This window comes from Camellia sinensis, chromosome 1 (assembly GCF_055761805.1).
Source record: "Camellia sinensis isolate YWXY chromosome 1, ASM5576180v1, whole genome shotgun sequence".
In the NCBI taxonomy this organism is placed as follows: Eukaryota; Viridiplantae; Streptophyta; class Magnoliopsida; order Ericales; family Theaceae; genus Camellia; species Camellia sinensis.
The window spans coordinates 150,283,363-150,355,451 of record NC_138961.1 but is presented as its reverse complement, the minus strand read 5'-3'; the positions used below and the strand labels follow the sequence as shown (position 1 = coordinate 150,355,451).

General features: G+C 38.1%; 1 protein-coding gene across 8 annotated transcripts; it reads right to left on the bottom strand.

Moving 5' to 3' along the window:
* Positions 1-34,180: 34,180 nt before the first annotated feature.
* LOC114310625 (tRNA(His) guanylyltransferase 2) lies at positions 34,181-50,876 on the bottom strand. Of its 8 annotated transcripts, none has more exons than XR_014339890.1 (18): positions 50,810-50,876; positions 49,658-50,143; positions 48,578-48,709; positions 48,424-48,468; positions 47,178-47,347; positions 46,925-47,010; positions 45,590-45,703; positions 44,538-44,794; positions 43,742-43,873; positions 43,611-43,655; positions 40,629-40,798; positions 40,383-40,468; positions 38,570-38,677; positions 37,734-37,936; positions 37,534-37,638; positions 37,113-37,217; positions 36,719-36,962; positions 34,181-34,400 (listed from the first exon to the last, which is right to left on the bottom strand). XR_014339890.1 is itself a non-coding variant. In XM_082886943.1 (14 exons), exons 2-14 carry the CDS (start codon positions 49,759-49,761, stop codon positions 37,805-37,807), a joined length of 1,581 nt encoding a protein of 526 aa, XP_082743069.1. In that variant the 5' UTR covers positions 49,762-50,143; positions 50,810-50,876; the 3' UTR covers positions 37,468-37,804. The 8 variants fall into 8 exon arrangements, 2 of the variants coding, with proteins under 2 accessions (XP_082743069.1, XP_082743089.1); XR_014339896.1 differs by having other exon boundaries at positions 37,113-37,181; XR_014339895.1 differs by lacking the exon at positions 37,534-37,638.
* Positions 50,877-72,089: the final 21,213 nt, after the last annotated feature.

Below are 72,089 nucleotides of genomic sequence, written 5' to 3'. Positions count from 1 at the left end.
AATTTTTTATATCAACTGATGGTAACAAAGTAGATTAGACAAACAAAATTAATTCCAGACTGAAATCACCAGAGTTCACCCAATTACCAAGTACAAACTACAAGAAACTACTCTTAAGTTACAGCTTGAACTACTCCTAAATCTAAAAACTAAGTTGTTGTATTGTTGTTGATGTTCTTATTCTCTGCAAATCTTCTAGCCTTTATGGTTCTTCTTTCCCACGCCCCCATGATTTCCTCAATCTGTAATTGTTGCTATGTAACTACTGTAACTACTCTCTCACTTCTAAACCTTCACTTCTATTTGTTAAACTGCCTTCCTTTCAAGTTGCCACGTGTCTACAAGTCTTTCTAATCTTCCCTCGATAGAGAAAGACTCCCACCTTGTTCATGCTTCCTTTTGGAGGCCACCCACCAAGTCCATGATCTCTGTCAGTAATTGTTCTACCATCCAAGTTAACCCACATGCAATAATCAACTTTTAGTCGATGTCTCTTGCCTTCAGGTGCTAACAACACACTCTAAACTTGGCCATATGTCCTTAATTGGACCACCTGTCGATAGGATTTGGAAAAAATAGGTGCAAACAAGTCCAGAACAATGACTAGAAATTACTAGCCCATGTCATTCCTATATGTACCCTAAGCTTCCATACAATGTAATCTTAATCAGAGAAATTGGTCTTAGTTAGGGTGTTTGTAATGACCCAAATTTTTTTTTTTTAAATAGCCAGTGCATAATTTAATTGAGTAAATTTTCGAATTTGATTGTTGTGTAAATTCTATGCAAAAACAGTTCGGTTTATATTTTTTAAAAATATTTCCCGATCTCAGAAAATTATGAAATTTTTATATGTTGTTCATATACGAGTCTAGCACGTTGGGTAAAAATTTCAGAATTTATTGATGAGTATTTATTTTATGAAAATTCGCGGACTGATCGGTGTTCGGTCTAGTGTATAACAGAATTTGAAATTGAGTTTTGGGTGTTTGGACCATGATTTGAGATAAATTAGTTGGGTTTATTTTGGTATATAATTGGACAATGTTTGACTTATGGGTGAGACCCATGATTTAGATTCAATTTAAATTGAATTTGTTTATGATTTATGTTTAATTATTTGGTCCCTTTTAATTATGTGTTTGGTAAGTTATTATTATTTATTATATGGGAATAAATATTTGAAAGTTGAATTTATGGTGGGTATCATATGGTAAAAATTTATATATTTTTATAGTGAATGATATGTGTGTATATTTCATAGTGAGCAAAATATTATATTTTGTGGTGTACAAAAATATTATATTTTGTAGTGAGAAAAATTATATCATTTTATAATTTATATTATATAATTTAGGGGTATTATTACAAAAGTTATATTGTATTTTTTTTTTGAAAAACCCAAGCATTGGGATGACAACCCATGTGGAGTTGTCTCCCACTCCCCTTCCCTTTTCCTTATACCCATCAGAGTTCTTCCTCTTTCCTTCATTTTGCCTTTTTATTTTTTTCTCTTTCATTTGTTGAACAGAGGGTCTTCCCTCCCCTGCCTCACTGCTTTGTCTCTTTCTTCCATGAATGCTCAATCTTTGAGCTTAGAGTGAAAGTCTTTAGAGTGAGATTTTGCAAAAGTGTTGTAAATAAAAGTTGGAGAGCTCGTCGTATTCTTCGCGATGGTAGTCTCGGATTCATGATTGGGCAAGATTTGCCTTCCAGATCTGCTCTTCTTCATTATTTAAGATAGAGATTTTCTTCGTATTTTTACATTAAAGCTATGTTAGGGTTATTTTGAGAAAATATATCATTATAAGAGGTATTGCATATATATATATATATATATTTCAATTTTTGTTTGGTAATTTTTGGAAGAAAAATTATGTTGAAATATTAAGAATGTTGACATTTTGAGATTGATTTGGAAAAATCATTTTGGGTTGATAATTTTGCAAAGAAATCCGAAAATAAAATTTAATAGTTGTATGGCGTGTCTTTACATCATTTTATGATTAGATGCTTTATTTTGAGAAATATAAAGTTGATTTTTTTTTTTTTAATCTTTGAGTTTTGAAATTTATTTTTGAGAAGAAAAATAAATTGATGTTGATGAATATGGTGTAAATTGTTAAGTTGATATTATAGAATTGTTTTGGGATTAAAAACTCTAAAAATATCATATTCATGAAATATGATTATGCGTGAAAGATAAGTTAGGTTAAGTTATGTTTGGTATTATTTCTTTTGGAAAAATGTGAATATAAGAAAATTGCTAATTTAGTGGATTAAATTAGTTTGGTTAAAAGTTTACATCTTTTATGGTTAAAAGTGTGTTATTGAAATTATACCATAACTTTTAATATAGTAGGATGAAAATATTAATATTTCATAAGTATGAGATATTGGTGAAATTTATTTTGGTTATCTTGGTTGAAATGGAACAAAATTTATTGAAAGTTTTGTGTGAGTCAAGACAATTGAGAAATGGATTTTTTATTTTAATAGTTGGAGTATGCTAATATGTTGCTTTTGAACATCAAATTTATATATATGTTTTTTTGCAAGACCTAGATGATTTTCAAAATCATCCTTTGATTTGTTTTGAAAATTGATTGTTGGTTCAAGAAGATGAGAGTTTTTTTTTGAAAGTGGGTTTACTTTCTTGTTCCTTTTAAAATAGAAATTGAGGGTTTTGAACTATGAGGATTGAAGAGAGATGTTTTTGGTGACTTTCTTTCAATAAATGAAGATGAGTGATTTTGGTGAAAAAATCTAGAAATTGGGGGTTTTTAAGAAAGATGTTGACAATCTTTGAAGATGTTATAGTTATTTTGTGTGCCAAAATAAATGCTGATTGAAAAATTATTTATTTGTTTACATATAAATGATGATTTTCATGGAATATGAGAATTGTTGAAGTTTTGGAAATTGTTGTTCAAAATGTTGATATAGTCTTGAAGTGACTAAATGGTTGAGATTACTCTAAGTGTGGGAATTTTGTTGTCCCATGGATGAATTAGAATAAAAGCATTTATATTCATCTTGAGAAATTATATTGAAATAAGAAATGAGAATTTTGATCACAATGAGAATATTGTGTGGAAGTATTGAAAGTGGAAGAAATATTGCATTCTATTATTAATCATTGCATTGGTATATCAATTCATTTGATAATGATGGGCATTGAAATTTGATTTGAAAATTTTGCATTGAGAAAAGAATGTTGGGAAACAAGTTTTTATGAAATGATTTTGGGGTAAATATGGTAGTAAGTCTTGAAAGGTGGTGTAAATGATAGGTGTCGAGCCTTCCAGTTAATACTGGTAAAAATGACAAATTGATAGTACTTGTATAGTCTACTTGCAGACACCAGACTAGGGATTGAAAGATGGTGTAGATGATAGGTGTCGAGCCTTCCAGTTAATACTGGTAAAAATAACAAATTGGTAGTATTTGTATAGTCTACTTGCAGACACCAGCCTAGGGATTACCTGAGTCGTATTTACCATCTTGAAATTTTATTGAAATTGTTGGATTAATGTGTTTTCAAAATGACATTATACGTAAGATTTTCAAAAGATGAGAAAAATATTTTGAGCATGACATGGCATATGCATTTATCTCATAAGATTGTATAAAATGGATTTGATGAATTGTTTAATTATTTGATTCAATTGATAATGAGATAATTGAATGAATTGAAAAGGATGTCCTATTGCTATTGAGACATGTTTATTTATTTAACTTGTTGTGGTTAATTAAATGAATTGGATTTAAGAGATTATGTAATAAAATCATATGGTTTTGACATGATATGATTTCACGTATATGTATGAGTATTTTGGTACCCGCATATCTTTTAATGTTTTAATATGAGATTGCTTGGTGAGCTAGTGGTAGGTCACCCCCTTCCTGTACATGTGTACAGGGAATGCTTTTTGGATTTGAAGATCAAACAATGGTTTTTACCATTTTATAAGTGTAATGTAGTGATGGATTGTACTACTTCATTTGTTATTTGGCTGAGTGCTATTTTTTTATAAAGAGTAGTGTCCTCTCTTTTATTGTAAGCCTCAGGGCATTTCTTTTATTTGTATGTAAATGTCATTGTTGTATAACAAGAGAGAATATGTATATTTAATTATTCATCATTTCATCTAAGGATGAAATGTTATTTGTAAATGGACTTAATTAATGAATATTGGTAAGGTTATCCGAGTAATAAAATACGGGGCGTTACAGTGTTTATGTTAGCAAAACTATCAACTTATGAAATTTTGGACACTACATAATACTACAATTATACTTCAATTAAGGTTTAAGCAATGAAATTACATAAGTTAGATGGGAAAAACTAGACTAGATACTTCATGGCATCTACCGCTTTTCATCAAGGATGCATGGGTGTGCATTCCAAAAGCTTTGCTCAATTATATTACAATGTTCCACAACAACTTGCTTCTGCAATTTCCTGCGAGGACCATTATTGTACGTCACAGCCTCATCTCCTTACATACAAAATGAAATTCTCAGCTCTACAGAGTTTTAAAGTAGTTAACGGAGACTGCCAAGCTAGGAGGTTCTATTCACTTGGTTCCATTTCAAAGCTTGGTTAGTTTTGGCTAGAAACATTTTCGTTTCTTTGGTTGAAATCTTGAAACTAATGTGTTTGTGGTGATAATGGCGCTAGTGGGGTGGTGGTACACTGGTAGTGTAGTGGTGTTGTTTTTTGAGACTGTTCGGAAAACATTTTCCACCTTTGAGAAGTGGATAAATAAGCTTTTTTTCCATTGATCATGACCTTATGGCCTAGTGGTAGGGAGGTAGCACTTTGGTGCTTGCAAAGACGAGGTAAGGAGTTGAACCTCCCTAATAAGCCAATCTAACAACTGACTTTTGCCTAAAAAAAAAATAATTTTTGCTTTAAGTTCAACTCTGTTCAGCCTTGAACTAACTTTTTGGATTTTGCAGAGCATTTGGATTAGTTTGATGCATAGAAGTTTTGCTTTTTGCTTTGTACATGAGTGGCACCCTTCATGCCTCTTTTTGAATACAATACACTTTTTACACATAAAATTTAAAAAAAAAAAAAAAATCTATCAAGTGAGCAGGTGGGAAACATTGACCTTGGCATTGGATTGATAATGTACAACATTCAAATCTATCAAATGAGGAAATAATAAAAACCTTATTCAGAGAGATAGAGAGAGACCCTGTCCTAGAAAATAGATGATCCTTGACAGAACATGACTGGTAATGTTTGGTAGTCGATATTAAAAAATCTAAAAATCCCCAAGATGTTTATTTGTGATTATGTATCAATTTTAACCAGTAAACAGCAATCCCAATCAAACAATCAAAGACAAATCAACACAACGATTTAACGTGAAAAAACCACAATTGGAGTGTCTCCCATTGTGATAAAAAAAAATCACAGGCAAAAGCCACAACACAATCCACTAACTCCAATTGTGATAAAAAAAAATCACAGGCAAAAGCCACAAAACAATCCACTAAGAAGACAAAACAGACTCTCAATTACCTAACGAATCCACGCCCAAATTGAACCGACCCTTCTATGCTCTTCCACCACCGTCTTCATCTCGAAATTGTCTTGCCCAATGTTGAATCCACAACGCCAATGTCGAATCCACGATGATGAGCCACTCCGGAATCCACCAAAGCTTCAGGCCCAAATTTCATGGAATCCACCGAAGAACAACTCATTTTTTTTTTTTTTTGTGACTAAAACAAAATAAATAGACCTTTTGATATAATCCACTCAATTCATGATATAAACTCTCACGGATATCAAAGGAAACAAGCAAAGAAGCTCCAGATGAAAACCCTAAATCCCAAAAAGAAGATCTAGAAGCCGTACCCTAGAAATGGAATTAATCGTAGATTTATAGAAAACATAATCGCGATCTCCGTTCAAACGCAGGAATGGCCGCTCGAGCGGACTGACTAAAGCGCGTGTTTCAGAACAAGGGTCTATGCTCGAGCGCATGCTGTTTGAGCGTAAAAATACAACTCCTAGTACTTTTGCACGTGAGTAAAACTTTTGAAAGGATTGCATCTCTGCTCGAGCGCATAATCGGCCGCTCGAGCGGTCAAACAACTTTGACTATAATTTTGCTTTTTTGCTTCGGGGGCGCTGCCCCTTGACCCTGTCTGGGTGCTACCTCAGCCTCACTATGGGGCGTTGCCCTTTGGACCTCCGCAAGCTGACCAAGGCAGCTCGATCCCTGACATAGTCAGCGAAGTGGCAAACAAGATAGGATTAAGATCAAGCACAATTCGGGTTGGATTTGCATCTAAAAACTCATAGCCTCACTTACAACTGAAAGGAGTTTTGTCAAATGGGATTGCCAAGAACAAAAACCTAACAGATGCCAAATTGCTGGATAAACAAATTATTTTTCTCTCGTGTTTGAGTATCCTGTGGATTAAGAAGAAAAACCCAGGGTTAAGTGCATTTCATTTTTCATGCCATTTGTTCACTGGTTCTACACCAGTATGGACAAAGCTACAACTTACATGAATGTTTCTAATATCATGTATAATATAAGTGGCATGACACGATATCAAGGTGATCTAGATTTTTAGGAGATTCATACTAAATTACAATCTATCTTATTCTTCTTTATTTTTACATACCTTCCATTTCATCTAACAAATTGGAGGAATATCTGTTTGTCTTTTTGGACAAATTAACATTCTGGCTAATTTTACTTTCGACTTCTTATGTTTCAACATGCAACATTTACCTTTCATGTAGAGCATGGATCAAAGGAAAGTATGACTTATTCACCCAAAAAAGGATCAAAGGAAAGCCCTTCTTTTTTCATTACATATAACCATTATGCATGGAAAGTTGAATTGGGGTAATAAAAACTATGCTTTACTAAATTAAAATATAAAATGAAAATAGACATTTAAGGCTAGAAAAGTATGATATCATTTTGATGTAATTGTTTGGTCATGGAGTCGTATTGGCACAAAATGAAATTGTTGCATAAAACCATTATCTAATTGGGAATTATTTTTAGGTTTTATTTATTTATTTATTTTTTGAGAACTTTTTTTTTTAAAGAACATATAAAGTAGTTGTATTAAAATAAAAGCAAACAACAAATAAATCAAGAAAAGAAAATCAATAAGACCCTATAGGGTCAAACAAACCTAACAAGAATTACAAACAACAAAAAAACAAAGCTGCTAAAAAATAACTATGATCTAGGGAAAATTACCGATCTACTCAAGATGTGGTTTGGAAAAGCAAGATCTACATCGAATTAAGCATGATTTGCATCAAACTTGCCGTCGCTATCGACGTCGTTCCTATCACTGTTGCCCAACTCCGCCACCACCGACGCCACACTTTGGACAAATCTCTTTTTAAAAAATTTAAATCTAAATATAATATTGTATGTGGGGGTTCGAGAAAGTTGTCGGAAAACTCGAAGGCTCATTGGAAAACTTGAAGATCGCCGAAAAACTTAAGAATTCTCTAAAAATAAAAAGTGAGGAGTAGATTGTTCAATGATAGCCATATAAGAACTCAAGAGATGGAGATAATGGAGGATAAAAGATTGGGTGAACAAGAATGCAAAGAGGTTAGAGAGAGAATAATGGCATAGCTCCCATGGATCTCCTACTTCACCTTCTGAAGAACTAAGAATTATGGAGAGTTCTCCAAGTGAATTCTCATTTTATTTTGAAAGCTATGGGTGAGTGCTTTATATAGTTAACTCCTCGACGAACGCTTCTCCCAAGTCACACCTAACCAATGATTTCCAATCATCTTAAAGGGTCAAGGGTAGCCCGAGAGGACACCCTGTTGCAGAAGGGTCAGGGGTAGTTCAAGAGAATGCCCTGCCGCAAATATTACCAAGTCTCATGGACCCCCAGGTCATGCCACCTAGACTTGGGTGTAGGCTAGTTTAATTGAAGAGTGAATTTATCTTTTCTAGATCGTGTCTGAATCTGTTTGAAGCCAAATGCTTCAAATCTCTAGGTTTTCTTAGAACCCTTTCGAGTTCAAGCTCAATAAATCTCTAGGTTCGTGGATTCGAGCCCTTTTGAGATAGAGATGGGTCTCCTCCGAGGGTTTCATTTCTTCTAAAAGCAATGGTTAATTCTCTTGGACGCCCATATGCTCCGATTCTCATTAGATGGGTTTGTTGGGATTTTCTTAGAGATATAATCTTGTTGGGCCTCTCCGGCCTAGTTGGTTGACTTTCTTTCGGGCCCATTCTGATGAGATTTGCTTGGGCTCATTTGGCGATAAATTCTCTAGGCCCATTGGTTTTGGACTTTTTGACTGGACTCCAATTGGACCCACTTGATTCCGAGCCTCAAGTTATGCCCTCTTATAAATCTTAATCTTTTGAATTAGGAAAACGATGAAGCCATAATGAATCCCTTATACAGACAAGTTAAGATCTTCTAGAGTGATTTTTTGTATAACTGTTGTATCTTCAACTTTTTACTATTGTACCTTCAATTTTTGTAAAATTAATCTCAACCATTCTAAAAATCACACAAAGTCTCCATCAGAGGAGAACTAGTAGAATGGAGGCTAATAGGAGAATCTAGAGCTTCTTAGAAGCTCAAGAAAATATGAGAATATTGTACAGAATTCAAAAAGTGTATAAAAAGTTTTAGAATAGATTCTAGAGAGTTTTTGTAAGCTTATAAAAGGCTGCATGAAACTTCTACATGCCATATTTAATTAGTGTTCTAGAATACTCCCAAAGTTGCCTATAAAATCATATTTAACAAGTGTTCTAGAATACTCCCAAGGTTACCTATAAAAAGAGTGAGGGCTCATTTACTTCACATTCAACTTGGGTGTAAAGTTCTTGATGTAGTTGTTATAGTGCATATTTTGTACTCTTAATTTATACTTTATTTTATATTTTATTTTATCTTATTATATTTATTTTTATGTTTATATGTATTCCAAATAGAGAGTTGAGTAGATCATTTATATATGTGTATGTATATCAATAATAATAAAAAAAGGTCAATCCGATAATCGTAACATATTCAATTTGTTACGTTTGTCAGCAAAAAAGTAGACGACATTTGTGTTTTTAAAAATAGACCATTGATTTTTTTGGGTGACAAATGTAATAAATTGAATGAGTTATGATTATCAAATCGACTTAATTTTTTATTTTATTTTTATGATTGATATACACCAAAAGTCCAACAAAATAAACGATTTGAATTATCGAAATATGATCCGTGATAAACTCCATGAATCTGAACAGTGCCCTCCAAACTGGATTAAGGACGGGAGAGAATCTACCTCCTAAAATTAACTACTCTATTTTTTTTTTATTAAATCTCAAATGAGATGAGATGAGTGTAATTTATTTTTATTTTTTTTACCTTGCCTAATTTGTTTGAAATTGTCACCGTCGTTTATTTGTGGAATTATCCTCGAGCGATGTGAGTTGTCTTGTCAGTTCACAAAGACAGTGTCTAGGATTTCAATTATATAGGCCATATTTGCTGTATTTCTTGCTCTAGGGGAGTGATTTGTGTCAACTTACTCTCATAGGAGCAGTTTAAATTCAGATGGTTATATTTTGGCTTCTATCATTAACTTTGTGAATTTGTGAATTTTGAAATTATGTAAAAGGGTGTAAGGGTATAAGTGAAACCCTAAATTTCACCAAATTCTTCCGCCGCTGCAGCTCTCTCTCTATCAGACGTTTGGCTGCCATGGCGAACTTCTTTGGAAGAGGTATATCTCTATTTTCTAGATTCATACATATCTGTTATTATTAGATTCATAAGAGTTAAATTGCTCCTTTTGAGTTATTACATTTCCTTTCTCATTTAGTTGATATTTTGCGTTGTTATTTTGTTTTTCTTTAATTAAGAGGATCACTTTGTTTATGGTCGTTGTTTTTGATCTCTTCATATATCTGTGCTGAAGAATTAGTTAACTCATTTTGACATGAGAAGATTAATTTTCAGAAGTTTTTATGAGTGAAAAAGGTCTTGATCGTTATGAAGCTTTTAACTGGTAATCCGAAGGATTTATCAGCATGGGTTGTTAGGTTTTAATATAAAAGTGTTGAACAAAAATGTTTGCAACTTTAAATAGAAGGTTGTGGTGTATATAAAATCTTTAGTTTATTGGCCCTGCCATTGATTCTTTGTAGACTATGACTAAAGTCCGCACTCCAATTATGCATGGAATATTGAATTGTCTTCTTTACATGCAGCAGCTGCTTTCCCAAAATTGAACAGGGCAGCTACATAGTTCTTTTGTTTGTATTCATGAAAATTTTCTTTAGAGCTCCATAATCTCCTAGAATATTTGATGTCATTGAATACATGCAAATAATTTTTCGTGTAATTTTATGGATGATTGCCTCCTATGTAGTCTGTCTTTCTATCCACATGATTTTACCAGGCATTGCATCTTTGGATTTTGTATTTAATGCACAGTGTACACACCGTGTGGGTGAGAACCTCTTGTTACCTGGTGAAGGTACCTGTTGAAGTTGCTATTTTTAGACTAGCTTTGTTATTCGATTGTCCTCTTTTCTTTGTCATGTGTATGTGATTACATGTCAGTTTGGATTTGGAATTTTTAAGATTTTGATGATAGTGGCATGTTAGTATGTTGTATAATGTGATGATAGAGAGTAGAAATGTTGTAGAAAAGTAGCTACTTGTATTTGTTCTTTACAATTTATCACTTCTTAAATAGTATGCATGAGCTTGTGGTGTTCTGCTTGCATAACTCCATTCTGTCTTCATTTGCTTGCATGTAGTGCCTTTCGTATATGCTTTGTTAACAAGGCAAAATACATGCCATTTCTGTTGTAGTGTTATTGTAATGGTGTTGACTTTCGAGGGCCATTGCAATTCAAAAATCATGTTTTTCCATATGAAGCTGTGTCAGAGAATGAAAAAATGAAAATTTTGCTTTATTAATCTTATTATTGGAATTGTTTTAGTTTTCAAATATCACTTAGATTACTTTTTAAGTAAAATAATTTTATGAGTTAAACTCAACTGAAGACAGATTAATAAAGCAAATTTTATGACACAGCTTAACCAGATTAATAAAGCAAATTTTAAATGGCATGTATTTTACTTAAAAAATAATCTAAGTGATATTTGAAAACTAAAACAATTCCAATAACAAGATTAATAAAGCAAATTTTTCATTTTTTTATTCTATGACATAGCTTCACATGTAAAAACATAATTTTTGAATTGCAATGGCCCTCAAAAGTCAACACCATTACAATAACACTACAACAGAAATGGCATGTATTTTGCGTTGTTAACAAAGCATATACGAAAGGCACTACATGCAAGCAAATAAAGACAGAATGGAGTTATGCAAGCAGAACACCACATGCTCATGCATACTGCTTAAGAAGTGATAAACTGTAAAGAACAAATACGAGTAGCTACTTTTCTACAACATTTCTACTCTCTATCATCACATTATACAACATACTAACATGCCACTATCATCAAAATCTTAAAAATTTCAAATCCAAACTGACATGTAATCACATACACATGACAAAGAAAAAAGGACAATCGAATAACAAAGCTAGTCTAAAAATAGCAACTTCAACAGGTACCTTCACCAGGTAACAAGAGGTTCCCACCCACACGGTGTGTACACTGTGCATTAAATACAAAATCCAAAGATGCAATGCCTGGTAAAATTATGTGGATAGAAAGACAGACTACATAGGAGGCAATCATCCATAAAATTACATGAAAAAGTATTTGCATGTGTTCAATGACATCAAATATTCCAGGAGATTATAGAGCTCTAAAGAAAATTTTCATGAATACAGACAAAAGAACTAAGTAACTGCCCTGTTTAATTTTAGGAAAGCAGCTGCTGGATGTAAAGAAGACAATTCAATATTCCATGCATAATTGGCGTGCGGACTTTAGTCATAGTCTACAAAGAATCAATGACAAGGCCAATAAACTAAAGATTTTACATACACCACAACCTTCTATTTAAAGTTGCAAACATTTTTGTTCAACAGTTTTATATTAAAACCTAATAACCTATGCTGATAAATCCTTTGGATTACTAGTTAAAAGCTTCATAATGATCAAGATCATTTTCACTCATTAAAACTTCTAAAAATTAAACTTCTCATGCCAAAATGAGTTAATTAATTCTTCAACACAGATATATGAAGGGATAAAAAACACAACCATAAACAAAGTGAACCTCTTAATTAAAGAAAATAAAATGACAACACAAAACATCAATTAAATGAGAAAGGAAATCTAATAACTCAAAAGGAGCAATTTAAATTTTATGAATCTAATAATAATAGATCTGTATGAATCTAGAAAATAGAGATATACCTCTTCTAAAGAAGTTCGCCATGGCAGCCAAATGTCTGAGAGAGAGAGCTCCTGCGACGGGTGAATTTGGTGAGATTTAGGGTTTCACTTATACCCTTATATATAATGGTATTTTGAATTTGTCTTTAATATAGATTCCTTCCTCACATTCTGGAAATTACATTGATCCCCTTATCAGTGTTTGTCTTTCAATGGGAGTATTAGAAAAATTAAATTACGAAATTACCCTTGCATACTTATGCTAAAAGACATCAATACCCCCACTATATTTTTCGTCTCTTTTCCTTATCTACACCTTAAAATCTCTCATGGTGACTAAATTTAGGTACTAAAAGTTGGACATTGTATTAGTTATCATTAATCCACTAATTTAAAGAATCTTACATTTCATGTCCCTTTCTAATGCATTTATACACATTCGACGATACCTAACTTTTGATATCCAAATTTGATCACTATAACAATGCTATTATTTTATTGTCTACCATAACCAAAATTTTTGGAGTTGCCTCTGTATAAAGTGGATCTCTATGTACACCATGCATCACCATCTATCTTGCTCTCCAACTCTACACTGCCACCCTCACTCTTTACTAAGATTGCCTTGGGTCTTTTCTGTCCAGCTTCGGGTTATGTTAGCTTGATTATCCCATAAATAAACATAATTGGGTCAACTCCATGTCAAAACCACCATACGTCATAAGAGGTCTTAATTACAAAATTATTTTAGTATATTACATCCCCTATAGTATATGTGATCAAAACCATGGATGTCATTTTTATACATTGAACATAGCAATGTGTTCTTGAGTGATACAATATTTTCACATTCAAAGAATATATCATGAATTTAAGTTCCAAAAGTTTTATTGAAAACAAACTAAGATATATCATCACTCACCTCAAACTCCATGAAAGTGTGTTAATCCACAAGTAAATCAATCTACATAAGTATAACAAACAATACTTATTGGTATACAAATCAAAATATAAGAAATTAGGACAACTCTTCTTCAAGAGTTATAGGTCTTGTATAAGTTGTGAATATGATTCTCTGATCGATTATCCTATTGTTGGAAAATGGGACAGAATAATCTGGAATCAATTAGACAATCGATTAGAAAAAAAAGAAATATGCTCTGGAATCAATTACACTCTTAATTGGCAACAGTAGAATGCTCTGAAATTGATTCCCCCCATGCCCCACCCCCTAAATTTAGCTGTAATCTTGTTCTAAGGTCTTAATCATGTAATTATGCATTCTAAGGCCAAAGAAAATGAAGACAACGCTATGGTTTCCATTTTCATGCAAAATTTAGGGGTTTGCCTCAATTAAAAATTTCACTTCGAAGGATTCAAATCTCTATCCCTCACTCTTTCAATGAACCATCTTAAATCCATACTTAAGATAAAATTAGCCAATTAATCGGTAATCATAATTAGTTGTAGAAACGTAAGTCTTACCTCAAATTCAAGTTAGAAGCAAGTAGGAATGTAAAATCATTTTCTACCCCCTTTTTTTTCCTGCTCTTCTCTTTTCTTCCTTCTTTTCTATTTTTTCCGGCAGCCTTTCTTTTTGTTTGTATGATAACTCCTTCAAGTAGGAGGTGGCACCCCCTTAAGTGAGGTGTGTGCCTATTTCCATCCAAGTAATCACATAATTAGCTTAATTGATCAAGGTTAATACCAATTAAGCTAGGTTTGGTATCAAATCTCGCTTAGTGTAACTAATTATGACGAGGCTTAATCAATCTTGATCAAGTTCACTAATCATACTTCATTTCCACTAATCCTAATTAAGTTTTTCACACAATGCATAAAAATGTCAAGCACATTAGACTATGACAATTTAAGTACCTTGATTAAGGAAATATAAGCATGTTACCATACACAAAATGAAAGCCTTTATTTCATGCCTAAGTTTCCTCTCTTATCATATCAAGGAAGCATATAAACTATTCAAAACTATGAACATAGGAAGCAATACATATCTTTCTCAAGATAATTAATATAGCTTGTTTCCTTGCTTTTTATAAAACAAAGGAAGCCAATTCAACTTTAAAGCATTCAATTATCATAAGAAAATATGCATGTCATGCAATAACACATAGGGTGTTGCATATTGTCTCTTTTATGGATGGGAGAGAGAAATTTCATATTTTTTTTCAAAATCTTATTTAAATTCAGGTACGTTTCTAACTAATTTACATTATATTGTCTAAGAATATTATATACTATGCAATATATACCAATGTTCAAGACATGTCGTACTCATTCAACTTTTGGATACATATATCAATATCCTAAGATTTAGGTTTAGGAAGGTCTGAAACTTGAACGCGCACTCACACCTGATACTCATATCCAAGTCCATGTGACATAGCCGGTGGTCTCCAGTTAATACCATAGCATGCCATCTTCTTGGAGGGCACTCCTCAGCCAACCCCTCATGTTGCACTCCACAAAAAAGCTATGAACAAGTGCTTAGAAGTGTGTTAAACACAACCCTTTTGTCCTATGCCCATGTATGACTTTCACAAGTTTCAATTGTAATTAATCAGATTAAACTACTTTATTCAATGTGGACTTACCGCCTCAATCACCTTTGCAGTGGCATTGTGTCTGTCATTGTATCATTTTTCTCTTCCATGTATGTAATGATGTAGAAAGATTTCTTCCCTCAAAAAGAGTTGAAGTACTCTCCATATTTTGATGGATGCGTTGTATGTTATCCGTCAACAGAGATACTTCAAAATTATCTAGCATGGAGGCAAGTTGATTGTGAGTACTTATTTTTCTTAATTTGTTTTTTATTTTATTTTTTGAGTATGGAATTCTTAATTTTAATCTCTAAAAATTAACCAATAAATTTTATGACATTCCGTTCCTAAAATATGTTTTTCATGTGGAGTTCCTTGTAAACTCACCACTTCCATCTCTTCTTTTACATTACAGGCCACATTAACAATCAATGCAATACTTGTTTTTGGATGCTTGTCAAGTCTGGCAAGAGCAAAAGGGAAGCACATGACTCCTTAAAGGTGCTAAGTTCTGTTTGAACTTAATTATGTTAGCTAAGGATTCAATCTATTTTTTGTTAACCACTGTCTAAAGTTGTTTTGAATTCTGAAGATAGCCTTATTTCTACATTCTTAGAAATGTAGTAATTATAGAGATTTCTTGTTTCTAATAAACCAACATGCTTTTTGAGTTTCATGGGATTTCCTTACCCCAGCAACCAAAACAAACCATCATCATTACACGTAAAGGAAAACCAAGAGATGAAAATGTTTAAGCATGTGCTTATCCCAGTGCACTGAATTAAACTGAACTATCTAGTCAGACCAGTGAATTGGTTAAATGGCCACTTGGCCACATTCTATTCTTTTGTTCAACTACTAGGATAGAAATCATAGAGGGTGAGCCTTGTTGTATCCCCGATATATCTGCGTTCTACTCTTTTGAGAAATTGCTCTCTCTAGGATATCAGTTTACATACTATCTTAAATGTTCATTGTTAAATCTTAGTAGGGTTTATAGATTTTTCTGTGAAGAATCAATGCCTAATTACTTGTTTGGAAACTAGTGCAATTTAGCAAAGTAGGCACACATCAGCATAAAATGCAAGTTGTTTTCCTTGTTCTCTTCTATTTGTATTTCTTACAATTTTCCCCAAAGCCCCAAAACCCACCAAATAAATGGTCATGCACATGTTCACCAAAAAAGGAAGGGAGGGGGAGAGAAGCAAAAAATTAGGGTGAAAAATAAGCCAATTAAATTGGAGTCCAAACAACTTCATACATTTTTTTAAGTGCAAGCGAAATTCTCATCATTAGTTTGGTGTCTTATAGCTTTTGTTTTATTCAATACAAAGTTTATAAAAGCTGCTTGTAGGTAACAGCCAGACAACAAAAACATTGTTTATTTTTATTTTTTTCATCTGACTGAAGTGTTTTTTTATTTAATTAATGAAATAGGTATTTCCATTGGTGTACTTTATGTACTAATCCACCAAGGTTGTGAATGTTTGAGCCGAACTTCATGGTTATTGAGAGGGTAATTTATATGTAAATTGGGCCGAGCTGGGTAATGGGCCATTCTGTGGGCCATAGTAAGAAGAGCTGAAAAAAAGGGGCCATGTAATTAGTCCGGTCCAAAGGAGCCTTGTAGATAGCCCGGTCCAAAGGAGCTTGGTGGTTAGCTCGGTCACCACGGTCGGCGCAGTGAAGGTTAGCCCGGTCAAACCATCTTGAGCCGAGGTATTTTTGTCCTCTATTTAGGACCTTGCTGTTAAGTAGCTCGGTCGAAGTACACTATGGTTAGCACGGTCTACAAGCAAAGCCGAGGTACAAGTTATGCATAAAGCGCCGGGATAAATAGCTCGGTTACATTGTCACTGTGTCATGACAATGCTAGCTCGGTTGCTGAGCTAGGACCATCTCACATGGTTTAAGCAGTGAGGGGGGTGTTGAAGGATAGGCATTATCTTTCAGGAGTATGATTCCTAGGAGGACTCTGCATGGAGGAATAAGAGTCCTACTAGGATTGTGCCACGCAAAACCTATAAAAGCTCATACCATCACCTATGGAGAGGTAACACACAACTTTGATTCCCAAATACGCAGAACTTTTTGTCTATTTGTCTATTTTGCTGACTTAGGCATCGGAGAGGTATCCGGCATACACCCGCCGGCTAGCTCATGTTTGTGTTTTCAGGGAGTAAAGCGACGACGTTTGGAGGAGCGCAGACTTGATCAACAGGATTATACGAGAAAATTATTTCTTGCTCGTACAATTGGCGCCGTCTGTGGGAATCACAGAAAGAACAAAACCTCTTGATCAAAGTTTTCCTTGCTAGATTAGACACAATAGCGCACAATGAAGATTTGCCACAATCTGCCATTGACGGACAAACCCCAGAGGGAGGTGGGAGGCGCGAAGGTTTGCCTTCCATCCCTCCTATGGCAGATTTAGAGCCCCAGCGACAGAACCCCCGGAGGGATGCAAGGGGGAGATGGGGTAACAGCCTCCGTCGCTCATCAAGTCCTGATAGGCAGAGGCGGAGGATCGACCCTCAAGTTTTGGAGGATCAGGTAAAGGAGCAGGACGAGTTAATTAGGAAGATGGCAGCGGACATGGAATTGATGAAGCGCCAGATAAAAGGGAAAGGGGTGGTGACAGGAGAAGGGCACAAAAGCGATACGCCTCCTCGCCATTCAGAAGATCGTGGTAGGCACACCACGCCATCGCAAGCAGAGAGTAGGAGCCTCAGAACAGGCGACACTCAATCAAGGACTTCAAGGACTCGTTACTCTAGGTTTGAGAGAACGAGAACATTGAGGTCTTACACTGAGGGAAGCACCTATCGGCCCTCACATACACACCAGACATCATCCAGGAAAACGGAGTTGCCTAGATCGTCCGACTTATGGACTGTGCTTGAAGAAAGAGCATGACGAAAGGAAGATGCCAGGGCACACGACCCACATAGAGTTTTAGCCCTTCAGCGGTTGGCTCCTCGGACGAACGGAAGCGTCAAGGTAGGAATGCTAACACCGCACCTTGCCTACGAACTAACAGAAAAAGCACTGGCAAGGTTGCATAGCTCGCCGTTCGTTCCAGCGATTGAGAACACACCCTTACCTTGAGGCTTCATCCAGCCTAAATTTACGATGTACGAAGGGAAAACAAACCCTTACATGCACCTAAGCCTCTTTCGCCAGGTCATGGCAGTATACCGGCAGAACGAGGCTTTGATGTGCATCATATTCCTATCCAGCCTTGTGACCTAGGTTTAACCTGGTTCGAAAGGCTACTAGAAGACAGTATAGCCTCATGGGCGCAGTTAGCGGAGGCGTTCGTGACAAGGTTCAGAACGAACACCAAGACGCCAGTAGAGATCGATCAGCTACTCTCCATTGACATGGGCAACAAGGAGACGTTGAGATCCTACAACAGTCGTTATTGGGAGACCTTCAACTAGATAGGAGATTGCCCGACAAATCTCGCCATCGCGCAATACAAAAGAGGTCTTCCAGTCGGAAACAGGCTAAGGGACTCAATTACCATGACGCCCCCCTCACAATGGAAGCCTTAATGGAGAGGGTTCACCAGCACATTCGGGTGGAGGAGGATGGCGCCCGTGCTAAAACAAAGTCTGGTACAGCCGCAATACCAGATAAAAAGACTTCGGCAAAAGTTAACGCTGTAGAACGTCCAAGTAAGAACGGGCGAGGCAGGCGGGACAACGGAGAGGCCCAAGATAAAAGATAGTTGAGAGTCCGCACTGCCATTACCACAGTATTCAAGAAACTAATCTACCGGATTCTCAGTGAGATACGCGACGAACCTTTCGTCCGATGGCCAGCTAAGCTGGGAGAAGCACAAAAGGACTACAACGAAAGATCTCGGTGCACCTTCCATAAGAAAAAGGGGCACTGCACTGAAAATTACATGCCGTTGAGACAGCATCTGGAGGAGTTAGTGGCCGCTGGTCACCTGGACGAGTACATAGAAGGAGGGACGCAGCCAGCCCCCCAAAACCACGATCATCCCTACGGAACACCGATTGATGCCCCACCTTAAGGCGTGATAAACGTAATACATGGGGTATTTGAGCCTGAGCGATTATGTGAGCTTAGGGGTATGTTAAAGAAGGCTGAGCACTTAAGGGAAGTATTAAGTGCGCAACCCACCATTGAAAATGGGAGAACAGAGACCACGAATGTCATGCCTTTTTCAGACAAAGACTTGGCAAGGATATATTGCCCTCACAATGATGCACTGGTCGTCACTCTCCGTGTCAAAGATTATGACGTCAATCGAATTTTGATCGACCAAGGGAGCTCATGTGAGGTAATTGGTCTTGCAGTTGATGTGAGATAATTGATCGTGTCTGAAAAAGACATGATCAATTATATCCTTGGTCGATCAAAATTCGCTTGATGTCGTAATCCTTGACGCGGAGAGTGACGTCCAGTGCATCATTGTGAGCGCAATATATCCTTGCCAAGTCTTTGTCTGAAAAAGACATGACATTCGTGGTCTCTGTTCTCCTATTTTTAATGGTGGGCTGCACACTTAATACTTTCCTTAAGTGCTCAGCCTTCTTTGACATTCCCCTGAGCTCATATACTCGCTCAGGCTCGAATACCCCATGTATTACGTTTATCACGCCTTGAGGTGGGGCGTCAATCGGTGTTCCGTCTAGATGATCGTGGTGTTAGGGGGCTGGCTGCGTCCCTCTTTCTATGTACTAGTCCAGGTGACCAGCTGCCACTAACTTCTCCAGATGCTGTCTCAACGACATGCAATTTTCAGTGCGGTGCCCCTTTTCCTTATGGAAGGTGAACCGAAATCTTTCGTCGTAGTCCTTTTGCGCTTCTCCCAGCTTAGCTGGCCATCGGACGAAAGGTTCATTGCGTATCTCACTGAGAATCTGGTAGATTGGTTTCTTGAATACCGTGGTAATGGCAATACGGACTCTCAACCATCTTTTATCTTGATCCTCCCCGTTGTCCCGCCTACCTCACCCGTTCTTGCTTGGACGTTCTACCATGTTGACTTTTGCCGAAGTCTTTTTATCTGGTATTGCGGCGGTACTAGACTTTGTTTTAGCACGGGCGCCATCCTCCTCCACTCGAATGTGCTGGTGAACCCTCTCCATTAAGGCTTCTTTTGTGAGGGGGGCGTCATGGTAATTGAGTCCCTTAGCCTGTTTCCGACTGGAAGACCTCTTTTGTATTGTGCGATGGCGAGATTTGTCGGGCAATCTCCTATCTGGTTGAAGGTCTCCCAATAACGACTGTTGTAGGATCTCAACGTCTCCTTGTCGCCCATGTCAATGGAGAGTAGCTGATCGATCTCTACTGGCGTCTTGGTGTTCGTTCTGAACCTTGTCACGAACGCCTCCGCTAACTGCGCCCATGAGGCTATGCTGCCTTCTGGTAGCCTTTCGAACCAGGTTAAACCTAGGTCGCCAAGGTTGGATGGGAATAGGATGCACATCAAAGCCTCGTTCCGCCGGTATACTACCATGACCTAGCGAAAGTGGTTTAGGTGCATGTAAGGGTCTGTTTTCCCTTCGTACGTCATAAATTTAGGTTGGATGAAGCTTAGAGGTAAGGGTGCGTTCTCAATCGCTGGAACGAACAGCGAGCTATGCAACCTTGCCAGCGCTTTATCTGTTGGTTCGTAGGCAAGGTGCGGTATTGACATTCCTACCTCGACGCTTCCATGCGTCCGAGGAGCCAACCGCTGAAGGGCTGAAACTCTGTGTGGGTCACGTGCCCTGGCATCTTCCTTTCGTCGTGCTCTTTCTTCAAGCACAGTCCGTAAGTCGGACGATCTAGGCAACTCCGTTTGCCTGGATGATGTCTGGTGTGTATGTGAGGGCCGATAGGTGCTTCCCTCAGTGTAAGACCTCAATGTTCTCATTCTCTCAGACCTAGAGTAACGAGCCCTTGAAGTCCTTGATTGAGTATCGCCTGTTCTGAGGCTCCTACTCTCTGCTTGCGATGGTGTAGTGTGCCTACCACGATCTTCTGAGTGGCGAGAAGGCGTATCGCTTTTGCACCCCTCTCCTGTCACCACCCATTTCCCTTTTATTTGGCGCTTCATCAATTCCATGTCCGCCGCCATCTTCCTGATTAACTCGTCCTGCTTCTTTACCCGATCCTCCAAAACTTGAGGGTCGATCCTCTGCCTCTACCCATCAGGACTTGATGAGCGACGGGGGCTGTTACCCCGTCTCCCCTTTGCATCCCTCCGGGGGTTCTGTCGCTGGGGCTCTAAATCTGTCATAGGAGGGATGGAAGGCAAACCTTCGCGCCTCCCACCTCCCTCTGGGGTTTGTCCGTCAATGGCAGATTGTGGCAAATCTTCATTGTGCGCCATTGTGTCTAATCTAGCAAGGAAAACTTTGATCAAGAGGTTTTGTTCTTTTTGTGATTCCCACAGACGGCGCCAATTGTACGAGCAAGAAATAATCTTCTCGTATAATCCTGTTGATCAAGTCTGCCCTCCTCCAAACGTCGTCGCTTTACTCCCTGAAAACACAAACATGAGCTAGCCGGCGGGTGTGTGCCGAATACCTCTCCGATGCCTAAGTCAGCAAAATAGACAAATAGACAAAAAGCTCTGTGTATTCGGGAATCAAAGTTGTGTGTTACCTCTTCATAGGTGATGGTATGAGCTTTTATAGGTTTTGCGTGGCACAATCCTAGTAGGACTCTTATTCCTTCATGTAGAGTCCTCCTAGGATTCATACTCCTGAAAGATAATGTCTATCCTTCAGCACCCCCCTCACTGCTTAAACTAAGTGAGATGGTCCTAGCTCAGCAACCGAGCTAGCATTGTCATGACATAGTGACAATGTAACCGAGCTATTTATCCCGGCGCTTTATGCCTAATTTGTACCTCGGCTTTGCTTGTAGACCGTGCGGCCACACCATAACCGTCCTCACAGCTTTTCTATTAAAAGCTTTGTTTGAGAGGGTGAACTTTTCTGGGCGAATTTTGAAGTGGGCAGTAGAGTTGGGACAGTTTGACATCAAGTTTTAACCCAGAACCACGATAAAAGCCCAAGCCTTGGCAGACTTTGTCGCAGAATTCACACCAGGAAGTCATCACGTCTGCCCAGTCGACTTAACGGGTACAACCAAAATAGGGATGGAAAGTGGCGTCGGAATAGCGCAACCCCTAAAACAAGATACCCAGCCACCTCCCAGGACAGACCAGAGTGAACAACAGGAGGGAGAAATAAACCATGCTGCACCAAGCAAAGACCCATCCACAAATACAGACTTGGTACAATCAGATAACAAGGGGCAAACAGTAGGTGTGGACTTTGAAGAAAACACTAGTAACACTCAGGACCCCAAGGCATCATTCGATCCCTCTACCTGCTGGAAGCTATTCATTGGAGAGATATGGAAGCTCTTTGTGGATGGAGCATCCAACAGGCACGAAGCAGGACTCGGCATAGTCCTCATCTCACCAGATGGCCTAGTAGTGGAACAGGCAGTCAACCTTGGCTTCTTAGCATCAAACAACGAAGCAGAGTATGAAGCGCTTCTGGCAAGACTAAAATCAGCACTCTACATGAAGGCCACCGAGCTAATGGTTTACAGTGACTCATAGCTGGTGGTAAACCAAATTTCAGGCGACTACGAAGCAAAGGATAAAAAGATGGCTAAGTACCAAGAGTTAGTCAGAAAAGAGATCATGAAGTTCGAAGTAGTGCGGATAGAGCAGATTGGCAGAGAAGAAAACCGTAGAGCAGACGAACTAGTAGGCTTTGCTTCAATGGCAGATACATCCATCCCACATCTACTACTAATCGACTTCCTACCCAGACCAAGCATTGAAGAACCTGAAGTAGAAGAAGTATGTTGTACTGAACTAGGCCCTTCATGGATGGATCCCATCATAGTGTTCCTAAAAGACGGCATTTTACCCGAAGAGAAGAAGGAGGCCAACAAGATAAGAGCAAAGTCATAGCGATTTTGGCTCTCCCCATCAATGGCCTTGTACAAGAAATCTTTCACAGGACCTTACTTGAAGTGTGTCCGTCCCAGCAAGGTCGAAGCATTCCTATTCGAGATTCACGAAGGCGTATGCGGAAGCCACCAATGAGGAAGATCATTGGCTTACAGAGCAATTTCGCAGGGATATTGGTGGCCTTACATACAAGTAGATTCGGAGAAGTATGTCAAGAAGTGCGAGAAATGTCAGACGTTCGCACACCAAATACATCAGCCAGCCAGAGAGCTTCTGCCTTTAACTAGCCCATGGCCCTTCGCAATGTGGGGCTTGGACATAGTAGGACCACTTCCAACAGCACCCGGCAATAGAAAGTTCTTTCTTGCAGCAACAGACTACTTCACAAAGTGAGTGGAAGTAGAAGCACTAGCATCAATAAAGGAGAAAGATGTGAAGAAGTTCGTCTGGCAGAATATCATCACTCGGTTTGGCATACCCAAGGCGCTGATATCAAACAACGGCACCCAGTTCGACGACAAAATTTTTAGAGGCTTTTGTGAAGAGTACAAGATAGAATTCTACAACTTTACACCGACATACCCCCAAACAAATGGCCAGGCAGAAGCATCAAACAAGGTTGTCTTGGATGGATTGAAGAAATGGTTAGAGAAAGCAAAAGAAAAGTGGGCTGAGGAGCTTCCTCATGTTTTATGGGTTTACCGTACCACACCTCGACGATCAACTGGAGAAACACCATTCTCCTTAGCCTACGGCATGGAAGCAGTAATCCCACTGGAAATCGGCCTCCCCACAATGAGAAGCGAGAATTTTGATCCAGACTTAAATGGGGAAGCCATGGCTTTGGAACTCGACCTTGCGGAAGAAAGAAGAGAAAGAGCACTGGTTCACATTGCCTCATACCAGCAAGAGTTGTCCAGAAAGTATAACAAAACAGTACATCCAAGACAATTCAAAATCGGAGATTGGGTACTGCGCAAAGTGATGGACAACACCTTGGTACCCGAAGATGGCAAGTTAAGGCCTAATTGGGAAGGACTTTACAAGGTGGTTGGATTAGCAGGAAAATGGGCATACCACTTGGAAGATGAAGATAGCAAAGCCATTCCCAGGCCATGGAACACTGCCAATCTCAAACTATTTTATTTTTAACTTTTCTTTCGAGTATTTGTAATTTTTTCTTTCTCAATAAAACAAGTAGTTTCCTTTCAGTATAGTTGTTTCCTTTTGTAAAAGATTGTTTTAAGTGAGTTAGGCACACTGAAAGCATAGTTGGCTTGAATAACCAACACCCCTCCTAAGTCCAAGATAAGGATCCAAGCTGCAAGATGTTTGGTCGGAATAACCAAACACTTTACTCTAGGTTGGCAGGAATAACCAACTTAGAGGTTGGCTGGAAAAACCAACACCCCTCCTAAGCCCAAGATAAGGATCCAAGCTGCAAGACGTTTGGTCGGAATAACCAAACACTTTACTCTAAGTTAGCAGGAATAACCAACTTAAAGGTTGGCTAGAAAAACCAACACCCCTCCTAAGCCTAGTATAAGGATCCAGGCTGCAAGACGTTTGGTCGGAATAACCAAACACTTTACTTTAGGTTGGTAGGAAAAACCAACTTTGAGCTCTCTTCAACCGAGATAAGAATCTAGGCTGCAGAGGTTGGCTGGAAAAACCAACACTTATTGATCTTCAGCCAATATAAGAATCTAGGCTGAAGAGGTTGGCTGGAAAAACCAACACTTATTGTTCTTTAACCGAGATAAGAATCTAAGTTGAAAAGGTTGGCTGGAAAAACTAACACTTACTGTTCTTCAACCGAGATAAGGGTCTAGGCTGAAGAGGTTGGCTGGCAAAACTAACATTTACTGTTCTTCAACCGAGATAAGGATCTAGGCTGAAGAGGTTGGCTGGAAAAACCAACACTTATTGTTCTTCAGTCGAGATAAGGATCTAGGCTGAAGAGGTTGGCAGGTATGGCCAGTTAGATTGCAAAGTTAAGACCGGGATAAAGTATCTCGGCCAGAGAATATTATACTACATTCAGATTACAGAGTAAAGTACATGCATAGAAGTTAACCAAAATAATAGTTGGAACAAGAGAAGATTTCATTTAAAGTGCAAATCAAGAGTTACAAAATGGTGGGATTTCAGCCTGGTTACAGTTTTCTTTCCAAAAGTAAAAAAGAAGAAAATACAAAGTCAAGCAAACAGATCGTCAAGATCAACATCCAGTTCAACTCGGAGCCCGGTTTCAGTTGGTAGCTCGGTTGTCAGGTCTTCCACCGGTGGTTCAACCCGTGCTGAATGGATGGCTGGATCATTGATGACCGGGGCATTGTCAGGCACGGCCTCTTCATCATCATCCTCAGATTCAAGGAATTTTTGTTGAATGGCGGCTACTGTAATAACCCTCACCACTGATTACCGTTAAACATTGATTACTGATAATTGAACTGATTATAAGTACTGAACTGACTGACTGAAATTGAAAACCGAATTGACTGAGTACATATTAGTTAATTGCATTCTATCTGTTTGACCGTATGATTATCTGTTCATGCTTATATGTTTAAACTGCTAATTGAAGGCCTTGTCGGCGGCCGAATTAGAAACCGATTGATGTTCCTTGACCCTCGTAATTAACGTGATTTTATGGTGTATTTACCTGAAAACTGATTAAGTGTGATTGAATTAGATTAAAATGAGTTAATTGCAAAGTTTGCCGTAATTACCTAATACCACTTAAGTGGCCCACTACTTGGCTCATCTCATTACACTCATACACACACATTTCATCAGCTCATTCTTGAGCACAGCACCGACTAGAGAGAGAGAAATAGAGAGTGAGAGGGAATTGAGTTGAGTTCGAGTTTATTGGTGGAATTGCTTGGTAATTGAAGTGTAGATTACTAATTTGAGCCTCTAGCCTTGCATTGGAGACCTAAGGTAGAGTAATTACTCTCTTGTTTGTGAATTGGGCTAGTTCTTGCATGATTCATGCTTCATTATAGAACTAAATCATGTTTTGGTTCATTATGGTTGAATTGAAGCTTAATTGTTGCATGCATGTTGCCATTCTTGAAGTTTTGAGATTATAGTTCATAATACCTCACATGCATGTCCATCTTTTGGTCATACTCCATGAGCTCATCTTGTTTTTGAAGGTTTGAGCTCTTTTGAATCAGCATTGAAGCTTTAAAAATGATTTAAGGTCATGCATGTCATGTTTGAGGATTGTTCTTGGAAAATGGTTTGAAATTAAGTTTGAATTAGACACTCTTGGGCTTTGATTTCTCAAATTGAGTTTTGAATCATGTTATTCCATGTGTTTATAAGAGTTTTCCAGAAAATGAGCCCAAGAGGATCGGTTTTGAGTTGTTAACAACTTGGTTTTGAGCTTGAAGGTGCAATCTGGAATTTCCAGATTTCGCACTTCCACTCGAGCGGGTGAAGTGACGCTCGAGCGTAGAATTCGAGCATCCAGCGTCTCTGCACTGTTTTGCAGTCCGCTCGAGCGGAGGATTGGGCGCTCGAGCGGAGTCATGTCTCACGCTCGAGCGGGCGTCGAGCGGAGATTTCACCCATCCAGTACTTTTACAGTACGCTCGAGCGGGAAAGTTTACGCTCGAGCGTGTACCTTTGTTGCATGTCCGCTCGAGCGGGGAAACCTGAGCTCGAGCGGGACTCTGTTTTCTGAAAATGGTTTTTAATGTACATCTTTGCATCCTCATCCCATTCTAGGCATTCTTAGGCCTAGTTTAAGGCGTCTTGTTGAGGATATAGATGTAGAACACACCAGGCAAATTAGGGATTAAGTTATGTTATTTCCCAGCTGTATAGCTTAGTGTGTGTTCAATCTGTTAACTGTGTAGGGTTGGCGACTGGAGAGACACGCTCTAGCATACTGTAGCCCAAGCTCTGTGAGTAACAATTGTGTAAAGATATGTTCAACTGATATCTTTTGAATACTGAACTGAACTGTTTACTGAACTGGTATTACTGAATGAATGTATGTCCTTTATTTCTGAACTGTACTGTGGCATCCTTAGTACCTACTGTTTACTGTTACTGTTACTGTTACAGAGATCTCTGTCGGTTCCCTTGTGGAGCCACTACTGTTTACTGACTGATGGCCATCATTACTGTTTGGTCTTTTAAGACCTACTGTTACTGCTATGCTAATGGATGTACCACATATGACTGTTTACTGTACTGAACAACTGAAATACTGATTGAAATGAACTGTTTTCATTACTGTAAGGACATTCATTCTAAACCCCTTTACGCTTTATGTTATTCACTGGGCTTTAGCTCACTGCTCATATATATATGTAGGTGTTCAGGCACCAGACCGCAGCTAGGAGCGTCGGGGTTACTCCTGTTTTGTCAAGCCAACCATTGTGCCTCACCGCGAGGTTCCGAGCCTATTGCGTTAAGGCTTAGGGGTGTTTTACACTTACCCCTTCTGTACTGGTTTACTGTTCTGTATAGATTGAATGTTTCCGTACTGTTATGTAGGGATTGAGTCCCTAATCTGAATGATTGTAAATATTGCATACTGTTCTGTACTGTTTATGTTTGAATGTATGAAAAATCTTTTTGGCATACAGACTGTCACAGCTCAATGGACATTATTTATTTACTGTATTGGTTTCCGCCAGGCCCTGTACTCTGTTTTACTGTATTACTGTTCCGTAGGCCTTCGGTAATCTCGGATTACTGGCCGGTTACGGTGCTAAACCCATAGGGCCGGGTTTGGGTCGTGACAGCTACATACTTCGCCATACAGCTCGGTATGAAGTGCGATGGAGGGTTCAGGAAAACCTCAGTCTCTGGACCGTGACCGAGCTGTTCCACTGCCGTTTTCCACCCGTACTTGAAAAATAGATTCTTGGCAGCTTCGCACTGCAGGATGTAGGTTGTTTCACCTTCTTTGTAACCACGGTCCTCTGCATCGCCAATCTTCTTCTCAAGTTCAGTTATTTCAGCTTTCTTGGTTTGCTCAACTTTGGCAAGCTCACGCAGATAGCGGTGCTTCAGCTCGGTCAGAGCTTTTTGTTTGTCCACCTCAGCTAAGTCAACTAGGTCGATGAGGCGGGCGACCTCAGATTGTAGCTCGACCATTTGTTGTTTGGCCTCGTTTAGCTCGGCCGTCTTCTTTTCAGCCTCTGCCAAGGCTTGCCTTGTTATTTTGCGTAGCTCTAGCACACGCTTATGGGCAATCTGGTTTTTCTGCATAGCCTGCATAGATATGGTAAGCAATGTAGAGTGAGAACCAAGCTAACAGTTGGACAAAACAGGAAAACAAAGGAAAGAGCACTCACCAGCACCATTGATTTGGTGGCCGAGCGGATAGCTTTTAGCTCGGTAAGGTGGGCGTGGTGATCCATATCAGGGGACAGACACACGCTCTTAGCCAGGTTGAAGGCTAGCATGTGATCTTTATCTGCCACCACTGAATCTGTTGGTCTGATGGCTCGGTTGTGGTATGTTAATTTCGGTGCCCAATCAGAGGAGTTAGCTCGGTCTGGACTCTCAGGTTGTAGGCTCGGTACTTCAGTTTGGGGAAGCACAGTTTCGTCTTCGTCGACGAGGCATGGTTCGGTAGTAAAAGACCGAGCTCGCTTGTGAGTCCGAGATGATTCAGGTTGATAGGATGGGAGGGCTACCACGGTCTCCTGGGTTTGATTGGCTTGGGTACGTCGGGCAAGTTTGTCTCGGTAAGGAGTACTCGTACGACTCTCGTTTTGGCCATTTCTTGTTTGGCAGTCAGTGGGATCAGGTTGATTTGAGGCAAGGTCGGATCCGGTTCAGGAAAGGCTGCCAACAAAAAGTCAGTTACCTTTGTCTTTCGTTTACTACTATGTCTATACGTCGGTTCAAAATCCAGTACTTCGGCCCAACTTCTATTGGGATATCGCAGCGCGGCGCGAAGTGTGTTTAAGTTGGGGTAGCTGTACTGGGACTTAAGAAAGTTTAAATCTGCAAGAAGTAAAAAGGATAACAGTTAGTACGGTTCAATATAAGAAACCGAAGTAAAGAAAAGCATGAAATTGAGCCGAGGTAATCCTACCGGCTTCACCCTTGTTCCAATTGATTCTGTCGCCCGGGATCTGGGCTTGTTGGTCCTCAAAGTTCCCAGATACCCAGAAGAAATCATCATCGTTGACATCCTTATCCGGGGTATTTTTTATTATCTTTTCACGCCGGCGCCTTATTCTTAAATAGTAAACCCAGTCGTCTTCATTTGACCCTATAGAGTATTGGTGAAAAAGCTCGGCTAAACCGAGGTTAAGGCCAGCCCGGCGGTTTAGCTCGGCGATGCCATTTATTATGCGGTATGAATTTGTGGAAAGTTGGGTAGGGCAGAGGTTGGTTTGTCTGAGGAACTCGCATAGAAGGGGCTGTACATGGAATCTTAGTCTGGTTTCTACAATGGAAAGAAGTGTAAGGGGAACAAAACCAGGGTTTCCCCAAGGTATGGTATCTAGTTCGGCTAAAGTGAGATGAACATCATCAGGGATATGGTAGTCCCTTCGGAACTCGGCCATAGCACCTGGTGAGTTCACTAAAAACCTATATTTACCCATAAGGATTTAAATTATGTATAAATTAGCCTAGAATATTAGCTCGGCGCCAAGCAGTTATTGGGTATCTCGGTTGGACGTGCAAGGGAGTGCCTGGCCAACCTAATCAGAGTCTGCAAAGTGAAAAAGAAAGGTGTTAAACACAGATTGTTGGACCATGCTAAAAGAAACAAAGGCAGAGATAAATGAAGTCCTAGCTCGGTTACGTGGGCCATTATGCATATAAAGCTCGGTTTGAGAGAGGGCCTTTAGCCCGGTTGAACTTTTGGGGCAGCATTCTTAGTTCGGTTTTAACTAAGGAAGCTGGTTTAGCTCTAAGTCATGGTTCGGTCGGTGGTTAAGGCTATTGGGGCAGCAATCTTAGCTCAGTTTTTTACTAAGGAAGCTGGTTTAGCCTCAAGTTTTAGCTCGGTCGGTGATGGTGACTTTCTAGTACGGCAGTGTGCAAACCTAATCTAATTCGCTAGCTTGGCTAAATAAAGCAAAAGGTTCTTAGACCTACTTGAAACAGCAAGTGTTCATAAAGTCTTAGCCCGGTTGTTTTGCTAAGGCTTACACCTACTACAAACCACTTCCCAGTCCGGTTGGAGTATGATTTCGGATCTAAGACGTCCCAGTTCAGTTTTTTTGCAAAATTAGTAGTGATGGGTACTATTCAAGTTGTTCTTACTCGTTACAGAGAAAACTATTTTGAAAAGTGTTGTGAGAAAACACGTATATACAAATAGTACATGTAACCAGTCAAACGAAAAACAAAAAAGGATTGAGTTACTTACAGATTAGAGAAGGAAATATACAGGTCTGAAACAACGAAGGTGATGTTGAAGATACAAGCTTCGCAGGTGCAAAAGTGGCAGTAATGGAGGTTTAAGCAAGAAAAAGAGAGAAGATGAATAGTAGAATGTGATAGATTCAAAATGAGTGGTTTTTTGTGTGAAGAAGGGGAAATTGGGCGGGACTGTTCAAATTACATGAAACACGAAGACGGTGTGACAGCTGCATTAGGCTAATGATAGTATGCCACGTGTCCGTGGAATGGGAAGTGACTCAGTTTTAGTACGATTGAAGAGACCTTTTGACCGGACAGATTGGTAGCACGGTGTGAATTTAGCTCGGTTGCAAGGCTAGTCTTTTAGTTCGGCCGGAAACAAGTAATCTCTATCATGCTGCGCAGATGAAATTAAGGGGCAATTGAGAGGGTAATTTATATGTAAATTGGGCCGAGCTGGGTAATGGGCCATTCTGTGGGCCATAGTAAAAAGGGCTGAGTAAAAAGGGACTTGTAATTAGTCCGGTCCAAAGGAGCCTTGTAGATAGCCCGGTCCGAAGGAGCTTGGTGGTTAGCTCGGTCACCACGGTCGGCGCAGTGACGGTTAGCCCGGTCAAACCATCTTGAGCCGAGGTATTTTTGGCCTCTATTTAGGACCTTGCTGTTGAGTAGCTCGGTCGAAGTACGCTATGGTTAGCACGGTCTACAAGCAAAGCCGAGGTACATGTTACACATAAAGCGCCGGGATAAATAGCTCAGTTACATTGTCACTGTGTCATGACAATGCTAGCTCGGTTGCTGAGCTAGGACCATCTCACTTGGTTTAAGCAGTGAGGGGGGTGTTGAAGGATAGGCATTATCTTTCAAGAGTATGATTCCTAGGAGGACTCTGCATGGAGGAATAAGAGTCCCTAGGATTGTGCCACGCGGAACCTATAAAAGCTCATACCATCACCTATGGAGAGGTAACACACAACTTTGATTCCCGAATACACAGAACTTTTTGTCTATTTGTCTATTTTGCTAACTTAGGCATCGGAGAGGTATCCGGCACACACCCGCCGGCTAGCTCACATTTGTATTTTCAGGGAGTAAAGCGACGACGTTTGGAGGAGCGCAAACTTGATCAACAGGATTATACGAGAAGATTATTTCTTGCTCGTACAATTATCAAGCTTAGGTCACTAGTTAAATGAGCTCAAAATTTTTGTACGGGATTGGCTTGATATATTCTTTGAGTTGAGCTCAAACAAGTGAAAACTGAGTTGAACTCGAGCTTCTCTTGAGCAGATTGGTTTGTTTTGCACCCTTGGCAACAAAACAAAAAAAAAAAAAAAAAAAAAAAAAAGAGCAACAAGAAGAAGAACAAGAAGATAAATGATAATAGTAAATCAACAAAGTAGAGGATGCAATTTTAATCATATTACCTAATTTGACTAGATTTATGTGGGTTAGTGTAATAAAATAGAGATATGAATCTTTGTAATTTGACTAACCAAATGACCTTTGATAGAGTCAAGTGGAGAAGAAGAATTTATGTAGCCAACCATATTTTATGGGACTTAAGGCTTGGATTGGTTTGATAAAACACTAAGTTGTTTAAATATTAGAAAATTAATTCTTATTTAATTCAAATCAGATGAATATTTTGATTTTAATATAAAATTAATGAAAAACAATTATTAAACAAAAAGAAAGATTGAGATGGAATTGAAATAGAAAATAGTTTGAATTTCGAATCACTTCTAATCTCAGAACAAGTAATTACTATATTAAATTCCAATAAATCAATGATTCAGATAGTATTGATGTATCATGGCTAGAAGTCCCAATATCATTGTCAAGGGGATGAGTATAATCAAATCGCAGGCATGAATTATCTTCGGTCGGCATGAATCGTCTACACTAAACTAAGATTGCAGCATGACTCGTCTCCCCTAAGTATGACTCATCTCACGATTTGTATATACAAACAACCAAAATAGTTGTATGATCGTGCATTCTCAATCACAAAAATCGAATACATAAATCGAATGAAAATGTTTCTTGAACAAAAGATATTTAACAATCATACAACGATTATCTAAATTTGAAGAAAAAACTAATATCACAATACATTAATACAAGTTATTTAATTAGGGCTTTTATCTCAATCCCCAAAGGGTGTGTTTGATTGGACGGACTGGATAAGGGGGGATTAGAATCCATCGGACTTGAGTCTTGGGACTGTGAATCTCCCGGACTATTTGGTTGGATTGGATATGTGTTCTGTGTTTGTTTTTTCATGGGATTAGATATCTGGAAATGACTATTTTTAGTGAATCCAACGTTTGGTTGGACGAATTGGATAGGATAAATGAACAAAAGACTATTTTACCATTTTTTAATTGTTTATTAAGTAATAGCAATATTAAACATATCTTTAATATTTTAATTATTTTTAGCTAGATTAAATAAAAATTTATTTTATTTTATTTTTTACACAATTAAATAAATTTATTTTTGTAAAATTAAATAAATAAATAAATAAAATATCAATAAAAATTTATATTATTTTTTTAATTAAAATTTTAAATAAATTTGTTTTTAAAAATAATAATAATTAAACAATGAAATTAAATAAAACATCTATTAACATTTAAATAATGAAATTAAATAAAATATAAACAAAATTTTAAAATAAAACATCAATAAAATATCTATAAAAAATTATTTAAAAAATAAATAAGTAAAACATCAATAAAAAGTTAAATGAAATTATTTTATTTTTAAATTGAGACATTTAAATTTTATTGAATTTCACTAAATATAATACATAATTAAATAGTAGAGGGTCAAAATAGTTATTTCACTACCTAATCCCAACAGTAAATAATCCCTCCAAAATTGTCCCACACCCCCCTCCCCTAGGATAGTATAATCCCCCATATGAGGGATAAGGAGTCCGGCCGGACTCCATGTCTGGCGGACTAAAAAAAAAAACAAACATCGGATTGGATTTACTATGCGGATTACAATCCGCACAGTAAATAATCTCCCCCTTATCCCCCCAATCAAACACACCCAAAAAGAAGATTAGTTGCCCATGGAGAAGGTGAAGAACAACATACGTATGGAGAACTCCATCCTTAGAAACTTGGGTTTTCTCTCTCTTGCCTCTTGTGTCTCCTTTTGATATCTCCCGAATAAGATCCTATTTTATGAAGGCTAGGTCATCCCTTTATACTCCCATAACTATTAAAAAGAGTATCAAAATATATTTTTTATCACAAAAACCCCTATATGCACAATACACAAACTTATTAAAATCATTAAATAATAATTTATATAGACTTAAGTAATGTAGTATTTTTTTTTAGAAGGGTACTTAACTAGTGTAGTTTAAGGAATCTCAATGTATATATTTTGGCACTTATCACTATGAAAAGCCTGTTTGGTATTATTTTGGTTTTTGTAGTTTAAGCAAAAATAATGGTTTTTGTGTTCATCACTTCATATGATTTTCATTTAGGGCTAGAGGGTTAGTGTTTGAGAGGTACAATACAACAATTAGTTATTGAAGTGCTAATCAGTTACTTCAATCATTGAGAAGAGATGAATTGTGGTGAAGGAGGGATGGTGTGAGAGCACTTGCAATTTTTCAAATTAAATGGAAAATTTTGTTTTTTTAATAAACTTTAGGAGTGTATTTTAATTTTAAACTGAAGTTATTATAAAGTAGATTTTAAGTTGATCCCTTAGAATAAATACTTAACCAATTTTGTTAAAAAAAGTATGACAATAATGTCTCACAATATACATGTTCAGAGAGCTTGAAAGTATTATACATTTTTTTGTGGTCCATCAAAGAACTTCATTAAAAAGAAAAAGAACATTTAAATGTAGATCTACTTTTGTTTTTGATGTTCAGACTTCTAACATTTCACTAATCATATAATGTACTTTAGTTTGTAGTGTAATTAAAACTTCATTATTGTATTAATTCAACAGTTCCAATGTTCACTTCAATTCATAACTCAGCCTAACAGTGTGACCAACAAAAACATGGAAGAAACAAGAAAGCTTCCCATCACTATCTTCTTCGTCTCTCCTAGATTTGCTTCCATCATCGATAACTTTGACATTAAGAAGTCATAATCATAATCATCACTATTTACAAACCTTAGCCTCTCGGGGCTTTTCCCAAACTAGCCCTTTTTGCATGGTATTTCCCAAACTAGGTCATCTTTTGACGGATTTTCCAAACTAAGCTAAAGAGCTATTACAAATCGCGCTTTTACTGTTAGGAGGCCAAAATTTGATGAATAGTGAAATCGCTATTCAAAATCGCGATTTTAATTAAAAAAACGCTGTTTCAAATCGCGCTTTTAATATAAAAAAAATTTGTGAAAAAAATACTATTTAAAATCGCGTTTTCACTGTGTATATAATTTTTTATTTTTTTTTTTTAGAAAACACAAATTCAAGTCGCGTTTCTACTGTTGAGCCAACCCACACTCTGACACACACACACCAATGGAGGCACCCACAACACTCAAGCATCATTGAAATAATATAATTTTTATATATAATAATAATTTATAATAATCAATTATATAATTTTTATAATTTTCGTAAATATAAATCATTTTTAGGTTATGAATAGTTTGATTTATAATACGTATGTAAAGATAAAAAATTTTATAATCAAAAATAATTTTTACAATTTTTATAATCAAAAATAATTTATAATACGTATGTATTATAAAATTTGTTGTAATAATTTATAATACGTATGTATTTAAATCTTTACATTTTTTATTTAAAATTTTTTACAGTAAACCCATTTTCACATTTTATAATACGTATGTATTATTCAAAAATAATTTATAAAAATTTATAATTAATACGTATGTAAATAATTTAATACGTATCTTCACATTTACATTTACAGTAAACTCATCTTCACATTTACATACGTATGGTTTAAGGGTAAATTTTTTGATAAAAGACTTAAATAATAAATCAAACCATCCAAAACTTAAATTTTTTTACCCTTACATACGTATTGTTTAAATAATTTATAAAAATTATTGTCATACGTATGTAAAAATTGATTATAAAAATTGCAAAAATTATTTATAAATTGATTATAAATTATTTAAAAATTATTATCAAAAATTATTTATAAATTGCAATTTTTAAACCATACGTATGGCTTGGTATAGGCGCGGGTTCAATCCACGCCAACTCTTATTTTTTTTTTTTTTTCACTCACTCTATACTTTATATATTTATTATATAATTTTTTTTATCAAAAAAAGTAAAACAATTGTTTGGTTAACTAAAATTTTTTTCTATAAAATACAAATTTTTTCAAAATGTCAACATAATTGTTTAAAAAGTATTCAGTATATTTGGTTTGAGTTTTTTGGATTTACTTATTTGAAAACTGAGTTTTTTGATTTTCGTTTTTTTTTTGTTTTTATTTTAAACATTTTTTTTTTACTTTTTTAGATGCACCTTAGTTATTTCTATCTAAAAAGTAAAAAATTTTAGTACTGATAAATAATTTTTGATAATAATTTTTAAATAATTTATAAATATTTTTTGTAATTTTTATAATCGATTTTTACATACGTATGGCAATAATTTTTATAAATTATTTAAACCATACGTATGTAAGGGTAAAAAAATTTAGGTTATGGATGGTTTGATTTATCATTTAAGTCATTTATCAAAAAATTTACCCTTAAACCATACGTATGTAAATGTAAAGATGGGTTTACTATAAATGTAAATGTGAAAATACGTATTAAATTATTTACATACGTATTAATTATAAATTTTTATAAATTATTTTTGAATAATACATACGTATTATAAAATGTGAAGATGGGTTTATTGTAAAAAATTTTAAATAAAAAATGTAAAGATTTAAATAATACATACGTATTATAAATTATTTTTGATTATAAAAATTGTAAAAATTATTTTTGATACGTATTATAAATCAAACCATTCATAACCTAAAAATAATTTATATTTACGAAAATTATAAAAATTATATAATTAATTATTATAAATTATTATTATATATAAAAATTATATTATTTCAATGATGCTGGAGTGTTGTGGGTGCCCCCATTGATGTGTATGTGTCAGAGTGTGGGTTGGCTTGGGTTTGTGGCTCAACAATAGAAACGCGATTTGAAATCGCGTTTTCTAAAAAAAAAAAAAAAATTATATACACAGTGAAAGCGCGATTTTAAATAGCGTTTTTTTCATAAAATTTTTTTATGTTAAAAGCGCGATTTGAAACAGCGCTCTCCTAATTAAAATCGCGATTTTGAATAGCGATTTCACTATTCATCAAATTTTGGCCTCCTAACAATAAAAGCGCGATTTGTAACAGCGCTTTAGCTTAGTTTGGAAAATCCATCAAAAGGTGACCTAGTTTGGGAAATACCATGCAAAAAGGGCTTAGTTTGGGAAAAGCCTCTAGCCTCTCAACAACTTCATTTGCAGGAGTAATAGCTTCTCCGTTTGGCATCCATGTTACACCATGCGCAAAAACTACAGCCTTCATTCTCACCACGACATCCGTAATACAATTGTCCATTTGATGCCCTTTCAAACTCTTACCACTTTTATTGTTGCCTGTCTCCCACATCCACATATTCTTGTATCGAACCTTAGGTCAAGTGTTTCCCACCGCCCATGTTGCTTAAAGAAGAGATTACCGTTTTCCTGCATTAAAAACCAACTTTGTAAGTAAATCAAAATTAAGCATAGAAACAATTAAAAAAAAAAAATGATATACAGAAGGAACTCGATGATCAAAATTCAACATAAAATATGCACATAAATATATTTTTAAAAAAAGAATCAGTAGAATACCAAGGTTTGTTCTTCCTTTCTTCCAACTTCTCACAATTCTTTTTATCACACCACTTTTGGAGGGAAAAGCTTATTTCCATACATCATGAGCACATAAGACACATTCTGTCAGTTTGTGTGAAAAATGGAACACGGTAACACTTTAGTCAAAACCATATAACAAAAAATTACTATTTTTAAAAGACGTTAGCAAAGTACTCCTAGTCCATATCATTAGGGGTAAAATAGATTTTGTCAATTTATTTATCTATTTATATTGTCCATTTCCTTCACAAGCAAATCTCTGTATAATTTATGAAAGATACAGAAAATGTAGCAAAAATCACCACCATCCCCACAAAAAGGAAGAGATGACTAAAAAAAAGGGAATGAGAATTGCATTATGCATATCAAACTATGGTACAGTGGATGTATGACTTACAGGCCTAGTCCTCTGGAGTGTACAAGGTTCACTCCCTCGGAACAATCAATTACAGTCCAGAATAATGACTAGAAATTACTAGCCCATGTCCTCCCTATATGTACCCTAAGCGTCAATACAATGTAATCTCAATCAGAGATTAGCATAACTATCAACTTATGAAATTTTGGGCACTACATAATACTACAATACAACTATACCTGAATTGAGGTTTGAGCAATGAAATTACATAAGTTAGATGGGAAAAACTAGACCAGATACTTCATAGCATCTACTGCTTTTCATCAAGGATGCATGGATGTGCATTCCAAAAGCTCTGCTCAATTATATTACAATGTTCCACAACAACTTTTTTCTGCAATTTCACGTGAGGACCATTATTGTACGTCACAGCCTCATCTCCCTGCATACAAAATGAAATTCTCAGCTCTACAGAGTTGTAAAGTAGTTAACGGAGACAGCCAAGCTAGGAGATTCTCTCCACTTGGTCCCATTTCAAAGCTTGGTTTGTATTGGCCAAAAACATTTTCCATTCTTTGGTTGCAATCTTGAAACTAATGTGTTTGTGGTGATGTTGGTATGGTGGTAATGGCGCCAGTGGGCTGGTGGTGCACTGGTAGTAAAGTGGTGTTGAGACTGTCCAGAAAACATTTTCCACCTTTGAGAAGTGGATAAATAAGCTTATTTTCCATTGACCATGACCTTGTGGCCTAGTGGCAAGGAGGTAGCACTTTGGTGCTTGCAAAGGTGAGGTGAGGGATTGAAACAACTTTTTGGATTTTGCAGAGCATTTGGATTAGTTTGATGCATAGAAGTTTTGCTTTTTGCTTTGTACACATGAGTGGCACCCCCTTCATGCCTCTTTTTGAATACAATACACTTTTTACACATAAAATTTAAATAAAAAAAAAAAATTCAAATCTAGAAGTAAGCAGGTGGGCAACATTGACCTTGGCATTGGATTGATGATGTACAACATGCAAATCTATCAAATGAGGAAATTGTAAAAACCTTATTCACAGAAAGAGAGAGAGACCTTGTCCCAGAAAACAGATGATCCTTGACGGAACATGACTGGTAATTTTTGGTAGTCAATACCAAATTGCTGGACAAGCAAATTATTTTTCTCTTGCGCTTGAGTATCCTGTGGATTAATTAGAAAAATCCAGGGTTAAGTGCACTTCATTTTTCATGCCATTTGTTCACTGATTCTACACCAGTACTGTTATACAAGCATACTTCTGCTTACTAAACCATTAATTTTGCATGGACACAAAGCTACAACTTACATGAATGCTTCTAATATCATGTATAATATAAGTGGCATGACACGGTATCAAGGTAATCTAGATTTTTAGGAGATCCATACTAAATTACAATCTATTTTTTATTTATTTATTTATTTTTTGCCAAGGGTGCAAAACAAACCAATCTGCTCAAGAGAAGGTCGAGTTCAACTCAGTTTTCACTTGTTTGAGCTCAACTCAAAGAGTATATCAAGCCAATCCCGCACAAAAATTTTGAGCTTGTTTAACTGGCGACCTGAGCTTGATAACCATGAAGTTTGGCTCAAACATTCACAAACTCGGTGGATTAGTACATAAAGTACACCAATGGAAATACCTATTTCATTAAAAAAACACTCCAGTCAGATTAAAAAAAATAAAAAATGATTTTGTTGTCAGGCTGTCACCTACAAGCAGCTTTTATAAACTTTGTACTGAATGAAACAAAAGCTACAAGACACCAAACTGATGATGAGAATTTCGCTTGCACTTAAAAAAATGTATGAAGTTGTTTGGACTCCAATTTACTTGGCTTATTTTTCACCCTAATTTTTTGCTTCTCTTCCCCTCACTCCCTTTTTTGGTGAGCAGGCACATGACCATTTATTTGGGGGGTTTTGGGGCTTCAGAGTAAATTGTAAGAAATACAGATAGAAGAGAACAAGGCAAACAAATTGCTTTTTATGCTGATGTGTGCCTATTAAGTTAAATTACACTTGTTTCTGGACAAGTAAGTAGGCATGGATTCTTCATAGAAAAATCTATAAACCCTGCTAAGATTTAACAATGAATATGCAAACAGAATACCAAAAACACATAATTTCTTCATACCAGCTGTTCACTACACCATATGCAAAAAAAAGTGACTCATATAAATAAGCACAAAGACGGGTGTGCATTACCTTATGTGGATCCTAACTGCAAGATGCCAAAATAAGAGTCCTAGACTTTGCTCCTAAAATTCCAATAGAATTCCTATATAAATCTAATACTACTGTCTGCATCATTGGTTCGAATATGATGAACCTAAAGCCCTAAGAAGCACAGATACAAACACAATACGGATATCCCAGAGAGAGCAATTCTCAAAAGAGTAGAACGCAGATATATCAGGATACAACAAGGCTCACCTTCTATGGTTTTCTATCCTAGTAGTTGAACAAAAGAACAGACTGTGGCCAAGTGGCCATTTGACCAATTCACAGGTCTGACTACATGGTTCAGTTTAATTCTCATATTATTGGTATTAGTGGATGCAAAGGGGGAAGCATTGGCATCCCCAGTGCACACAGGACAAGCACAAGCTTGGACATTTTCATCTTTTCGTTTTCCTTTACGTGTAATGAGGATGGTTTCTTTTGGTTGTTGGGGGAAGGGAATCCCATGAAACTCAACAAGCATGTTGGTTTATTAGAAACAAGAAATCTCTGTGATTACTACAATGCTAAGAATGTAGAAACAAGGCTATCTTCAGAATTCAAAACAACTTTAGACAGTGATTAAAAAAAAAAAAAAAGATTGAATCCTTAGCTAACATAATTAAGTTCAAACAGAACTTAGCACCTTTAAGGAGTCCTGAGCTTCCCTTTTGCTTTTGCCGGACTTGACAAGCATCCAGAAACAAGTATTGTACTGATTGTTAATGTGGCCTGTAATGTAAAAGGAGATGGAAGTGGTGAGTTTACAAGGAAGTCCACATGAAAAACATATTTTAGGAACGGAATGTCATAAAATTTATCAGTTTAATTTTTAGAGATTAAAATTAAGAAATCGATACTCAAAAAAATCAAATTAAGAAAAAGTACTCACAATCAACTTGTCTCCATGCTAGATAATCTTGAAGTATCACTGTTGATGGATAGCATACCGCTCGTCCATCAAAATATGGATGGTACTTCAACTCTTTTTGAGGGAAGAAATCTTTCCACTTCATTACATACATGGAAGAGAAAAATGATACAATGACAGACACAATGCCACTGCAAAGGTGATTGAGGCAGTAAGTCCACATTGAATAAAGTAGTTTAATCTCATTAATTTCAATTGAAACTTGTGAAAGTCATACATGGGCATAGGACAAAAGCGTTGTGTTTAACACACTTCTGAGCACTCGTTCATAGCTTTTTTGTGGAGTGTAACATGAGAGGTTGGCTAAGAAGTGCCCTCCAAGAAGATGGCATGCTATGGTATTGATTGGAGACCACCGGCTATGTTAACAGACTTGGATATGAGTATTGGGTGTGAGTGCATGTTCAAGTTTCAGACATTCCTAAACCTAAATCTTAGGATATCAAGATATGTATCCAAAAGTTGAATAAGTACAAGGACATGTCCTGAACATTTGTATATATTGCATAGTATATAATATTCTTAGACAATATAATGTAAATTATTTAGAAACGTACCTGAATTTAAATAAGATTTTGAAAAAATATGAAATTTCTATCACCCATCCATGTAAGAGACAATATGCAACACCCTATGTGTTATTGCATGACATGCATATTTTCTTTTGATAATTGAATGCTTAAAGTTGAATTGGCTTCCTTTGTTTTATGAAAAGCAAGGAAACAAGCTTTATTAATTATCTTGAGAAAAATGTTTATTGCTTGCTATGTTCATAGTTTTGAATAGTTTATCTGCTTCCTTGATATGACATGAGAGGAAACTTAAAGAAAGGCTCTCATTTTGTATGTGGTAACATGTTTATATTTCCTTAATCAACGTACTTAAATTGTCATAGTCTAATGTGCTTGACATTTTTATGCATTGTGTGAAAAACTTAATTAGGATTAGCGGAAATGAAGTATGATTAGTGAACTTAGTATAATTAGTAATTGGTATTAACCTTGATCAATTAAGCTAATTATGTGATTACTTGGATGGAAGTAGACACACACCTCACTTAAGAGGGAACCACCTCCTACCTGAAGGAGTTATATATAAGAGAGACAAGTGTCTCTCATACAAATAAAATAAAATAAAAACAAAGAGAAATTCTGTCGGAAAAAAGAGCGAAGAAGGGAGAAAACAGAAGAGAAGTAGGAAAAAAAAGGGGGTACAAAATGATTTTTCATTCCTACTTGCTTCTAACTTGAATTTTAGGTAAGATTTACGTTTCTACGACTAATTATGATTGCAAATTAATTGGCTAATTTTATCTTGAGTATGAATTTATGATGGTTCATTCATTGAAAGAGTAAGGGATAGAGATTTGAATCCTATTGAATTCAAGTTATTGATTGAGGCTAAGCCCTAAATTTTGCATGAAATGGAAACCATAGCGTTATCTTCATTTTCTTTGGCCTTAGAATGCATAATTGCATGATTTAAGACCTTACAAAAGATTAGAGTTAGAATTTTTTTTTTTTTTTTGGGGGGGGGGGGGGGGAATCAATTTCAGAGCATTCTACCTTTGCCAATCGATAGTGTAATTGATTCCAAAGCATGCTTTCTTTTTTTCCAATCAATTGTCTAATCGATTCTAGACCATTCTGTCCCATTTTCCAACCATAGGATAATCGATTAGAGAATCATATTCACCACTTATACAAGACCTATAACCCTTGAAGAAGAGCTGTCCTAATTTCTTATATTTTGATTTGTATACCAATAAGTATTGTTTGTTGTAGTTATGTAGGTTGATTTACTAGTGGATTGACACACTTTCATGATGGAGTTTGAGGTGAGTGATGATATATCTTAGTTTGTTTTTAGTAAAACTTTTGGAACTTAAATTCATGATATATTCTTTGAATGTGAAAATATTTTATCACTCAAGAACACGTTGCTATGTTCAATGTATAAAGATAACATCCATGGTTTTGATCCCATATACTATAGGGATGTAATATACTAAAATAATTTTGTAATTAAGACCTCTTACGACGTATGGTGGTTTTGATATAGTTAGCCTAGAGTTGACCCAATTATGTTTATCTGTGGGATAATCAAGTAACATAACCCAGAGTTGGACAGAAGAGACCCAAGGCAATCTTAGTAGAGAGTGAGGGTGGCAGTGTAGAGTTGGAGAGCAAGATAGATGGTGATGCATGGCGTACATGGAGACCCACTTTATGCAGAGGCAATTCCAAAAATTTTGGTTATGGTAGACAATAAAAAAATATCATTGTTATAGTGATCAAATTTGGATACTGAAAGTTGGGTACCGTCGAAGGTATATAAATGCAATAGAAAGGGACATGAAACATGAGACTCTTTAAACTAGTGGATTAATGATACATAATATAGTGTCCAACTTTTAGTACCTAAATTTAGTCACCATGAGAGATTTTAAGGTGTAGATAAGGAAGAGAGACGACAAATATAGTGAGGGTATTCATGTCTTTTTGCATAAGTATATGAGGGTAATACCGTAAATTTAATTTTTCTGCTCCTCCCATTGAAAGACAAACACTGATAAGGGGATCAATGTAATTTCCAGAATGTGAGGGAGGAATCTATATTAAAGAGAAACATGGCCTAAATAATTGAAATCCTAGTCACTGTCTTGGTGAAAAACCACTTTTAGAAGTTTCCCATGCAAGTTTTGGAGAAGGTAATCTCATGCTAGCAGTTAGCTCTGTCAAATCAGCATAACTTTCACATATCAAGGCTACTCTTTAGACAGATACAAAAGGTGTTTGAATTTAACAGGAATGCCTGTTCACAAAATCATAACCATAAATCATCCAAGAGATCTCAATCCTAGAAAACTTCATGCAAGTCATTCAAAACTTTCCTCTAAGTGCGCAGTATCATGTGAATAAAAGAAAATGACAGAAGAGAAACCTGGCATGCCTCTGATAGAATTGAGAATCCTTCTTCAAAACAAAGCTGAAAGTCAAAATTTTAACATAAAAAACAGGTATGGGCAGAATTATAAGGTTCAGCTCAAAAGCATACTAAAATGAATTTGGAACCTGTACTCATCACTAACACCATATGAAAAGACTATATCCTGAAACTCTTCAAGCACTGCCACTGCACATGAATTCATAAGGTTTAAAGCTTGGCCATCGTTTGGTTTCTCAAATTCATGACCTTCAGAAAATCTAGCAAAAGTCATAAAACTGAACTGTTGAGTTCTATTAGCAACATTTTAGTACAGCAACCAAGCAACAAAATTCCATGAATCACTGATTTGACGACAATTGACACCAGCATAGTATGACAACCTTATTTTGTGGAGCTGGGACAAAATTGCACTGTTCATCACTAATCTCATTTGTGTGCGCACGTGTGTTTTCTATTAATAATCTCAATAATACTAAAATTGTTCACACTCATTCATTCTTAGCTGTGAAACTTAATGTTCAACAACCAAAAAATCCAAATATTAAAGATTCATGCTCCAATACACAAGCCTTGGGTGACATGAGCTTTTCTGCTGACTTTTAGGTTTGAGAAGGCAAAGGTGATCACTGACCACTGGATGGGTAACATACAGAACAATCCTTGACAAGTATAAACCCAACCAGAGTAAGTCCACTTTGTAAATTGAAAAACATTAGGAATGTGTAGCACATACATTTTCCTAACATTCAATGAGCATATTTTTTTCTTTAAAATAAAACCAATCTACGGAGTAGCAGTCAGGATCAATTCATATTTCTAAGGGGAACTCATTAAACTATGGGTCTGACTTCTTTAGAATAGAAGTTCAGTGAGTAAGCCAAAGCAACATAAAATCATATTGCTAAACATGCATATATTTACCTGTGAAAGTGACAACCATCAATTCTAACTACAATCCAAGTAGAAGGCATCAACTTGTGTTCAAATTGGAAAGCCTTGATATACTCAGGTTTAATTTTGTTAATGTCATCTTCAAAACTACCCACATCTTTCAGTAGATACGAGTGCCCATTCCAAAAGCTTCTTGAGGCTATACTTTCTGAATGGACAACTATCACCTTCCTCCGCAGTCTTTTAATAGGAGTGCCATCATCATTGTACTTAACAATATCTTCCATCTGAAAAAGGTTTTAAGAGGTTTTAGCTTGACAAGTTAGACAATGTATGCAAGGGAATGCAAAGGAAAGCAACAAAGATTCTGAAGACCAAAATTTATGTTATGGTCATAGTAAATATGAATCTAGGTGAACCCAAATGCATTCCTGCATCTGTAGGCAAAGTTAAGGGTGGTTAAAGCCAAGTTGGCGGCAAATCCCAAGCTAACATCACTATTTTTCTCTTCTTCTTTTTTTATCCGAACCCAAGTGGACTATTATCCATTGAACCATTAATCATGTACATTTTGGGTCCCAAAAACTTAAATGACTATTATTGAGTAACAATGTACAAATTTTCTCTAGTTCCTTGATTAAATTCTGGTTAATCCTAAGACAGGTTTATAAATATCTATATATATTATCATAATTACAGATGTACTAAAATAAATAAAGGCAAAAAAATGAAATAAATAGGTAACTTAAACAAGAGTTTTCCCAACAAAGATCAATACACACCATAGTCTTCTATTCATTTGTGGGTTCATTTCACTCCCAACTAACATACTCATTTTCAATTTAAAAAATTTAGCCCTTAAATATTTCAACACTAGAAATTCAATACTTCATTTTTTAATTTTATCAAAACAGGCCCCAAGTCAAATCAAAATCTTATACCAAAGTATCACAATTCAAAGGTCATAAACCCTACAAGACACCGAGACTCAAACCTTGGCTACTCTGATTAATTGAATTCAATTCATTTAAGAGAATGGAGGAAATGAATAAAAGAAGGAGAAGAAGAAGAGATGGGGCAACCTCTGTCTTGAGAACACATGATCCTTGACGGAACATGTTAGGAAGTTTTTTGTAGTTGATACCAAACCGTTGGAAAAGTAGCTCATGTTTATGTTGTTTATGAGGAAACTGGTCCTGCAGAAATGACGGATACAACATAAGTAGAAAGAAAGCATTTGATATAAGATTAGTGTGCCTAAGCCAGAAATAAAAATTATGTATTTAAAATTGAAAGTAATTAAGGGGAATAGGAGCACATCTGGAGTTAAAAATAGGAGAATTGGTTTATATCTATTCTTACGCTGTTCAAGTACAGATAAGACCACGCATAAATGGTATGCAAGAACAAAACAGACGCAGGTCAGACATTGAAGAACAGATTCCCAAGATAATTCCTCTTGCATAACAAATTTTATAGCAGTTCTGAAACTCAACCAACCAATTAGGAATTGCCCCCAAGCAACACCATTCACATCTAAATTATATCTTACCAAGTTACCATCCATGATGACTATAGCATAGACATCTAATCTATTTGGTTACAGTTCCAGTGCAACGAGCGTAAGATAGTGGATTGTCTCTTGAACCACAGAAATCGAATTCAAATAAATAAGGTATGGGAGGGTCATAGACTGATATGTCAAGCTAAACTCTGCGGCTACACAAGGTTTTGGGAAGATAATGTTTCACTTATATATCTTGTATTAGCAATTGGTGTTGTTATCAACTTATCAGCAAATTCATACTACAGAGGTCTCCCCCTTCCTTTAATCAATTCTGATATTGAAGAACTTCTTAGCATCAAAAGTGCATATAAGCAAGCTACTATTTCAAAGAACCAACAAAGCTAGCAAATCTTGTGTCTTGGTAGGGTACACAATAGGAAACTGGAAGGGCCAAACACAAATGCCTCAGGATCTCAAATGTTCAAGATCTATAGCACCACTGCTCAGGGCTTTTCACATCCAATAAACGTACATATTGATATATATATATATATTATAATATTATATATATGTAGCACCCTTCTAAAGTCCTTGCAGAACTTGAACAACAAAAAACATGACTTCGACCAAAGATCCTTTAAACTAGAAAATCCTTTTATTTCTTTGCTTCCAAAAGCACAATAACAGCGACGCAAGTTCTATGTTTACACTATGGTCATCTGATCCTAAATAACTTTCTGGCTGAATACTTGCGTGAAAACAAATCGATATATAAAGAAATATCACTTGGGACTAAACAAGAATGATAATTTAACAAATCCGATGCTACCAGTACAAAACATATAACCCACATCAGGGGGCACTATATGAAAACAAACTATTAAGTTGACTAAATAAACCATGTAAGAACCTCCAAAATTTTTCGTGCTTCCCTTTCAGTATCTCCATTTTTAATCAGCATCCAAAGACAAGTATTGTACAGGTTTTTGACATGACCTGTAAAATGACAATGTAAAAGTTTCAATCCAATTATTTTAAAAAACCTTGTACATCTTCTTCTATTTATACACCCCATGGAATCCATATCAATATAACAAGTTTAAAATATAGAATTACTCAAGAGCAGTTTATCAAGTGGCTTTGTTCCACTGGCAACAGCTTACAGTCATTTTGTCTCCATGCAAGACATGCTTGTAGAACCTCCATTGATGCACAGACTATAACCCGAGATTGAAATGAAGGGGGAAACCTTAACTCCGTTTGAGGAAAATATTCTTTCCATTTTGTGACATACGTAGATGTGAAGAAAGAAACAACAAGGGATAGTATTTTGCTGCAAAATCAATTTCATGAGTGAGCTAATAACAAATATCTCATCTAAAAGAGGAAATAATTTAGAACAATCTCATTTGATGATGAGCATCATCATGTAAATGTTGCACACTAGGAGTGGGAACCATGAAAAAGTGGTCAATACACTGGGTTCAAGACCTGTCCAGGCCCAGCCTGAGTAGCACTCAACACTGCCCAAGCTCAATAAATTTAGCTCAGATTGCCTACAAAAGATTGGATCAGACTATTGAGCTTAATTTTTTAGAGGGCAAGAAATCTAGAAGTAATTTTTTTAGGTTGTTTATAACCTGTTATACCATGTTTATAAACCTGTTCATAAATCACAATATATATATATTGGATAAATCTGTTCATAAATCCACAATCTTAAAAAATAAAAATAAAAAATAAATCACAACAAAATCACAAAAGAAATTATTCACAGACATCCCACTATCTTTCTCTTCATTAAAAAACATGTTTATGAGCTGTTCATAAGAGTCAAACAACAAACCACCCCAATTCAGTTAGTATATTGTGTTTGATTAATCCAATGGCTAGGGTGAAATTTCATAGATCCAATGGTCAAAATAGGTCATATCATATGTATTGTACATATGAAATACAATATATAATTATATACAAAGAAGTTGGGCTTGGGTTGAGAGTCCCCTCTGCCTACGCCCAACCAGTCCAAATTTTAATTTGGTTTGGAAATTTTAGCCTAGGCCTAGTCTTGTGTTCCAATATTATTGGCCAAGCCATAAAATTTGCAGGGTTGGACTCAAGTTGCTCGGATTAGGCTGCCCAAGGTGCACCTTATGTTACATCATGAAAATAATATTTAAATTTTAATCCATGTAAAGTCAATATTTTTACATAAGCAATGCAATTGAGAATTTAGTCCACATGCCCTGACATAAATTCTAGTGAATTTAGTCCACAAGGCATCAAATAAGTTGTAGCGCGTTACATAACAAATCCATGTTGAACACCAACATGACAAGCATTTAACTTTCACAATCATCAAAAACAAATAAACACCATTATATCAAGAGGCTAAGAAATCAGAAGTACCTTGCACGCCTTTGGTAAAACTTGGTCTCCTTTTTGAAAACAAAGCTGTAAGTCATATCCCCAACATTAAACAAAATCTCATATACCCAAGAATGATAGTAAAATGATAATAAGCAAGCATCATGCAAAGATGATGAATAAACAAGGGTGATACCTGTACTCATCATTGAATCCATATGAGAAGACTACATCTGGAAACTCCTCTAAAACAGCAATTGCACAAGAGTTCATCAAATTCAAAGCTTTCTCATCATTTGGTTTCTCAAAGTCATGAATATCAGAAAATCTACAAGGAAAAAAAAAAAAAAAATTAAATAATAACAAAGTTCTTGATATAGCACTATCGCTTAAAACCTAACAATTAAACTTCAATTTAACAAAGCTTTAATACAAAACATGACTACATGATCCAAAAGTAAATTGGCTAATATAATGGTTACACCACAACATGCAGCGCAAATAAATCGTGCAAATCAGTAACCCTTTTAAAAAAAATTCTGTATGCCAATTTTGATACCTTTAATTTTTTATTTTACCCTATTTCAATTTTTAAAATCTTCATATAATTACAGTAAGATAAAAAAAAGTGAGTACTTCCACCCTTTGTCCTGCACCTATATGAGTACATGTCCACATATGGAGTCACTAATGCAGAAATTTCGATGCAACCGAATCACGAAAACTTAAACTTGTCACCATTTCAACACGAAACAGTATATGGGTAGTCAAAAAATCAGATATGCATGCAGGATGCATTTAGATCGCAAGGAGCACAACTTGGAGAGAAAAAAATTATGCGGCATTTGTAGTCCAAGCATAAAAGACGTTGTTTGTAACACTTGCTTTATTATACCATGGTGTAAACATATAAAGAATCTCATTTTCAATCTTTTCTTCCCCAGAGAAACTTCTAGTCAACCTTTTTACAGTAATATTTGTTATTCACAATAAATAAATAAACCCGTCTTCAATAGAAATCGATGTCATTTTGTCTGTTTGAATGTGTTTTCATTTTTGAAGTTGGAAATCACCCATTGTTTTCTTCTTTTATTTTTTGCCGTGGATTGTTTTGAGAAAATTTTCTTGACAACAGTTTTGGGGAACCGTTTGTACTGTTTTCCAGAATCACCAGCCAGATATTTGTTTGTTTTCTAAATTTCAAAAAAAGTAAAGCAGAAAACCAATATATATATATATATAACCAGAAAATAGAGATTGGGTTGTTTTTGGTTACCTGCGAAAATCGCGGCCATCGATTAGAACAAGGATCAAATTAGGCAGCATAACTTGGTCTTCTATTTCGAATGATTTCACGTACTCGTATTTGCTGTTTGCCATATCATCAACCACAACAATAAAACTTGTCCTTTTTATCTATCTCTTCGCTTCTCGCTTCTCACAGAATAACCAACAAACACTTGGTAGGCGTAGGCATAGGCGTAACAAGTGAGTGATTTCGAAGAGTTTCACTTTTAGGAGTATGATTTTTTCTTCCTAACAAATCCCAAACATTCACTTGCTTAAAATATAATATGGTGAATATTTTTTACCATACACAGCTCTGGAGATGAATGGCGGAGGAGCAGCGGAGCAGTGGCGGCGAGATCAAGGGCAATTCTGGAGATGGAGATCTGGATCCACGAGAGAGCATCGGCGTAGAGACAGAGAAAGAGAGACAGATAAAATAAAAAAAAAAATAGGAGACACGGGTTCATCCAACCTTAGGGCTGAGCAAGTGATCCGTAAAATTCGCAATCCGATTCAGTTCAGTCCAATTCGATAGGTTTGGATTGATTTTTTGAATTTGCGGTTCGGTTCCGGATTGAAGAATTAAAAATCCGTAGTTTACGAATTGGTTCCGGATTGAACCCCACGGTTCCGGATTGAAACCGATCCGAACCGTATACAAATAGTCTATATTTTTATTATACATCCTCCCCATAGTATCTTCTCTTAATTCTATATAAAATCTAAACTCAAACCTAAAACCGTATAATATTTTCTTTTATTACTCTTGTTTGTTGGTTTTTAGTTTTAAGTTATAATGGTTTAAATACTTATAGTGAAACTAATTTTTTTATGGTTGTTTAAATTTTAGAACAGTATGTCGCTAATATAGAAAAATATGTTGCTATTGTGGAACTAATATAGCGTTATGTTTATATTTTTATAAAATTAAAGTGTTATAAATATATTTTTGTTATTTAATTATGTGAATCCGTGGTCCTAAACCGATCCAATCCGTATTTAAATGGATTGGTTCGGATTGGTTCCATGATTTAAACGGATTGGATTGGTTCCAATTTTTTAGGAACCGTAGATAACAGATTGGTCCTGATTTTATCCCAATCCAGTCCAATCCGGACCATGCTCACCCCTATCCAACCTAATGCAACAATATAAAATTTAAGTTTTTAAATTCAAAATTTACTTATGTTCTGTATAATAATTGCAGGGCAACCCATAAGTTTGTTGTTTTAGGCACAGTTTATTTTCAGAGTAGAATTGAAGGGATGGGTACTGAATAGATTAATAGTGAGTAAATTATTAGTGAGAGGATTAAATAAAATTGTGTTTGTTTTGATGATAATTGTTAGAGTAGGAATTGTTAAATTATTTTTATATAAAATAAATATAAAATAATAAAACAAATACAAAAATATTAAACATTAATGTTTTTAAAAAAAATGCCCAACATGTAAAAAATTTAAAAAATATAAAAAAAAATTTAGAAAAAATAAAACAAATAAAATAATGATTTTTACTTAACAAAAAATATAAAAAATTTAACATTAATGTTCAAAAAAAATGCCCAACATGTAAAAAATAAAATAAAATAAAAATTTTTTCTAATCCAACGGACTATTTTTCTAATACCAAATCTTGGAGGCCCATCCGAATCTCCTTGGGGAGGCCCATCATAATCCAGAATTCACTATCAATCCCCTCTCCATCTCTCAAAACAAACACAATATTAGTGAGTCTCACCTCACTACTAATTTCAATCCCCCCTCTAACTCTCCAAACAAACTTATAGGGGCTAGTGAAAGCAAATTAACAAAATATATCGTCCAATGAGTTATGCAAACGTACATGAGACAAAAGAACTTTGCAAATTTATAAACATCTATTGGCCCTGTTTGGTAGAGTTGTGGGAAAGTGTTTATAACTTATGCCTAAACAGCTTATAGCTTATAACTTTCAGCTTAAGCTAATTTCCAGCTTATTCTTAAAGCATCTCCTGCCCCACTCAAAGAATAAGTTGTTTTCTGACTTCCACAAAACTATAAGCTAAACCAAACACATCAATTATCATATCATCATTACATCATCAATACATCATTCTCATAATTCAGTCAAATCAGAAGGGAATTTAACCCCTCGTACAAAAGCTTTGTTCAACCTTCAAACATCTTAATCACAAAAAGAAAAATAAGGATTTAAAACTTGAACACCAAAAGTCCTTATCACATGGTATTTTCGAAACCTCCACGGGGAGGCAAAAAGGCTCGCTAACAAAATAGAATCCAGATTGGTGCATCTAAGCCTGGTCACATGCTTGGTCACTTACATGAATAAATATAAAGGTGAATTGGAGCCTAGTGAATAACAACAGAGTAAAGGGTTAATGAATGATGTCCCAATTGTAAATTTAGAAATCAGAGTTTCAGATAATAACAGAATCATATTCAGGGCTATTTTGGGAAGTTGGCTAAAAGTCACTTTTTTTGGTTAGTAGTAAAAGTCAAAAGTTGGCTTTTTTGGCTTTTTGTTCATTTGGGAAGTTGGTTTTTAGCCAACGGTGAAATTACAATTTTACCCCTCATGGGTCAAAATGTGTTACATAGGTGAAGTTGTAAATATTTTAAATAAATGGGGGTAGTTTGGTCATTTTATTATGATTTGACATCATAAACAAATATTAATCAAAAAAGTCAAAAGTCACTTTTTACCAACTTCCCAAATCATTTGTCTAAAAAAGCCCAAAACTTGGTTAAAAGCCAAAAAATTACTTTTTACCATCTTCCCAAAACAACCCTCATATTCAGACTTATAATCAGTCATACGTGGCACATCCATTAGCTAACAGAGCATATGATCTTAAAAGACCTGTTCAGATCAGACAGATAATTATGCATAATCCAGACAAATAACCATTAAGGTTTAACAGACAGTTTCAAGAGCTGGAACCCACAGAGATCTCTGATAACAGATAACAGATACAAATGCTAAGGATGCTACGATTACATTTAAGAAAATGAACAATAATTCATTCATTCATAAAATATCAGTTCTAAAACAGAATATAATTTGTAAATTAGAAAATACTTATAATCAAACATAATTTTACAGAATTGTTACTAACAGATGGCTCCTCAGACAGATTGGACAAATTGTTGCACGTGACCTATACAAACACATAACAGATTCGCATTGAAACACACATTCCCGAACGATGTTTATCTAATTCAATTCTCCTTAGTGTGTTTCTTAATCATTTCCTTATTAATGTTGTCTAAACATTGGCTTAAAAATGCCTATAATGAAATGATACACTTAGGAAGACATTTCAAAAATGCTGAAAACAAAGCAGTTCAACCGAGCGCACCTTTGGTCGCTCAAGCCAACTGCAACAGACTACAAAAATGCTGGAAGCTCTTAAAGTGCGCTTGAGTGACGGATTGCTCGCTCGAGCAGTGAGACAGAATTCTGAAAATTCCAGAATAGAGTTTAAGCTTCAAAATGCACAAATTCAAATCACAAACTTGCGTGTCTCACTCTCAACTTAGAAAAACATTTGGAAACTTTTTAAAACCATGAATTTAAGGTCAATTCTTAAATCAAAGCTCAAATCCATCTCAATTCTTCAAAATCAAGCTTTAAACTTCAAGTTTGCAACATGCATGAAATGAATTGAGCTTATTATTTTCCAAACATGAACAAGTGAAGTGTTAAGTTTAAAATCATGTTGAATTCTCAAAACTAAGTATAGGCTCATGCATGCAAGAATTCTTGGAAAATCAAACTCAAAATGAATGAATTATGCATGCATGTAAGCTAATCTTTCAATAAACTCATATTAAGCTTAATTTTTGTGTTTGTACACCAAATTCTCTTGAATTCACATACTAAATAACTCAAATTCAAAGATTAAGGGTTGTATTCTTACCTAAAGCTTTGAATTTGGAAGTGTAGAAGCTTAGTCTCTCAAATCTTTTTCAATTCTCCCATTTTTCCTTCACAATTCTCCCATTTTTCCTTCACAATTCTATCCTCTCCAAGCTTGATTTCAATCTCTCTCTTCCTCTCTCTCTATACGTTTTGAGCTCAAGATGATCAAGAAGATGAATTCATAAGTTCTTATTTGCGTTATATAGGCTAGATTAGTTTACACTAATTAAAGGTGATTAAAGCTAAGTAATCTAATTTACTTTTAATTAATTTATTCTAATTATTTGAAGTTCGAATCAATTTCTAATTAAACTTGTCATATGGTTCTAAAAATTCCGCTAATCCTATTGACCTAGTCAATTTTGATTTTGGATCCTATTAAGGCCTTCAATTTTCATAACAAAGCAAAATTCTCAACGGTTAATCCTACGAGTAATAGATACAGTTTCAAATATCACACAAATCACACAATTAACACTTAAGTACTTAATTAGCGTTCATAATTAATGATTAATAGCATATTACGGAATTGAGTTATTACAATGCCCGACAAAATGAATGATTTGGATTATCAAAACGAGACCCGTGGTAGACTCCACGGACCCGAACAACCTCCTCTAGTCCGAATTAAGGACTAGAAAGGTTCCAGGTCCTTACTTTTATACTTTTTACATAATTATATCAAAACTAATTAGTCCCCAATTCCATCACTACATCTCCTAATTAAGGTCTCCTAATTCCACCTCTACGAGTATGTCCAAGGGACTCTTTAAATGAGATAGGTTAACTATTATAGTTAGTATTATCATATTTTAGTCATTTCTATAGATGAACTATTATAATAGTTATTTTAATAATTTTGGAAGAGCTTTGAGACTCTTTAAACAATTTGATTGTAGTCAATACCATTTCAGGCATTATTAAACCTAACCAAAGCTATCACAATAGGTTGTACCAGTACCATTTTTGGATATTACAAAGAAAAATGTTATGAATCTCCCTAAAGTAGTCCAAATTTATTCCGAATAAGAGTTGTGTGTGTTAAGATTGGATTTGTGTAATGTGTAATCTATATGTAGAGTAAATATGAATCACAAAATGATAATTCTGAATAATTTTTGGGTAATTAATAATGAAACACATTGATAGTTTACACATTGAATAAATTTTCGCGTATTGACCTGTTTTTGATTTCAGAAGATTGGGAGGAGCATTTTTCTCGAGTGGTTCAGCAAAGATTGGAGCGTCCTGTCTCGGATCATTGGCTGGTGTTGTTAGATAGTGGTGGGATTTGGAGTGGACCGGTGCCATTTCGATTTGAAAATATGTGGGCATAATTTGCAGGTTTTGTGGATGTAGTTCGGTCGTGGTGGGTAGGTTATGATGTCATGGGAGATCCTAGTTGCAGATTGGCTCAAAAATTAAAACTTCTAAAGGCCGACCTGAGGAGGTGGAATAAGGAGGTGTTTGGCCAGTTAGACACTCAGAAGGTTAAGCTTTTGGTTGTATTCCAAGAGTTGGATGCAAAGAAAATGGCGGATAGCTTGACTGATGAGGAGTTGGCGGTCCGTGAGGGGGTGAGATAGGAGTATGGCTAGGTGGCTCATATGGAGGAGGTTAGTTACCGCTAGTGTTCGCGATGTTTGTGGTTGGAAGATGGGAATCAAAATACAAAATATTTTCACCATATAGCGAATGCTCATCGTCAGGTCAATCAAATTGGGACGTTGTGGGTTAATGGTGTGTTGTTATCGTCAGAGGAGGAGGTGAGAGAGGGCATAATGGGCTTTTAACAGCATTTGTTTCAGGGGGGAGGATGAGACTTGGAGGCCAAGGTTGGATGGTGTTCAGTTTGATGCTCTTTCAGAGGTGGATAGGCAGATGTTGGAGCGGCCATTTTCCGAGGAGAAGGTTTTCGGGGCTCTTCAAAAAATGTCTGGGGAAGGCCCAAGCCTGGATGGTTTTACCATGCTTTTCTTCCAACGGTGTTGGGAAGTGGTAAAGACAGATGTCTTAGCCTTGTTTGCTCAGTTTTATCAGTCCGGGCAGTTTGAAAAGAGTCTTAATGCAACTTTCGTAGCGTTAATTCCTAAAAAGAGAGGGGTGGAGGATATAACGAATTTTCGACCCATCAATCTGTTGAGGAGTGTGTACAAGCTTCTGGCGAAAGTTTTGGCTAACAGGTTGTGAGGTGTCTTAGAGGGGCTGGTGTCTGAGTCCCAGAATGCCTTTGTGGGGGGCGTCAGATTTTGGATGCTGTGTTGTTAGTAAATGAGTGTGTTGACTCGCGATTTCGGCAAGGGGGTGCTGGTCTTATTTGTAAGTTAGATATTGAGAAAGCATATGATAATGTGAACTGGCGGTTTTTGATGTATATGCTGGAGCGAATGGGGTTTGGGGAACGGTGAAGGCAATGGATTCAGTTTTGTATATCGACGGTTAGGATGTCTGTCCTAGTGAACAGGACGCCAGCAAGATTTTTCCCGACTCATAGGGGTTTGCGGCAGGGTGACCCTTTGTCTCATTTATTGTTTATTTTAATTATGGAGGCTTTGGAGCGGTTGTTATCTAATGTAGTTCGGATGGGTCTTTTGACGGGCTTCGAGGTGGGTATGGAGTGGACTACTAGATTAGTGGTTTCTCACTTGTTTTACGCGGATGGTGCTCTTATTTTTTGTCATGAGAAGGAGAGTCAGGTTGGTTATTTGCAGTGTGCTCTTCTTTGTTTTGAGGCGGTCTCGGGACTTCGGGTGAATTTGGGGAAGTCAGAGTTGATTTCGGTTGGGACCGTGCCACGTATTTCCATTTTGGTTGCAATTTTGGGCTGTAAGATAGTGGTTTTACCCACAACTTATTTGGGGTTACCTTTGGGGGCTTCTTCTAGGCTTCAAGGGTATGAGATGGGGTGGTGGACAGGGTGCAACATCGTTTGGCAAGGTGGAAGCGACAATATCTTTCAAAATGGGGCTGCGTTACACTAATCAAGAGTGTCCTCTCGAGTATACCGACTTATTTCATGTTAGTACATGTCATTCCTGTGTCTGTTGCTCTGAGGTTGAAAAAGTTACAAAGGGATTTCTTATGGGGAGAAGGGTCAGAATCCTTCCATTATTATCTCCTAACCTGGGATCAAATTTGTTCTCCTAAGGCGATGGGGGGTTTGGTGATCCGGAGTTTGGTTTCATTTAATTTGGCTCTTTTAGGGAAGTGGTTATGGCGGTTTGGGGTAGAGAGGAAGCGGTTGTGGAGGAAGGTGGTTGAGGCTAAATATGGTTTAGGATGGAGGGATTGGAGTACGGAGGGGGTTAGCCATTCGCATGGTTGTAGTTTATGGAAAGGAATTTGTATGGAATGGAAGGAGTTTTGGATGAATGTGAGTTTTTTGGTTGGGGTGGGGGCCCGGGTTCGGTTTTGGAGGGATAGGTGGTGTGCGGAGTTGCCATTGACAGTGATGTTCTCGTTGCTTTTTTGGATTGCACTGACTGAGAGGCGACAATGGATTCTTATGCCCAAATGCAAGGCCAGGTGGTCGTGTGGAATGTAGTTCTACGTCGTCAAGTGTAGGATTAGGAGATTGGGCAAGTGCTAGGTCCGTTGGGTTTTTTGTATGGGCTTCGGTTTAGAGGGGTTGGAGAGGATTTTATGATGTGGGACTGCCCGAAGTCTATAAGGGTGTTTTCTGTATCTTCTTTTTACCATAGGCTTACAGGGAGGGATGGGGTGCCTTTCCCTTGGAAGAGTGTTTGGGTGGTGGGTTGTCCGTCTAAAGTTGCTTTCTTTATGTGGACAGCTGCATTAGGCCGTATTCTGATAATTGATAATTTGAGTCGTCGTGGGCATATTTTGGTCAATTGGTGTTGCATGTGTTGTGGAGCCGCGGAGTCAGTAGATCATTTGCTTATTTACTGTCCGGTTGCTTCACGCCTTTGGATGTCTATAGTAGCTCTCTTCGGTTTGGCTTGGATTCAGCCAGGGACTGTAAGGGCTGTGTTACAAAACTGGGTTAAGAGAAGGGTTGGGAAGAGAAGGTGGAAAGCTTGGAACTTGATTGGCCATTGTCTTATGTGGCTAGTGTGGTTGGAGCGTAATCGACGGGTATTTTTTGGGGAGATGCGTTCGGTGGTTTGGTTGGAGCGGCGTTTGCTCCTCGTATTGCATAGTTGGTTAACGCCGATTGTGGACTCGGCTGTTTTGTCTTTTGTTGATTTTGTAGGGGACTCGTCTTCATAGTTCTTTTGTTTGCTTTTGCCTTGATGTTTTGTGCAGTTTCAGTTTAGGCTGTTTCTAGTTGTTAGACTAGCATTTGTATTCTTTGTATCGCCTTGATGCCTTTTAATAAAGTTGGTTTGTTTATCAAAAAAAAAAGTTTACACTATCTTAAACAACAATTTGCATAAGATAGCACCACATGTATTACAACATGACCTTAAATTAGAGGACTACTATTGAACTCTTTATTTTTTATATAACTTTCTATGTGGTATGGTAGGTCTTATTATTTCTTAAATATAATAGGTCTGTGTAGACACCCCATTTTTGACCGACCTTAAGACTCAAACGTCACCAATTGAGCGCTCGGTGATGATGCATATTGTGCTCGTTCTGAGGTTTTAGAGTCTCGGCTGCGAGTCTTGCCTTCGGACTTCGGGGTTCTTTTGTGCTTTGCCTCGGTTTGCGAACCAGGTCCTGTTTTCTCTGTTTTCTCTTCCCGAAGGGAGGGAGAGGTCTCATAGACCATCTCTCAGTGGCCGTAGGCTACGTTTCGTGGTCGTAGGCCATTTTTCCCGTTTGGAGCCCAGTTTCCGGTTTTCGGAGCCGTCGGCCGTGTGCCTCGGTTCGGGACCGCTTAACTACCTCCGTTTGATCCGATTTTTGGCACACACCTTGTTTCCTCCCTTTAGAGGGACACTGTGGCCCGGGAGACCACCTTTGTGGTCATACGCCACTTCCGGTGCCTAACAGCCTATTTTTGGGGTCCCAGACTGCGCGTTTTGGCCGCCGAACCTTCGTTTTACATCCGTCTTGGTCCTTTTTTGATAGGGACCCTATTTTCATTGCTAGGGAGGTGGTAGTATAGTGGGAGGCCACCTTTTCCCCTTGGAAACTAGCTTTCTTTTTTTCTCTCTCCTCCAACCGATTTTTCTGACAGAAAACTGGTTTTTCTCACATTTGAGCCACAATTTCTGGTTTTTCATACCACCATTGTGTTGTGCTCATCTGGGAGGCCACCAATATGGGTAGGCCGACCAGTAATTCTTCTTGACCCTTTTGAACCTTGCTAAAAAGTTGATTTTTCTCTCTCTTGGGTCACATTTTCTGGTTTTCCACCATACAGCTGTGTTGTACTCACCTGGGAGGCCACCAATCTAGTATGGCCGACCACCTTTTCAACTTGACCTTTTTGACCCCTAGTTGGCCGACCAGGGGGAGTGGCCGGCCAACCACCTTAACTGGTCGGCCTGCTTCCTGCTTTTTGGTCTCTTTAAGTGTAAGCCAGCTGTGCCAGCTGGAAGCCTCAGAAGTGATCCTCCATACACGTGTATGGAGGATCTTTGAGCTTGATTTGAAGTTTCTTAGAGAAGCTTTGGCCTCTCCTCTCTATAAAGGGAGGCCTCCTCTTCTATTTGCAAGGGTTAGAAAAAAGCAGCTGAGGTATATACATACAACTCCCCATATCTCTCTCATCCAAGCTCAAACACCCTTGTTCTTGGTCATTTACACTACACCTCATAGCCTACCACCTCCACCATCCATTCCAGCACTTTGGGACTGATTTTCAGGGGTTGAAGGTTCACCAACTTGGTCCAGAATTTGTTGCATTGCTGTGCTACAAGGGTAAGTCTCTATTTCCCCTTTTCTTGTATTATCTTGCTCCATAGCTTAGCCCTATTTGAAAGCATTTCTGGGTTTTGTTATAAACTATAAAGTGTCTTATTTTAAGCTCCTCTTGAAGTTTGATTAGGGATACTTTTCTGTTTGAGGTCTCCTACATCCTTGTATGCTTCATCTCTCTTTTAGGGCTTATTTTGCATGATATCTTAGCCTTACTTGAAAGCATTTTTGAGATTTTCCTTGAACTAAAAAAAGTCTTATTTTGAGCCCCTCTTAAAGTTTGATTAAGGGAATTTTTCTGTTTGGGGTCATCTTCCTCTTGGCATGCTTCATTTCCTCATGATTAGGGCTATGCATTAGAGCATTCGCATTGGCCTTGGTTTGGCCTCTTAGCCACTGAAATCCAGTGGATTTTCATTGGCTTAGATATGTTTTTGAGAGCTAAAATCAGAGGGGGGTGACCCCCTCTCTCCTTGTCTTGTTTGTTGGCCCTTTTGGCCTTCAAAAAGGCCCCTTACTTGCATGTTGTGAAGTCACTTTTTAGGCCTAATTTGGTGAGTTTCAAGGTCTACCTTAGCTCTGTCCGAAGCCTCTTTGACCATATTTTGTGTCCCTCATGCATGTGTGGAACAATCCTCCTCAAGGCCTTTTAAGAGGACCTTTCATTTCATGCTTCCTTGACCCATTTCAGGGCCTTTTTGGTGAGTTTTAGGGCTGTCATAATTGATTTCCAGAGTTGGTTTTGCCATGTTAAGTGTTCTTGTGGTATGTGTTGAGTAACCCCTTGCATGGCCCTCTAAAGGAGCTCATCATTTTTGCATGCATTGGATGCATTTCAGTGGTTATTTGGGGTTTATTTGACATGCCATGTTACTGTTTTGGGCTGGTTTGGTGACCTCTCTTATGTTTCATATACATGCCATGTAAACCATGCTTACTAGCCTAGGTTGCATGTTGTTTTAGCCCTTCATGTTAGCACTTTTGGGCCATGCTTGGAACTGATGTTGTGCTTATCTTGGACTGCCTTGGCTTTGTTTTCATGCCTCATGGCCAAATAATGCTTACTCTGCATACTTGTGGTTCAATGCATTTGCCTAGTTTTGAGTTTCGGGGCCTCTTTCATGCATTGGGTACCATATTTCCATGATTCGGGACCATTGCGCATCATATTTCAGTGCTGGAAAATTGCATGTTTGCATGCCATCTTTCATCCCCTGCTATGTCTTGGTAGAGTGGCATTTGATGCCTTAGGTTCGGTCCTTGGTATTCGTGCATGTGTGCACGTATTTCGGTGTCTCATTTTCATCTAATGGCCACTGATGTGAGTGTGGCTGAGGTCCACTCATGTTGGTGTAAGTCCATCGTGCATTGTGTATGCCATTTCGGTCCATAGCATTGTGTATGTTGAGTTGCATATTAGAGCATTGTGTATGCCATGTTACATCGAGCATTGTGTATGCCATTTCATAGCATTGCGTATGCTAGGTTGTATGTTAGTCGCATTGTGTATGCCATCTCATTTGCATTGTGTTTAGGATAGGAGTTAGCCCAAGCACGAGAAACGAGGGACGTTTCGTACTCCGAGTGACAGAACGTGTCTCAATTCTCGGTCGCCGACACTCCAGATTACCCATGATGAAGTTTAGGTCTTGTTGTATTTATATGTGCATTCATTTCACATCGAGTCGTGCAATTCGGCTCCTCGACCATCATGCATCGAGATGCGTGATTAGTGGCACGAAGATCGAGGACTACACTCCCTGAAGAGTAGTCATGCATACATATGTGAAAATACTTTGCTGTGCCTCTTTCTTGCTCTCTGTTGCAGCAAATCAGAAATCAGCAGCTTTCTAAAGCCTTGCACAGCATTCCGACATTAATTGCAAACAGAGGCGAATCGGGGCATCGCAATGAATTTTCGCGCAAGGCAACTCGAGCATGCATCTTTTATCATTCGGAACAGAGCTAAGGCGGTCCATGGATTTGCATGCTAATTTACTTGCTTTCCTAGTTAAATTGTTAATTAATTAGGGTTTTGTACTTATTCGGACTGTATTATTTATTCAGGCCCTCCGAGCGAGGGCACAATTGTAATAAGTGTGCGTGCATGTGATGTATATCTTCTAACCCTACGTCTTTCTCCCTTTTATTTACCAGCTTATGATGGTTAGATTAGGGCATGTTTCAATTAGCATACTTATGCTTGCATGTTTGCATCATTCATCTGTCTTGCATGCACCGGACTCAGCGCATCATACTAACTGCATTTGTATTTCAATTCCAAATTGAATACGTGTTAATTGTAGCATCATCACATGCCATCTTTAGAATAGTCGAGCCTATTGTAATTGCATTCCTGCATGTGTTGCGTTAGGCATTTCTGTATAGTTAGGATCATGCATGGATTTCTAACATAGCTTCTGTTTTGGCTTGGAGTACTCGGTAAGTGTTTATGCTTTAGTATCCTTGCATGTGTGCGAATGACTGCCATGATAGCATGCTTACCATGAGGCTACGTGCTTACGTGATATACCTGTCTGAATGCCTGTGGGTGAAGGTTGGGTTATTTGGATTGGAATAATTCATCAATTGTGAGTTTTAAGCCCACTTGAGAGTGGCAAATCATTTTGTTTTCTAAGCCCACCCGAGGGTGGCAAAATCTGCATTTTAAGCCTACTTGCGAGTAGCAAACCATTTTCAAAACAAACATGAGATGTGTTGTTACAATTCAGGCGATCCGGTCTATATTTGTATGCTGTGCGCATCACATAATAAATCTAGGCTAATAACCGGAATAAGAGCTGTAGACACCCCATTTTTGACCGACCTTAAGACTCAGACGTCACTGATTGAATGCTCGGTGATATTGCATATTGCGCTCGTTCAGAAGTTTCAGAGTCCGGGCTGCAAGCCTTGCCTCCGGACTTTCGGACTCTTTCGTGCCTTGCCTCGGTTTGCGAACCAGGCTCTGTTTTCTCTATTTTCTCTGCCCGAAGGGAGGGAGAGGTCTCGTAGACCATCTCTCAGTGGCCGTAGGCTACGTTTCACGGTCGTAGGCCATTTTTCCCGTTTGGAGCCCGGTTTCCAGTTTTTCAGAGCCGTCGGTCGTGTGCCTCGGTTCAGGACCGCTTAACCACCTCCGTTTGCTCCGGTTTTTGGCATACATCTTATTTCCTCCCTTTTGAGGGACACTGGGGTCCGAGAGACCAACTTCGTGGTCAAACGCCACCTCCGGTGCTTAACAGTCAGTTTTCGAGCCCCCGGACCGCGTGTTTTGGCCCCCCGAACCTTCGTTTTGCATCGGTTTGGGTTCATTTTTGGTGGAGACCTTATTTTTGTTGTTAGAAAGGTTGTAGGAGAGTGGGAGGCCAGCAATTTTTCTGAAAAACTAGCTTTTTTTTGGTCAAAAGTGATTCAGCATGAATCCGGGAAGGAGGAAAACACTGCGCGGCTTCACCGAAACGAGCATAACTCTTTGCATACTTGGATTTAAGATATGAGGTTACCACCATTGGAAAGCTTACTTCTGGGGCTTCATTTTTCACTTAAGAATCTCCTAAGGACAAGTTTGGGTGGGGGAGATATGGTTGGTTAAAGTCTGTTTGGACCGAATCTGCGCGGCTTCACCAAAACAGGCATAACTTTTTGCACAAGAGGAATTTTGATGCAAGGTTTGCGGCATTCCGAGTCTTCATCTTAGGGAGTGGCCGGCCACCTTGACCCTTTTGACCTGGTCGGCCGGCCACCTGAACTGGTCGGCCGACCACCCTGCCTAGTCGGCCGACCACTTTGGCCCTTTTGATCTGGTCGGCCATTTTTGCCCTCCTGAGTGTGTTCCAGTTGTGCCAGCTATTCTGCATTTGACCCACTGTCCGAAGGTCTTCCCTTTTGGGGGAAAATTTGAATTCATTTTCCTCCCCTTTTCCTCCCCTCCTCCCTCTATAAAACCAGCACTTCCAGTTGCATTTTGGAGGGTTACAAAATTGGTTTTGAGCCTTTGCCTACAACTCTCACTATCTCTCTACTTCAACCCTCTAAACCCTAAAAGTCTTGCACCATTTACACTACAACACTTAACACAAGACCTCCACACTCCATTCCATCAACTTGAGGCTGTTTTTCAGAGGACAGGAGCACCATTTCTTGGTCCAAAAGCTGCTGTGTTGCTGCTCTACAAGGGTGAGTCTTCTTCTTCCCTTTTCTAGCCTTTTCTTAGTTCATTTACAAGTCATACTTGAAAGCTTTTTTGGGCTCCAACCCAAACTGTAAATAGTCATATTTTGAGCTCCTTTTCATGTTTGATCAAGGACCTCATGCTTGTTGAGGCCTCCTACTACCATTTGCCTCTTTATCTCTCTTTTAGGCCAATTTTTGCATAGTATTTTAGGCTTATTTGTGAGTTGTTTTGGGCTTGGTCATAAACTGTAAAATAAATTTTTTTGAGCCCTTCTTCAACATTGTTGAAGGGATCTCCTCTGTTTGAAGTCTCCTACTATCACTTGCCTCTTTAACTCTCTTTTAGGCCAATTTTTGCATAGTATTTTAGGCTTATTTGTGAGCTGTTTTGGACTTTTCCATAAACTATGAAATATCTTGTTTTGAGCCCCTCTTCAACATTGTTGAAGGGCTCTCTTCTGTTTGAGAACAGAAGCTACCACTTGTCTCTTTACCCCTCTTTTAGGCCTTTTCTTGCATGATAGTTTGGCCTTATTTGTGTTTATTTTCGTGGCTTGATATAAACCGTAAAGTGCCTTGTTTTGGGCCTCTCTTCAACTTTGTTGAAGGGCTCTTTTCCATTTAGGGTCAGCTGCTGTCCCTTTGTGTTTAATCTCTCTTTTAGGGTCATTTTTGCATGATAGATTAGCCCTATTTGTGTTCATTTTTGAGACTTATTATAAACTGGAAATATGAATTTTTTGGGACTTTCTTGCATCTGTCTTCATGCTTCATGATCAAATAATGCATGCTTTGTATAGCTGTAAGTCATTCCATGTGCCTAGTTTCGAATTTCGGGGTTCATTCCATGCATCGGGTGCCATGTTTCCATGTTTCGGGACTGCTTTGTATCATATTTCAGTGCTGGAATTACATGCTTATGTGCCACATTTCATGCCTTGCTATGCCTTGTTAGAGTTGCATATTATGCCTTAGGTTCGGTCCTTGGTTTGCGTGCATGCGTGCACGTATTTCGAGAGTCTCATTTTTTATCTAATGGCTGCTGATGTGAGTGTGGCTGAGGTCCACTCATGTTGGTGTAAGTCCATTATGCATTGTGTATGCCATTTCGATTCATAGCATTGCGTATGCTAGGTTATATGTTAGAGCATTGTGTATGTCTTCTTACATCGTGCATTGTGTATGCCATCTCATAGCATTGTGCATGCTAGGTTGTTGCATTCATGCATGTCATGCATATTGCATTGTGCTTGGGATAGGAGTTAGCCCGAGCACGGGAAACGAGAGACGTTTCGTACTTCGAGTGACGGAACGTGTCTCAATTCCCAATCACCGACACTCCGGATTATCCATGATGGAGTTTAGGTCTTGTTGTGTTTATATGTTCATTCATTTCATATCGAGTCATACAATTCGACTTCTCGGCCATCATGCATCGAAATGCGTGATTGGTGGCACGAGGATCGAGGACTACATTCCCTAAAGAGTAGTCATGCATACATATGTGAAAATACTTTGCCATGCCCCTTTGTTGCTCTCGGTTGCAGCAAATCAGAAATCAGCAGCCTTCCGGAGCTTGGCACGCATTCCAAGAACAATTACAAACAGAGGCAAACCGGGGCATCACAAGGAATTTTTCGACAAAGGCAACCGGAGTATGCATCATTCATCATCCGGAGCAGATTTGAGGCAGTCCCTGGCTTGCATGCCAATTTATTGTTTTCCTAATTTAATTTGTTAATTAATTAGGATTTTGTACATATTTGGACTGTAATTATTCATTCGGGACTGTATATTATTTATTTGGACCCTCTACGTGAGGGCACAACTGTAATAAGTGTGCGTGTGTGTGATGTATGTCTTCCAACCCCACGTCTTTTTCCCTTTTATTTACCCGTTTATGATGGTTAGATTAGGGCATGTTTCAATTAGCATACAGTATGATAGCATGTTTGCATTCATTTCATCTGTCTTGCATGCACCGGGCTCGGCGCATCATACTAACTGCATTATATTTTCAATTCCAAGTTGAATACATGTTAGCTGTAGCATTTCATATGCCATGTCTAGAATAGCCGAGCCTGCTATAGTTGCACTTTTGCATGTGTTGCATTAGGCATTTCTGTATAATTAGGATCATGCATGGATTTCTAATTAGCTTCTGTTTTGGCTTGGAGTACTCGGTCAGTTTTATGCTTTAGCATCCTTGCATGCGTGTGAGTGACTGCCATGATAGCATGCTTACCATGAGGCTAATTGCTTGTGTGATATATCTGCCTGAATGCCTGTGGGTGAAGGTTGAGTTATTTGGATTGGAACAATTCATCAAATGTGTGTTTTAAGCCCACTAGATAGTGGCAAAATCATGTTTTTTTTAAGCCCACCCGAGGGTGGCAAATCCACGTCTTAGCCTACTTGCGGGTAACACCATCAAACCATTTTCAAAACAAACAAACATGAAATGTTTTGTTCCAATTCAGGCGATCCAGTCTATACTTGTATGATGTGCGCATCACATAGTAAATCTAGGCTAATAACCGGAATAAGAACGCATAATGTTTTCAAAAATAGATATCATGGTTAGTAGAGGCCAATCTTTGATCGGGCGAGCGGGGGTGCTCACGAAGTGACCTTCCCCAATCGTATCCAAGTTCCCGAGCCGAGGCAACTTTGGTGATGACGGACACGTGGCCTTAGGCAAACGAGTCCGGGTATCCTAAATTTCCCCAAAATAAAACATTTTGGTGGCGACTCTGTATTTGCGAAAGCAGTCCATGTTTGGTACTTCTTTCAAAAATCTATTTTCTCAAAACGATTTGTCGGATTTGGACTCTTTGGTTCAGATTTAGAACCGTGACAATTTGAGAGTCCTGAGCTGCAGTGAGCCCAATATTGAACGGAACGGGACCTCATTCCTCCCGGGGCGTTCGGGGACGTCTACAGTTTCTGGCGACTCCACTGGGGATTTTAGAGAACTTGACTCGGACTCATGATATCTGTTTTTTACTACACTTGTGTGTTTCTTTGCATTGCATGTGCATTGGTGCGCCTAGGACACCGTGTTTGCCATCTGCTATTCCTGAACGGTTTGCCGGAGGCTTGTCTTGTCAAGGCATGACCATAAGGCTGACCGGTTATGGACTCTGCCAGTATGGGAACACAAACCCCGATTTTACCGGGGCACCCTTTTGATCATTCGACCTAGTGCATATTCGGAATCCATAGTGACCATTCCAAACTAGGACAGGTTGCTTACCCGATAGGTTGTTTAAAGCCGCTGCGTGCGTAGTGAAACCCTAGCTCCTGACAAAATAGGACAGGGAAACCCTACCCCAACATAGGGGTGTTTTGGCTCTCACTTATCTGTTATGTGCTTTTAGAGTGCGTCTCTACAGGAATGCATGTATCAGTTTACAAGTCTGGTCATCAGGCCTGCGGGCACTAATTCAGTATTTTAGGATTCAGTTTTAGCTGAGGGTATCAATTTACAGGCAGAATTTTGGGGCAGAATTCAGTAGAGAGCACAGTTATTCGGCTGCTCATATCTGTTTTGGTGAAATCAGGCTGAGATGCTGCATGTTTTCTTTTTTGCTAGGAGTAGTCTTGGAACCATAGCTTCAGAGGGCTCCAATACCCCCCGGGTACACCGAACTTGTGTTAGTAGATTTTGTCGGGTCAGAGATTCAGTTCAACGGCAATCAGTGTTCCTTTACCAGAGGCAGGGTGAAAAGGTCGGTCCGGCACAGACCACCAATACAGCAGCTACCAGCTCAGTGGTCTTTGAACAGCCAGGTTGAGATTTCTGAGCCTACTGCAGACACAGGTATACCAGTTGCTCAGTTAGATCAGGACAATATGTCGGGTCTGGAAGAGATGGTGCGCCAACTCCAGGATAGTATGAAAGCCATGCAGCAAGATGCTGTCCGTCAAGCGGAATTCACCAAGCAACAGGCCGTGGTCATAGCCCAACAAGCAGAGACAATTGCCAGGTTAGAGCAGCAAACTCGAGTATCTACTTCACACCAGGCTCCTCTCCTACCAAGAGTTCCCATACTCGGGGAGGCAACCCACGTCCAGGATGATACGGACATTCCAGGCGGGCCAGCTCTGCCCCCGGTGCTACCCCAGCTGTCTAAAACACCCACCAACCTGTCAGACTCCCCCTTTGAGTTCGAGACGGACCCCACAGCATTGAAAGTGAGCAAGCTTGAGAAATTGTTCAAAAAGTCTCAGGGGGCCTGCTCTATTCCCGATATAGAGGATGGTTATACCAACTCAGTGGTGACCTTGTTAGAGCGGTTTAAAATGCCACATATCGATCGATTTGATGGCTCTGAAGACCCAATGGTGCACCTCCAACTGTTTTCTGATATCTTGAGGCCAATAGGTTTGACCACAGCCCAGAAATTGTCACTATTCGGCCGAACCCTGTCTGGGATAGCCGCAATCTGGTATGCAAAATTGGAGAACTCTGTGAAACAGAACTGGGAAGGGCTGGCTGAGGCCTTTATTGCTCAATACTCTTACAACACACAGATCGAGGTCACGACTCGTGATCTCGAAGTCACCCGCCAAGAGCCAATGGAGGGTTTCTCAGAGTTCGTGACAAGATGGAGAGCAAAGGCCTCAATGATGACTACAAGGCCTTCCGACAAAGATCAGATCAGGATGATTGTTCGGAATCTGCATGGCAAGTTGCTGCAAAAGATGGTCATTCTACCTCTGTTTACCTTTCCAGCCCTTCATGAAATGGGGGTTCAAATCGAGAATGCCATCAGACAAGGGATCTTTGCAGAAGATAATGAGCCTTCGAAGAGGAATGTTGCTTGCAGTTCCAATGCTACTACTGATGGTAGTACAGCTGCGAAATGCTCAGAAGTAGACACTATCATCACCACTTCCCTCAATGACCAAAAACCAACCACTTCAACTCGGCCCCAAGCCCGAAAATTCCATCCTCTTTACATGAGTCTCTCCCAAGCTTTGAAAAAGCTGCAAGAAGAAGGGCACCTAGAACTCCTAGAACCCCAACCCCTTCCAAATCCTCTTCCACCACCAAGATATGACCCAGCTAAATACTGTGCCTATCATCAACAACATGGTCATGATACGAACCGTTGCATCCGCCTCCGTCATAAGATTCAGGATCTTATTGACGAAGAGACCCTAGCTCCACCAAAAGGACCTCAGGTTAGTACTGATTCGTCACCTCCCCATCTCAACCTCATTCATACACTACCATCCACCTTCGACCCCAGCATATACATCACCCCAGCCCATCTACCAAGCCTGAGGTGTTCATTCCAGAAAGCATGGACTTATGCATGATGGATGCACCTGGACCCCAATCATCTCAAACCCGTGAGCCCACTACTTTTGAGCTGAAGAGAATGATCGAAGATCTTCAGAGAATTGTGACAGATTTGGCCTCCGGGACATCAGCTCCGTCATCAACCACATCACATACCAGGGAGTTCATGTCAAAAGGCTCCCCAGTCTTGGAACGGGCTGTATTTGAGGAATGCCAATCCCTTGGAAAAGTGGAGGCGAGTGGAAAGAACAAGATAGGGGCGGACATGGATCCCCATGAACATCTTCTGTTGGCTGTTGAGGCTTTGAAAGCTGAGGGACTGAATAAAGAGCAAGTGCTCGCAGTTGTTACAAAAACTGTGGACGACATTTTCACCACTCAAGTTGGGGGCAGTTTGAATCAAGGGACAAGCCGGGAGAAGGGTCGTTGTATCAGAAACGTTCCTTTCAGCTATAATCCTGCACTCGGAAAAGATCAGCAAACCAGGCCAGCACCTGCTAATCCCTCTGCTGGTGCGTCCAGCAAAAATCCACAAACCTTGAAGTACCAACCCCGAGGTCGGACTATATGCCTTTGTCCAAAGCTCTCCAAATCCTTATTGGACAAGGCCATCTCAAACCCCTTGAGCCTCGGCCTCTCCCGAACCCTCTTCCGGCTACACATGATGCTACCCAGTACTGCGCGTACCATCAGCAAACCGGCCATACTACCGACAACTGCTTTCGTCTTCGCCACGAAGTACAGGATCTGTTTGACAACGGGGTTATCCTCCCGCCGAGCTCAGCAAAGTCTATCGGCACTGGATCGGTGAACTTGGGGGATAATGTGATGTGATCAGGGGATGAACCAGCTGCGGGTGGCGCTTGATTAACTCCAGACGTGGGAATGGCACGCACTGCTCTGAGCAATATGCAAACACCAGTTTTTGTGCTTTCTAACTTGGGTATTGAGTCAGTCTTGTTGTTTTGTATAGAGTCAGTCTTTTTGTTTTGGGTCTGTCTTGGTGTATCGAGTCAGTCCTGTTTTGTTGGAGTCGAGTGATTTCGAGGGTGTTACCTCGAATAACACTTGCTTGTTTTGTGTTTGTCTTTTCATTTTCTTTTGAGTCTGTTTCTGCCTTGGAGCCCGTTGTGTCAACAGATTCAGATTGAAATAGCAGTGATTTTCGCACTCTTGTGTTTGCTTCTGCCGTGTGCTGGTTGTGCCGGGATTTGAATGAAACGGCAGTGCATTCCACCTGCTCTCTTGTGCCTTGAAATTATTACATTGACCTAAGTTTTTCAAAACTTTTTTTTTTTTGAACACTGCGGTGAAAACGAAGAGGAAGGAATTCCTCGGGTTTTGCAAAAATTTGATCAATTGAGAGAAAGAGAGGCATGCTAAGCCCTTAATGAATGAAATCATGCTTGTTAGTGTGAGTATTGGGAAGGATCCTGGCTTGATCCAGATTGGTTCTACATTGTCTTCAGCGCAAGCGACTAGTCACTTTCTTAAAAGATTTCAAAAAATGTTTTGCACGGTCCTGCGAAGACCTGTGTGGAATCGCTCTTGAGATTGTGCAGCCTAGGATCGCTCTCAGCCTCAAGACTCGACCCCTTGCTTTCAAACCTCAAACTCGGACTCAGAAAGTTTAAAGGTCAACCATAATGTGAGGCCTGCGTGGCCAGATTCGAAGCAGCCCTCGAACTAGGGGCAAGAAAAGTCAGATCAAGAAGATCAAGTGTTTTCAAAGGAAGCTTGCGAAGCTAGATCAAAAGCCCTCAAACTAGGGGCAAAACTGTCAGATGTGCTCAAAGAGCCAAAAAAAAATTGGGATGTTTCTCAAGCTAACAAAGATCGGCAAGAATGCCAAATCCCAGAGGGGAAGAGAGAAGAAAGTATTGCTAAAGAAAAACTGAGTTCCGATCTACAACACTAGGGGCAAATTCAGTCTCCATGGGATGGACTCCTGCATCGTCAGCGAACAGCAGCCACTCTCTTGGATTCAGACGAATTCGAGATCTCAGAACCATTTGACATGGACCAAGCTACACTTTTACCCTTGGGAGGCTCGCTGGGCCGAAATCCCGGAAGGGCAACCCAGGCAAAAGTTAGAGCAAGAAAAATAACAAAAAAAAAAAGAACAAAAATGCAAAGAACAAAAAAAAGAAAATAAGAAAAAGAAGAAAAATAAAAAAGATGAAAAGAAAAGAAAAGAAGAACATAGCTTGCAAGGTTGAAAACCCGGAAGGGCGGCCTTGGCAAAAGTAGAGCGCAAAAGGAGAGGTTAAAATACCCGAGTGTACCTTAACCCCGAACTACGTAAGGCTTGATTCCCATCTTTGGAATACGTAGGCAACTTCATTCTGAAGTCCAGCCGTAAAACACTTCAAATTGATTGTGCCCATGTAATGGTTTTGATCATCTTCGCTTTCTCTGTATCCGAGAATTTGGTTGTGTTCGTCACTCTGAGGACTGACTACAATGCGTTGCGGGGCCATTCAGACAAGGGGCAACTTTCCGTTGCCATTCAATGCGCTGTGGTGCCGTTCAAACAAAGGGCAACTTTCCGTTGCCATTCAATGTGCTGCAGTGCCGTTCAAACAAGGGGCGACTGTCCATTGCCATGCAACTCCCCTCAAGCAAGGAGCAATTTTCCTTCGAATCTGAGGTTGTGCATCTCGAGAGTGGGTTCTATGCTTGTTGAGCAGTGGTCGTTTGAAAAAACAGTTTTTGAGAATTTTTACTAAGGTTGACTGATCTTCTCTCGAAAACTATTTCATTTTTCCAAAACTAGACCTTTTTCTTGGACCCAAAAAAGGAAAATTTTTAATGCTCATAACCTAACTTGCATGATTTTGAATCAGAAAATCGAACAAGCGTGTTAATCTAACTCTCATTTTGGTTAAAATTGTTTTAGTAGAAAGCCAAAAACAAAAAATGGTCAAGATGATGAACTAGGGGCACAGTTGAGTCAGGTGTTCTGTCTTTTCCCTATTGTCAACATACATGCCAGAAAGACGCCATACTTGCCAAGAAGGGCACTCTACCTGCCAGAAAATGCACAACTGAAGGCGACAACAAAAGGGCTGAAAGCTCTTTCATCCTCCAAGCAGCGAGATACCAAGCCAAGTGCGAAGCACAAGATTGGAATGGATCAAGATACTCCATTCCCTCATTCGGCGCATTGACAGAT

What these genes read in the sequence shown, in the direction of transcription:
- LOC114310625 (XM_082886943.1), bottom strand. Translation starts at nt 49,761, where the DNA reads ATGGCAAACAGCAAATACGAGTACGTGAAATCATTCGAAATAGAAGAC. An exon ending in AGCATGGAGACAAGTTGATT is followed by an intron (nt 40,469 to 40,628) that starts GTGAGTACTTTT and finishes TTTACATTACAG; the next exon opens with GCCACATTAACAATCAGTAC. An exon ending in CATCTGTTTTCTGGGACAAG is followed by an intron (nt 37,937 to 38,569) that starts GTCTCTCTCTCT and finishes TTTTGTATGCAG; the next exon opens with GGAGATGAGGCTGTGACGTA.